The 72,089-nt window shown below is 35.4% G+C and overlaps 3 protein-coding genes across 4 annotated transcripts; 2 read left to right on the top strand and 1 right to left on the bottom strand.

The window, feature by feature from the left end:
* The first annotated feature begins 5,970 nt into the window (after nucleotides 1–5,970).
* Nucleotides 5,971–25,157, top strand: LOC129261697 (dual specificity mitogen-activated protein kinase kinase 1-like). The gene is made up of 5 exons (XM_054899744.2): nucleotides 5,971–6,651; nucleotides 8,767–9,001; nucleotides 10,588–10,734; nucleotides 19,768–19,851; nucleotides 20,416–25,157. The coding sequence occupies exons 1-5, from the start codon at nucleotides 6,518–6,520 to the stop codon at nucleotides 20,683–20,685; spliced, it is 870 nt and encodes a 289-aa protein (XP_054755719.2). The 5' UTR covers nucleotides 5,971–6,517; the 3' UTR covers nucleotides 20,686–25,157.
* Nucleotides 25,158–35,639: 10,482 nt separating this feature from the next.
* LOC129262320 (dual specificity mitogen-activated protein kinase kinase 1-like) lies at nucleotides 35,640–49,955 on the top strand. Its single transcript, XM_054900424.2, has 6 exons — nucleotides 35,640–35,760; nucleotides 36,704–36,881; nucleotides 41,393–41,466; nucleotides 42,254–42,315; nucleotides 45,534–45,579; nucleotides 47,588–49,955. Exons 1-6 carry the CDS (start codon nucleotides 35,722–35,724, stop codon nucleotides 47,708–47,710), a joined length of 522 nt encoding a protein of 173 aa, XP_054756399.1. The 5' UTR covers nucleotides 35,640–35,721; the 3' UTR covers nucleotides 47,711–49,955.
* Nucleotides 49,956–53,984: 4,029 nt separating this feature from the next.
* LOC129262321 (uncharacterized) lies at nucleotides 53,985–68,947 on the bottom strand. 2 transcript variants are annotated; one of them, XM_054900425.2, is made up of 14 exons: nucleotides 68,802–68,947; nucleotides 67,427–67,595; nucleotides 66,921–66,970; nucleotides 66,500–66,599; nucleotides 64,948–65,036; nucleotides 64,203–64,317; nucleotides 62,946–63,089; nucleotides 62,223–62,456; nucleotides 61,522–61,611; nucleotides 60,697–60,762; nucleotides 59,948–60,036; nucleotides 59,125–59,183; nucleotides 58,480–58,571; nucleotides 53,985–57,988 (listed from the first exon to the last, which is right to left on the bottom strand). In XM_054900425.2, exons 2-14 carry the CDS (start codon nucleotides 67,565–67,567, stop codon nucleotides 57,716–57,718), a joined length of 1,542 nt encoding a protein of 513 aa, XP_054756400.2. In that variant the 5' UTR covers nucleotides 67,568–67,595; nucleotides 68,802–68,947; the 3' UTR covers nucleotides 53,985–57,715. The 2 variants fall into 2 exon arrangements, with proteins under 2 accessions (XP_054756400.2, XP_063956022.1); XM_064099952.1 differs by lacking the exon at nucleotides 62,223–62,456 and having other exon boundaries at nucleotides 68,802–68,894.
* Nucleotides 68,948–72,089: the final 3,142 nt, after the last annotated feature.

Below are 72,089 nucleotides of genomic sequence, written 5' to 3'. Positions count from 1 at the left end.
AGTGATGGGAAGCTGAAAATATCAAGATTATTATACAGCAGCCTGTTATACAGATTGTAGTGCTTTCATTTTAAATGGATTCAATTTCCACAATTTAATGATTAAACAATTACTAGGCGACCGTATAAATTCTCATGTATAGAGTAATTTATATTTTTGATACCAAAATGTTTCGATCGTTATTTTCTACTTCTAGAAAAAAAGATAGGTCTAATGTTTGTATTACATTTGGCTATATCGGATCCAATGCAGGGCCGGGGTATATACGTGATTTTACAACAACCAAATAAGACGATAGAAATTATGTGTCACTTTTTTTTTTGGGGGGGGGGGAGGCGGAGTCTGCATTAGGAGCATGGGCGGAAATCCCAGGGGGGACAGGGGGGACGTGTCCCCCCTACTCAAAATAGTAGGGGGGACACAATATCAAATGTCCCCCCTACTATTTTTGGTCTTTTATGATGGTAAGAAATACATCATTCTAAATCGAAATAAAACATGTATTTTGGAACGAGATGACCTTACTTTGGCGATGATAACCTTTTTTTTTGCTCGTCAAATTTTCCCGCCCCTTCCCTTGTCCCCATAGGCGGATCCAGGGGGCCGAGGGGCCCGCCCCCCCCCCCCCCCCCCCCCCTTGGCGGAGCAAAAAAAGGGAAAGAAAGAAGGAAAAAGGAGGGAAAAGAGAGGAGAAAAAAGAAGAGAAGGACGACGAGTGCATAAAATAAGACGAGGGGAAGACTTGGAAAATAAAAAGAATCTTTCGTGCCACTATATAAAATTTTCGCTCACGCAAGTTCAATATGGAGTTCGAATATCAAGTTTGGAAGTCAATATACAAAACATATTTCACCTCGGAAATCGAACTTTCATTATTTTGTGTAACTTACAAATTGGTTTTTAAACAGTGCTCTGTAAAAATGTCAGTTTTATGGTCTGAATGTTAACATTTGCTGCTTGCGCTGCGCGCTCGCAAATTTTGATTTTTCAGGTACCTATTATTTTCGTGTATTCCATAAAGTTTCAAAATATCCCTTTTCAGGTCTGATTGTCAAGACGTATCAGCTAGCGCGCTGCACGCTCGCATTTTGATTGGCGAGTTATATAAATGTTTTAATATTGATTATACAACAAACTACTAAAAATCCCCTTTTCAAGACAGTTTATCAAAAAAATTTAGCTCGCGATTTGCGCTCGCATTAATGGTTAAAAATATATTAACTGATGCATCCTATTCATAATCACAAAAGTGAAATGTCCAGTTTTTATGCCATGATATCATCAGATATCGCGCCCTCATTAGGCATTAATAAATATGATATTAATCTAATAATTAAATTGTCCCTTTTGTTTCATCTCGCGCTTAGCAAGAGGAATAGGAAGATAGTCATCATTTTCATATGATGACATGTCGTGAGGATGTCCCGGTCCTATGTCAAAACTCAAAGTAATAATAATAATATCAGCTCTTTTCTAAGTGCGATCCATATCCACCTTGCAATTTTTCTACAAAGTGCTTGAAATATAAAGCTGAAATTAACTCTTTTTTCAGATCGGAATATCAAAGTTTCATGATTTTCAAGATGAAAGTTGTATTTAGAATGCCTAAATTCTAGGTCTAAATATGAAACACGCTCGCGCATGTTTATTCAGATACCCAACTTGTTCTCTAATTTAAATCATAATCCAACTATCACAATATCAAAATTTTTCTGCCCGCGCTTTATTAATGTAGGAAGACCCCATATTACTCATCCTTTTGATGATTTACAAAACATGAACAGATTGGCCCATTTTTAGGTCTAAATCTCGAATTTTTGTTCTGCTCGCGCTTCGCGCTCGCATCAATCGTTAAATTATATAGCTATCCTGTTCACGATTACAAAAACTGATTAAAATTTTCCATTCTTTCTTTAGAAAGTTCAAAATATTTCAGCTCGCGCTTCGCGCTCGCATTTTTTGATTGTTGAAATATGTAACGCCTTCATGGCTAAGTGCAAGCAGTCCTTAACAGGTACCTTTTCAACAGATACCAGTTCAAAACGTATATAAAAATTTTCTGCTCGCGCTTTGCGCTCACATTATTAATACTCCTTTTCAGGATTTACAAAACATGAATAGAGGGTCTCGTTTAGTAAATATTATAGGACTAAATCTCGAAATTTTTCGCTCGCGCTTCGCGCTCGCATTAATTGTTTACTCATATACCTATTATACCTATATCTGCTTGAGTTACCAAAAGTGTTTAGAATTTCCATTCTTTAGGTGAAAATGTCAAAAAAATTCATATATATTTGAGGAGTGTACATTATGTATTTCATCATGTTCATAGTATGACCTTCGCGCTCGCATTAATTGTTTACTCATATACCTATTATACCTATATCTTCTTGAGTTACAAAAAGTGTTTAGAATTTCCATTCTTTAGGTGAAAATGTCAAAAAAAATTCAGCTCGCGCTTCGCGCTCGCATTGTTTGATTGTTAAATGCTACTTTAACAGGTATATTTTCCATCAGTTCATTTCTGCTCGCGCTTTGCGTTCGTAGTAATTATTAAGTTGCACACACATCTTTTTCAGGATAACAAACATTGCCCAGAATCAGTTCAAATTTTAGGAAATAATACATAAAATTTCAAAAAAAAAATTGCTCGCGCTTCGCGCTCGCATCATATAAATAAGGATTCTGATATTATATATTAATTCATAAGAATAAAGCTAAGAAGTGTCTAATGAGGACTACCCCTTCAAAGAAACAAACAAAAATCATCTTCGAGCTGCCGATCGGGAAAAATATGGCTGAAACAAATTTTCGCCCCCCCCCCTATTGGCGAAGGCTGGATCCGCCCCTGTAATGTCCCCCCTACCTTTTGGGAGAGATTTCCGCCCCTGATTAGGAGAGAGGGCAGGGACAGGATCCAGCTTTCGCCAACTTGGAGGGAGGGGGGGGGGGGTGGAAATATATTTTCATCCGGCAGCTAAAAGCTAATTTTTGTAGTTTTTGTTTTTCGACGGGGTGGTCCTAATCGAGGTTTTAAGTATGTCTTTTTCTTTTATTTATCTTTACACTTTTATTCTTATAAACACAAAGAAGAATATCATAAGGCCGAAATGAATCATGCGAGTGCGAAACGCGAGCTTAATTTTGAACTAAATAAATAAGAACTGTTTGTAGTGACTCATAAAGAGGACTATCTCACCGCCCATTAAATAATGCTAGTGTGAGCTGATTTTTTTTCTTCAGATTCCGACCTGAAAACTGGACATTCTAGTAAGCAGATCTTCTTAAACCATAACCTTAAACTGATCGATACGAGCTTGCTCGAGCTGATATTTTTTTCTTAATATTCCATCCTGAAAAAGGGCATTCTGATGATATCTTAAAATCATGTTCAGGATAAGTATCTTATGAAACAATTGTGCTGATTTTAATTCTTTTTTTTTTTTAGATTTAGACCCCCCCCTCAAAAAAAAAAATACTGACATTCTAAGCACTTTCTGTTATCATGGATGATTGATGCAAAACTCTTGCTGATTTTTTAAAATTATTATTCCGCCCTGAAAAAAAATGGATAGTAAATAAGAACGAACGGGGATTCTATGCACTTATCATTTTGAAAAGGATGGGCATATTTTCCTGAATAGATATTGAGAGCGCGTAGCACGAGCTGCAAAAAATAGACATTTTAAACCACTTTTTGAATAAAAAGGAAGCTGTGTATCTCAATAAACAAATAATTAATGCGACCTCGCATCTCTCTTTTTATGTTATTGTTGCTGGCTCGCTTGTCAGCATTTTGAAAACTGGGATCATTTGGACAATGGCGTAATAACAAAAAAAATAAAAAATAGGATAACCTTTCGAAAAAGTTGCAAGCGAGCGAAGCAAACGTGCAAAATTTTGACATTTTTTTGAAAAGCTAACCTTTTATAGATTTTGACAATTTATAATAAATGATATAATCAAATCAAAGCTTTAACACATTAGAATTCTTTTAATTGTACAAACCTTTTTAGTTTATGATTTGAATTTCATTGATGAAAGATAAACTTTAGTGATTAGTCAACTATTTATTGCAGGGAACCCTTACCAACAAGCTTTGCTTTCCAGTGGGTTCCCTTTTTCATTTCTGTATACTATAGTGCAGTGGCGTAACTACGGGGGGGGGGGGCATGGGGGGCACGTGTCCCCCCCCCCCCCCATCGGCTAGCCAAAAAAAAAAACGGGGAAAAGAAAAAAAAAGAGGGAGAAAGGAAGAGAAACGTAGCGGGAAAAAAGATATTATTGTTCATTATAATTTTGATTATAATTATGTTATGTTATATTACATAAGAAACATTTTAATTTGCTCAGGGCTTATATCATTGTTCCCGGTGTTCGCATTGTCTGTTTAACTAGATATATATAATCCTGTTGTACTAAAACCTCCCGTTTTCAAGTCAATGTACACCAAATATATTTCCTCGCACTTCGAGTTATTATTGTTTCATGACTACTTAAAGTGATTGCCCCATTTTAAGGTCATAATATAAAACATTTCCTGTCCGTGATTAGATGATATGGTGAGATATGTATACTCTTAATGGATTCCTGAAACATAGTCCTTAAAATGTCCCTGTTTGGGGTCAATATATATGAAAATTTCAGCTCGCGCTTCGCGCTCGCATTGTTTTTTTAGCGAGACAGGTGCGTATCATGATTTAAAAAATTGCTTATAATGTCCCTTTTTAGGTCTGAATATAAAAAATTTCAGCGCTCGCATTATTTGATCAGTGTCATATCCATTTATAATGGCAGTGTCCTTGAATTGTCTCTATTAGGTCAGTATACGCTTAAGTGATTAAACATTTTTGCTGGTGCCCCCCCCCCCCCCATGCCGTGACCCACGGTATGCCACTGCTATAGTGTTTGCCTTACATTGTAACTTTTGTTGAATCTTGGAATGAAAAACAGTAAATGCAATCAACCAGTCAATCAATCAATCAATCAATCAATATTTCACTTTTAATTTCCCTCCCCCTTTTATTCAAAAGGGGGAATTTTCATTTCCTTTTTTTCTCACTCTTATTGGTGGAAATTTTGAGGGCCATGGCCCAACTTGGGGAACTTGCCATTGATATGGGAACAAATTTCAGAGGATGCACAAAGGTCGAAGCAAAATCTAATAGAGAGGCGTGTTATGAAGAACTCCATATCAGCAGGCGTAAGAATAGCAGGATGGAAAGGGCACCGGTGTCATTTTCCCCCCTCCATACGCGACTGAATAGATTAAACTAAAACTACTGGTTTAACAGATATGAAAATGTTACATCAAGCAGATCGAAACTAATGTTGAAAGACTGCCATGTAAGAGTGGGAAACAGTTTTAGTTGAAAGAGGAGGAGAGAAAAATGATGTTAAAAACGAAAAAAAATGTGAAAAAGTGAAGAAAGTATAGAACTAAACTGCATTTTTGTTCTTTATCAAAAATCACACACACACAAAAAGAAAAATGTCAAGAGTAAATTGGGAATTTTGAGCTTCAAAACAATTCGGACTTCACTTGAATTTTGACTTAGCCTTATTTTTTGACCGATCTTGAATGCAGTAGAACCCATTTTTTTTTCGGGGGGGGGGGCAGTCTTAGTTGCAAGAAGGGCAGAGAATTATAAACAAAAGTATGTAAAGTGAAACGCATCTAGAAATAGATCTCCCCCGAGATCTCCACTGCATAATTATATTTTGTTTAGGATTTGTTCGGCTACCCCCCCCCCCTTAAAGCAGAAAAGCAACATATTACAATAGGCCTATCAATTAATTTGTTATATATAAATATATTTTTCATTCTAAATGATTCTGACATTAGTTTGCCTTTATTGTCTCTAGAATGATTGATTGTGCAAGTATACCATGTAATATACAGTTAGCGCAGCACGTAATTGAACTGAGCATGCGCATTCGAATGCACTGAAGCATTATGGGATGAATTGGGAAAACTCGATAGGGACTTCCTGTGGATAAGTCCGTCCGATGCTCATCGGTATTTTCCCGTTGAAGTTTGTGTTATGCTGAGAGAGTCACTAGACAAGCCCATGTATCGGAGCGGAGATCACGATCGAAACCTGCCGTCCTGAACGGCCTAGAGAATCAGTTTGGGATACGTCGTCTCTGCTGTGTATTGTATGTGGAGTCGATTCGCGATCTATTGAGAGCACTGCCGAACTTGAACTCTTTTCGTGCAGCTCGCAGCCTTTAGGATTGGATGTTTGCGGCTGTCGCAAAAGAAACTCTTCCTTCGGCCTCGTTTCGCAAAAACAACATCTAAAGTTACAGAGAGCTTGATGCACATTTGGATAATTTCTCAAGTTAAAGACAAGGAAGGAGTATAACGTTAGAGAGGATTCGTTTCTGTCGAGTACCCATTCAGACAACAGTGCATTGCATTGCATTATTGGGGCATTGACACTTTCGACAGCCATAGACTGTCCTATCTTGTGCCCCTGTGTGGAAGCCGGAAGGCAAATAACAAACTGACAAAATGTCCAAGAATAAGATGCATGGGAAGAACAAAAATTTATTGAACTTGACAATAATGCCAGTACCAGCTGAATCAAATGGTGGTGCGGGCCAGAAACCACAGACACAATCTGCAACGTCTGCTGCAACAACAGAGTAAGAAAAAAATAGATATTTTCACCAAAAAAAAAAATATAGACCCTAGCCTAGGCTAGGCTATACACATGCCAACATGGATTTACATTAAAACATGTACATGGGCTGTGTTGTGAAGGTAGAATTGTGGTAATGATAACTTACACTGATACAAAAGGAAAACATGAAAGATTAAATGGTCAGACATAGACAGGAAGGGAAATTAAGGTGGAATTGTCGGATTATGATTTGCGTGCCTGCCGCTATTTGATTATCTTCTATGTAATTGTAAGACTAAGATTAGAAACAAGTTGGTCCATGGTGATGAAAAGATGGTGATTATTACTAGCAATATGCCTAACTTAATATAGATCAGGGTGTGAGAGTTCAGATTTTTATCTGATATCAGATTTTTGTTTTGATTTTCAGCTTAATTTCAGCTTATTTTTGGCCTTCCTCTGTACAAAAAGTATGGGAGCTCTTTCTATTTCAGACTTTTTCAACACTTCAGCTTTTTTCAGATCTTTTTATTTGTGACCACTCACACCCCTGATAGATATAATGATAGGCTTACATGTATAATCACTTTTAAATGTATAAATTGAAAATGACAATTCAATGATTTTATTAAAACTAGTCTAAATAGTATAGACTAGTGATGATGATAATGATAATATATGATAGTGATACTGATGATGGTAAGTCATAGTGATGATGATAGTGATGATGATAGTGATGATGGTGATAAATGATCATGATGGTGATGATAATGATGGTGGTGATGATGATGATTGTGATGATGATGAATTGATGATGGTTATGGTGATGGTGGTGGTGATGATGATGATGATAATGAAGATGATGAATTGATGGTGATGGTCTCCAATTGAACAATTTTGAGGAAGTTAATTGGCCTAGATCTCTAACTTGTAAAAAAAAATAACCTAAATTTTTAATCAGTGTGGATTTCCCCCTTTAAAAATTAAAATGCTTTCTTGAAGTTGAAAGCTGCCAAGATTTGACTTGAAGAAACAATTGTAACATTTTTTATTAAATATAAAAGGAGTAATTGTGCCTCATCTGGTGAAATTTTACTAATTGATTAATCAGGAAATAACTTGTTCATGTGGTTGTGATCAGGTGCTGTTTGCTCTGTTGGCAATCATGGTCCTTAGCTTGAGATCAGCTGAGAACAATTGTATCCTTCATTGTAACCTCGAGCAACTTTCTCACAGGAATTGATCAGTGATATTTATGATCAGGGGGTGTGTTCAGACAAACTGAGAAACATGAATCACATATAAAAACTAGGATGTCGGGTAGTATGTAGCAATTAAAAACTAGAAATCAATGATTCACCATTATTGCAGTTTGCACACTTTTCTCAGCTTTCTCACAAGAAATTATCAATGAAAGTTTTGGGGGTGTGTTTAGACAAAATATTAAGCATGAATCAGATATCAAAATAAGATTGCTGATTTGTACAATGTAACTCTAACTAAACAAGTAAAAAAATAAATAAATCAGTAATCACACCACCATTTACACTTTTCTCAAGTTCTCAACACTCTCACAAGAAATTATTATAGTGACAAGGGGTGTGTTCAGACAAAAAAAAACCCAATGATTAACCTCTGTTTCTTGACATGCAGTGCACATCATACTTCAGTTTTACCTAAGGAAGAAAAGGTTGACTTGGATTGTGAAACCATTAGCTTTCCACTATACATTTGAATAAACTAATGACTAGAAAATCTCTGCTGCATTCAGTCCAGTTTTAGGAATGTTGGTTTTGCAGAGTTACTTCACAAATTCCATCTTGTTTCATTTTTTAAGGAGACATCTTCAAAAATTGATTCTAATGATGGAAAATTGTTGTGTTTGAAATGCAAGAATGGCTGTATCATATGTAAGATGGCTTTCTTTATTATTTCAAAAGTGTGGTGAAAGAAACTCCTTGAAAGCAGGTATTCTTTAATTGAAATTGTTTTCTCAAAATAATGCAACCAACCATCTTTCTTCATAACTTGACATTGACAGATTTTTTGTATGATGTGTTTCTTTTTTCATTTTGGATCCTGTCCCTCCCTACCTCCTTCACCACCCCCCTGCTACGTCCCGCTTCATGTTGAACAGGAGAAACACCTCAGGAATCAAAGTTGATGCTCTGGCAAAGAAACTGAACAATCTTGATCTTAATGGACCCCAAAGGAAACGTCTTGAGGAATTCCTCACAAACAAGAAAAAGGTTATGGAAATAGGAGAATTAACCAACGACCAATTTGATGTGCTTAAGGAACTCGGAGCAGGAAATGGTGGTGTGGTGACAAAAGTGAAACATAAGGCTAGCAGTATGATAATGGCAAGAAAGGTGAGTCTAAATTATTAATGTCTATTGCTCAAATGAAACAATTTTTAGTAGAAGTGAGAAGCATTGAAGTAGTAGTAGTAGTTAGTATTTTAGTAGTAGTAGTAGTAGTAGTAGTAGTGGTGATGGTAGTAGTACTTACTAGTAATTCTATAAAAGATGTAGTAGTAGTAGTAGTACAGTAGTAGTATTAGTATTAGTAGTTAGTAGTAGTAGTAGTAGTAGTAGTAGTAGTATGCAGTAGTAGTAGTAGTTAGTAGTAGTAGTAATAATAGCAGTAGTAGTAGAAATAGTAGTAGTAGTAGTAGTAGTTGTAGTAGTAGTAGTAGTAGTAGTAGTAGTAGTTGATTTACAAGAAAATAATAATGGTACTAGAACTAGTAGAGATAGAAGAAACTTTATTATGGAAGAATATATCGTGATATAGGTCTAGAAATAGGACTAGAATATGAGAAGAAAAGTGGGAGAAGAAGAAGAAAAAAAGGAACAGTAGTAGTAATTTAGTGGTAGTAGTAGTAGTAGTAGTATTAGTAGTAGTAGTAGAAGTATGTAGTAGTACTTGTAGCAGTGGTAGTAGTAGTAGTGGTGGTAGTAGTAGTAGTGGTGGTGGTGTTGGTGGTGGTGGTGGTAGTAGTAGTAGTAGTAGTAGTAGTATGTAGTAGTAGTAGTGGTGGTGGTGGTAGTAGTAGTAGTAGTAGTATTATGTAGTAGTAGTAGTAGTAGTAGTAGTAGTAGTAGTAGTAGTAGTAGTACATGTAGAATGTAGTAGTAGTAGTAGTAGTAGTAGTAGTAGTAGTAGTAGTAGTAGTGGTAGTAGTGGTAGTAGTAGTGTTAGTAGTAGTGGTGGTAGTAGTAGTAGTAGTAGTAGTACTAGTAGTATTAGTAGTAGTAGTAGTTGTAGTAGTAGTAATTTCATGAAGGTCTCATACGTACATGGGGTCGGACATACATATAACTATACATATTTTATGGAATTGCCCAGTAGTAGTAGTAGTAGTAGTAGTAGTGGTGATGGTCGTAGTACTTAGTATTTGTAAGTAGTAGAAGTATTTGTAGTAGTATAGTTTAGTAGTAGTTGCACTTTGATCCGACACAGCAATTGGCAGTATATCGTAGTAGTCATAATAAATAACTTGACAATGGACATGTAGCGTCTCTGCTTTAAACCCTATAATATTAGCTTCATTTAATCCGAGCAATCCCAAGTCTATCCTTTCCATTGTATGGTATTCTAAAATTTTACTATCTGTTCATTTTGAAGAATGAAGAAATGGAATATAAATTTGTTAGTGATCTGAACTGCATGATGTACATGTACATGTAGGTATATTGTGTTGTTGTATCTTAAAGCTGAATAAAACAGGTTTACTGAAGAGCAGGGCTTTTATCTTTCTTCCACTTATAAAAATTTGAATAAATCCCCCCACCCAATCTTTTTTACCAGTTCATCGTTAAAATCATTGTTAAACATTGTGTTGTGTAAAATCCACACTGCCCACTAAACTTGAAATCAAGCCAGCACGTTTTCCACACACATTGTACTTTTCACTGTATACTAGAATTCACTTGTATTTTTTTATGATCCACAGCTCATTAAACTTGAAATCAAACCAGCAATTAGGAATCAGATCATCAGAGAACTTAAAGTGCTTCATGAGTGCAATTCACCATACATTGTGGGTTTCTTTGGAGCATATTACAGTGATGGAGAGATCTGTATCTGTATGGAAAACATGGTAAGAAAAGCTCATCTATAATATTCCTCATTTATATCAGGGTGTCTTCTTCAGACCTGCCAAGTATTACGTTCTTGCCTTAAAGGACAAGTCCACCCCAACAAAACTTTAAACTGTCATAACTTTCTTATTTTACATCCGATTTTGATGAAATTTTCAGCGTTTTGCTAGTTTTATTTTTCTCCATTTATTCAAATCAACATATTTCTATGGTGGACTTGACCTTTAAATATATTTTCTAGGATTCTCTAAAAAGAACAAATTCAAAATAATAAACAAATTGCATTTGATTGTAAAAAAAAATTTAATGTCTGTTTCATATAATTTATGCAAGTATTATCGATAAATGGATGAATGTAATTTCAGGTAACTAGATCAAGGTGAAAGGTCATCTGGTGTCAATATTTGATTAAAAAAATACAGTTACTGTATGGGTGTCACTGAATACAGTTTCTCATTCCCAGAGGTTGGAAGGTCCGCTTGATCAAAAACCTGGGTCAGCTCTATTTCTCTTATATCTTCAAAGTGAAATTGAGGTTGATATTCTACAGGTGGGCTTCAGTGTAAAAGTACCTTGCCAATATAAATCATAGATTAGTTTTTTTAATTCATGTGTATGCTTAAGTGATAGGTTTAAAAAAAAATTACAATTCCACTTCCCAGATATGTTAAATTTGCATGTGAGCTAGTGTGAGTTCACATCCCACTGCTGTCACCAATGAGATGATTTTGGTGCATCTCACACGTCTGTCAAATGTAAATAAGAGGGTGAAGGTTTGTATCACACTGTTGCCACCATATAAATGAGATGGTGTGTAGGGACAGTGATTTTCCGTTTCAAAAAATTGCCTTTTCCGTTTCAGAAAATCTCAAATTCCGTTTCAGCATGTCAGAAAACGGAAATTCCGTTTTCCCATAGACTTTGTACACACGGAAAAGTGACAATTCCGTTTACATATTGAATAGCAAAATCACATTGAATCGCACTGGTCAAAATTTGTATCTGCTACTGTACCAACAACACAATAGAATCCGTTCTAATCGGATCTATGCGGGTGCATAAAATATTTTTACAAACCCATTTAGCATGCATACATCCTCACCTTTCACATTATTAGCATTATTTCACGGTGAAATGATATTTCATCGATAATTTTGGGGTTTTTTGGACATCGTTATCATCAGTCAACGGCTTTTGCCAATCCGCCATCTTGGATTTTAAGACCATGATATCGTGCTGTTACATCTTCAAACGTAGAGGGCAGCAACACACGACCGTGTAGTTGAACGATATGTGTGCATGTGAAGCCCAACCACTGAACTAGAGATACGTATTTCTAGTTCAGTGAGCCCAACCCGGCCGGCCGCGCCGGTATACGGGACGGGTGCGGGGTACAATCGAGTGTGCTGATGTCGAGTGCAGTCACGATGTTTGAATTGTCATGATAGTAGCGAAGTGAGATCGTGTTTTATGGGGTTTTGTGGCCATTTAATATTCTCATTTTGTTGTGATTTTGGAGTAATTTCTGTTGCTATTCTGTGTATTTTGAGGGAAAATACGTTTTCCGTGATTTTCCGTTTGAAATGCCACTTTCCGTTTCAAAAGGCCCTTTCCGTGAATTCCGTCCGTTTTCCGCGATCGCGGAAAATCACTGTCCCTAGGTGTGTATTCATATCAATTCCACCACGTGGATGAGATGATGTCGGTTCAAATCGTACTGCTGCGACCACATGGCAGAGATGGTTTGAATTCCTGTCCCTCTGCTGCCACCACATGGATGTGATGGTGTAGATTCACATCCAAATGCTGCCACCACATGGATTTGATGGTGTACAACTGTACATATGGGTTCATATCCCACTGCTGCCTCCACATGGATGGGATGCTGTAGGTTTATATCCCACTGCTGCCTCCACATGGATGAGATGGTGTGGGTTTATATTCCACTGCTGCCACCACGGGGATGGGATGGTGTAGGTTCATGTCCCACTGCTGCCACCACATGGATGAGATGGTGTGGGTTCATATCCCACTGCTGCCACCACATGGATGGGATAATGTAGGTTCATATCCGACTGCTGCCACCACATGTATGTGATTGTGTGGGTTCATATCCAACTGCTGCCACGTGATTGTGTGGGTTCATATCCAACTGCTGCCACCACATGGATGGGATGGTGTGGGTTCATATCCAAATGCTGTCACCACATGGACGTGGTGTGGGTTCATATCCAACTGCTGTCATCACATGGATGGGATGGTGTAGGTTTATTTCCCACCCCTGCCACCACATGGATGAGATAGTGGGGTTCATATCCCACTGCTGCCACCACATGTATGTGATTGTGTAGGTTCATATCCCACTGCTGCCACCACATGGATGAGATGGTGTGGGTTCATATCCCACTGCTGCCACCACATGGATGAGATTGTGTAGGTTCATATCCCACTGCTGCCACCACATGGATGTGATTGTGTGGGTTCATATCCCACTGCTGCCACCACATGGATGTGATGGTGTAGATTCACATCCAAATGCTGCCACCACATGGATTTGATGGTGTACAACTGTACATATGGGTTCATATCCCACTGCTGCCTCCACATGGATGGGATGCTGTAGGTTTATATCCCACTGCTGCCTCCACATGGATGAGATGGTGTGGGTTTATATTCCACTGCTGCCACCACGGGGATGGGATGGTGTAGGTTCATGTCCCACTGCTGCCACCACATGGATGAGATGGTGTGGGTTCATATCCCACTGCTGCCACCACATGGATGGGATAATGTAGGTTCATATCCAACTGCTGCCACCACATGTATGTGATTGTGTGGGTTCATATCCAACTGCTGCCACGTGATTGTGTGGGTTCATATCCAACTGCTGCCACCACATGGATGGGATGGTGTGGGTTCATATCCAACTGCTGTCATCACATGGATGGGATGGTGTAGGTTTATTTCCCACCCCTGCCACCACATGGATGAGATGGTGGGGTTCATATCCCACTGCTGCCACCACATGTATGTGATTGTGTAGGTTCATATCCCACTGCTGCCACCACATGGATTAGATGGTGTGGGTTCATATCCCACTGCTGCCACCACATGGATGAGATTGTGTAGGTTCATATCCCACTGCTGCCACCACATGGATGGGATGGTGTAGATTCATATCCCACTGCTGCCACCACATGGATGAGATGGTGTGGGTTTATGTCCCGCTGCTGCCACCACATGGAAGTGGTGGTGTTGGTTCATATCCAACTGCTGCCACCACATGTATGTGATTGTGTGGGTTCATGTCCCACTGCTGCCACCACATGGATAGGATGGTGTGGGTTCATATCCAAGTGCTGTCACCACATGGACGTGGTGTGGGTTCATATCCAACTGCTGTCATCACACGGATGGGATGGTGTAGGTTTATTTCCCACCCCTGCCACCACATGGATGAGATGGTGGGGTTTATGTCCCGCTGCTGCCACCACATGGAAGTGGTGGTGTTGGTTCATATCCAACTGCTGCCACCACATGTATGTGATTGTGTGGGTTCATGTCCCACTGCTGCCACCACATGGATAGGATGGTGTGGGTTCATATCCAAGTGCTGTCACCACATGGACGTGTTGTGGGTTCATATCCAACTGCATTCATCACATGGATGGGATGGTGTAGGTTTATTTCCCACCCCTGCCACCACATGGATGAGATGGTGGGGTTCATATCCCATTGCTGCCACCACATGTATGTGATTGTGTAGGTTCATATCCCACTGCTGCCACCACATGGATGAGATGGTGTGGGTTCATATCCCACTGCTGCCACCACATGGATGAGATTGTGTAGGTTCATATCCCACTGCTGCCACCACATGGATTAGATGGTGGGGTTCATATCCCACTGCTCCCACCACATGTATGTGATGGTGTGGGTTCATATCCCACTGCTGCTAGTACATGGAAGAGACGGTGAGGTTCATATCCCACTGCTGCAACTACATGGATATTATGGTGGGGATTTATATCCCACTGCTGCCACCACATGGATTAGATGGTGTGGGTTCATCATAACGAACTGCTGCCACCATATGGATTGGATGGTGTGGGTTCATATCATACTGCTATGACTACATGGACAGGATTCATGTCCCATTCCTGCCATCACTTTAGGATGGTTGCTTCATATCCCACCCTTGCCATCACAGATGGGATCGTGTGGAGATTCAAATTGCATTGTTTTTTAGTTCATGTGTATTACCACTGAGAGATCACTTCCTTGTAGACATTGTATGGGGGGATTTCCTTAGGACTCCAGTTTTGTCAAATATGACAGTTGCATATGCAACTTTTCCTTAGGACTCCAGTTACTGTCATATTTGACAAAACTGGAGTCCTAAGGAAATCCCCCCATACAATGTCTGTATTTCTGTGTTTTTCTGATATCAGCCCAATATATTGGGCTGATATCAGAAATACACAGAAATACAATGGAAACCATATTACAGTTGATTCAATGTTAGATGACATTCAGAGATCATCTACATGTATCATGAATCTATCCTGCATGAAATGAAGGAATTTCAAATCAATAATCTCTATACTGTCATCTGCTCATTTGAGCTTTTACCACATTGTCTGCTTTAGGACAAGGCTGACCATTGGTCAACTCTATAGGGCCGTCTGCACCATCCCGAGTTTTCAAATTAGCGCGCTATTTCTGATCCGGCAAATTATCCCGATCTGAAAAATCTCGAGATAGTTGGCGGTGCAGACGCAATTATCGCGCTAGTTCGTAGGATTAATCTCGAGATTGCAATCCCAAGTCAACTCGGGTTTATTTGCAAAATAGCGCGCTATTTTACGAATTATCCCGCTAATTCGTCGGTGCAGACGCACTCGAGATTTGACTCGGGGTAATTTATTCATGACGTCAGTCGATAATGCAATTCGCGTTCCACTTCCGCCTTGGTCAAAACATAAACACGTGCGAAAGTCAACTTTACACATGCGAATAGCGTTCATAAGCAACGATGGTGTCCCACCAGTGAATGGATTTTGGGAGAGACCAGACCGAAGGGGGAGGCGCTCATCGACGATGGTCATATTCAATAACAACACTGACAGCAGTGTTGTCTTATTCCTTCGCAAAATGTGAGCAAATAGCATTTCTTTCCTCCTTCTCTCCCTCTCTCTCTCTCTCTCTGTCGTTGCCTCCTACTCCGCCATCATATTTAACGAAGAATACATCACTTCTTCACTCGCTGAGCTGAGAGGATTGTTGCATAACACCGGTTGAATTCGGCGAAAGTGCTAGTGAAAGGAGTACATTGCTTGCATATCGCGGGAAGTTATTCAAAAGCGCGGGCCGTTGAAACTCCAAGATCCGAAAGTGCGCATGCTCGTAATATCGGGCTTGTTGCCTCGCTCGAGCAGGAATCGCTCTTCTTGCGATGGTGCAGACGGGCTTTCTTGAATCTCGAGATTAATCGCGAAGTGGGCCGATCGGGCTAGAATCTCGAGATTGAGCAAACTCGGGATGGTGCAGCACCGCCTTATGTGATCTTGATAATACAATGGCCTGGTATTTTTCAAATATAGGTCACTCACAAGAAAGGCTGTGTGTAGTCTGCAGGCACAGACCTTGATTGAAACTTTGATCAACAAGTGAGTCTTTACACAAGAAAGTGAGTCTTCACACAAGACTAGCACATGTAAAACTTGCTGTTTCAATTGAGCGAGAGGGCATTCAGTACACAAGATATTGTAGGCTGTGTATTTAGACCACTTAACTCCAGTGAAGAGTTTGCACAGCGGACTATACGTTGTGTGTGTGAGTGTTCAACCGTCTTTCCATTGGCCTGTACACTGTAAACCAGTTCATGATACAAAGCATGTTTGCATTAGTTGACCTTGTACTTTAATTGGAACTGAGAAATTCATTTTTGAATGTACATGTACCTTGGGTTTTATTGCAATTTTACATGCAAACAAGTTTTATGATTATTTCTGTGGCTTCTTCACTGACCCTGTACCTTTCATTAATTCTTAATTTTGCCAATCAGCCCACCTAATTCATGAAGACATGCCTAGAACTGTTTCACCAGAATAATGCAAATCTTTAAAATTCAATAACTTCTTGTCTTCTTTATTGTTATCTGATTTTAATGAAATTTTCAGCATTTTGCTAGAGCTGTGAATTTTCTATTTAATTAGCGATAAATATCTTCAGCCCGGAGCATCCCTTTAAAATCAAGCTTCATCATGTTTTGCAGTTTTCAAATGACTTTATGTGTTTGTACACGTACATGTACAATGTCTACTAATTTGCATTTGATCTGAAGTGAGCTGATAAAAACCACTGTCAGAATCAGTGGATTGAGCCGGCAGATTATAATGGATTTTGTTGATGGAGGTTCACCATAAACATTTGACTACACTAAATATAGTGCAGCGGCTTGCTTCCTACTCTGACTGCCCTGTCATTCAGTGAAATGCCCTGGATTGCTACCCTGCTGAATCCCCAGGTCAGGATATATACATTGTACATGTAGTGGGATCGTAGTATACACAGGCAAATCATATTGGATACAGCATTGGGCCTACTAGTATATTTAACAGTACTCTGTTTACTTGTATGGAAGCCTAGGCCTACAGGTATTGTTCTACAGTGCGTGTTTTGATATGTAAAACAGTCGATCCAGGGATGTGCATTTATGAGCAAAATGCACATCAATCATTTTTTTTTGGACAATAATCAGTACTAGGGCTTGTAATTTCATGCATGAGCTCAATTAATATTGTTCAGTCTTTTCACTTTCGGTGCTAGTATTGCGTATTGTGTTAGTTTTTTATACTTGTACCATTCTGTGTGTCTACAGGCCTACATGTATATTGTATGACTTTTAATATTCTGAGGGTGAATACTAAAATACACATAAATGTACAGTATGATGCATCCATCCTTGGTGCCACTGGCAGATCCAGGGGGGAGGGGCAAAGCTGGCCCATGCCCCCTTTTTGAAAGTGATGAACTTTTTTTTTGCTTGTCAAATTTTTTCTCAGGGAAAATGTGCCCACCCCCTTTGGAAAATCCTGGATCCACCCCTGCTTTGTGCCATAATATGTGCATGCCTTAATTCCAACATTTCATGTCCTGGAAAATAGCGGATTAATGTGTCTATTATTAAAAATTCCATCTCCAATTCTCCCAAATTAATACAAAAATAGAGAATGGAAAGATAAAAGAGAGACATTCAAAGAGTGCAATGCCAGAGGCATGGGGGAGGTACAGATCTGATGTGTAAATTTTTATATTTTTGGAAGATGCCAACTTTTCAATAGGGTACATATCTACACATACGTATATTACTATATTTCAGCACATATTGGAATTCAAGATAATGCCAGTTGTAGCAATTTCAAAATTAGTTCATATGGAATCCAACAAAATGGCCACCCAAGTGAGCCAAAGGATATGGGATTCCAGCTAAATGTCAGGTCTCTTTCCAAACAATAATACACTGTCCCACATTTTCTTACCAATGTTGGGCTGTTGGCACTTAGGTGTGATTGTTTTTCTGTCCAGTTTTCGTGATTTCACAAATTTCTGTTTACCAGTATGTAACTCTAACTCTATCAGAACTAGATCTAGAAGAATATAATGACATCATGACAATTTACCTTGGTGTTACAGACTTTTTCATGAAATCATGATTTACTGCAGCTACATTCATTTATCTTTAAAGGTCAAGTCCACCTCAGAAAAAACTTTGATTTTAATCAATAGAGAAAATCAGACAAGGATATCAATTTGCTGCAAATTTCATCAAAATCGGATGTAAAATAAGAAAGTTATGACTTATTTTTCACAAATTAATTATATGCACAATTAAGTCACATGCAAATGAGAGAATCGATGATGTCCCTCACTCACTATTTCTTTTGTATTTTATTGTTTGAATTATACAATATTTCATATTTTAAAGATTTGACAATAAGGACCAACTAAATGAACCATTAGATATTTAACAATTGTAAATCCACATGCTCGGGGAGAAATAAAACTTTGTTTCACAGGACAATGATGAGAAAATTAGAATATTTCATATAATAAAATACAAAAGAAATAGTGAGTGAGTGATGTCATCAGTTCCCTCATTTGCATACCGACCAGGATGTGCATATAACTGTTTTGTAAAATTAAGGGAAACTTAAAAATGTCATAACTTTCTTATTCTACATCCGATTTTGATGAAATTTTCAGTGTTTTGCTTGTTGGATTTTTCTCTTTTTATCCAAGTCAACTTTTTGTTGGGGTGGACTTGTCCTTTAAATACAAAGTGCAAAACAAACCTCCAAAGGTGAATTTATAGAGGGAAGTCAAGGTCCTCACAGGAGCACTTCCCCTTCCACAGCTTTCTGACTTTTAATAGCAAAAAAAGAATGAACATCTTCACCCTGGGAGAGCTTTTCCCTGTTTAAAGAAATTGCGACAGGAAAGAAATAGAAAAAAGTATCCCCATTTGGGTCATGGCTGGTTGTACTTGTAGAAGGGTACTGAGGTAAAAAAAATCCCCCAAAACACACACAGTAGGAAATAGAAATTATTCATGAGGGGGCTGCAGAGATATCTGGTACAGTATTAGAGCATAAGAGATATCTTATGCGGCAAGACTACTAACGATGGGTGCTTTTCACAGGTCTATGCCCTCTCATCTTTCTACAGTCATCATTTTCTTTTAATACCGAATATCATTTAGTACTGATTTTTGGTATGAAAAATTGACATCGGTTACCGGATTTTCATTGATAACAAGAAGACAATGACTCAATAAGATGAGAGGTGAATGGTGGGTAGTAGTCCCGCCGCATCGGACTTAGTTCAGTATCATTTATGTTTTTATGATAAGCCTATAGCTGCAGCCTCCCCCTTGATTGTAGGCTAATTCTAGCTATGAAACATCACTGTGTGTTGCATATGTACACGTAGTTACATGTAGGTTTGATGTTTTATTATTTCTTTTACAGGATGGCGGCTCGTTAGATCAAGTTATGAAGTCAGCACCACATGGAAGAATACCAGAAAATATCCTTGGCAAGGTCACAGTTGCAGTAAGTTTTATATTCTATATCCCCGCTCAACTTTATTTCTGTTAATGTGATATGATATTCATGCGTTTTTTCCCTTTTAATTTGGTTCATTTATAAAGAGAAAACTTTCGTTTGCACTGCTTTGTGATATGAATCATATACCGGTATTAAACATTTTAAAAGAATTCGTTTTTCCAAAATTGAAATCATGCAATCCAGCTTTGAATCTGAGTCTATGTGGAACCAAAGGTTTACAAAGAATCCTAAAGAAGTACACAATTTTGATTGATAGGCTTAGGAACATCTCTGTTTATTCTTGGAGGTTTTGTCACCTCCTAAGGTGAAGCACAAAGTACCCCTGGCTTGAATATTTCTGGTCACACATAAGAAGGAGTCAATTGGCTGTTAATGCCTGCTGCCAACACTTGCCTCTGAAACTGCTATTGCCTGTGTACATTACACTTTTGATGTCTGTGAGTTTGTATGCATTGTTTAACAGCTGCATTCGTTTTAGGAAAGAAATTATATATATGTTTCAAGAAATTACAATGATAATGATAATTTTTTGTTTGTTTGTTTTTTCAGGTGTTAAAAGGGCTTAGTTATTTAAGAGATGTTCACGACATTATGCACAGAGGTAAGTTAATTATTATTTGTGGTGAAGTGAAAAAAGCCTCATTTGGACATGGTGTGGCAAAGAGGAAAATTTTTGCTTTTCACCTTTTGGATGGAACAGAACACCCTATCAGCAAATGCTGTTTTTTCGAAGGGGTCCATAAACTTTGCAACTCCGGTTTGGGAGTTGTGAGGTTGAAATTTGAATTCATGCCCAAAGTTGCCAAAATGCCATCCTAGGCCCCATGATAATAAAGCTTAGTAGTTGATTGTGGGGCTGGTTTCTTTAATTGATTGCATTGATTATTGTGTTTGATCAATTGTGAATATCAGCCCGGTGTGTTGGCTCAATTGGTAGAGCGTCCGTCTCACAATCTGGAGGTCGGGAGTTCAAACCCCGGCTGCGTCGGACCAAAAGACGTGAAAAGATGGGAGTTGCTACATCGATCAGGCTCTACACAGTGGCTGCCAGGCCAATGATTAATTGGGCAAAGAGAATTATCAGAGTATTTCTATTTCAAATTTCATTTTGAAAAATAAAACATGGATTTTCATTTTCTTGATCAATGGCTAAGCCTATGTTAAAGGCCCCTGAAGTTGGAAGATACTGATCAATATCGCTATAAATTGAAGTGTGAATCCTTCTCATCAAATTATCAATATTTGTGAGCTTTATGACCAACACTTGAGAGTGTGTGGTTCATATTACACTACATGTACTTCATATCCTGTATGATGATTGGTTCAACTCGGATCGTGTGACTATAAACAGATTCTAGCTCCGATGTGAATGATGACAAAAAACGCCCATGAAGAAAATTTGCTTTGCCAAGGTGTCAATTATTGGAAGGTGAAAAAAATAGTAATTGCCAGTCCAACCTCGGATAAATAATTCCCCACTATTCTTTCTCAAAGCCTGATACATTTGTATACTATAAGATTTTGAAATTACCCCAGTGATTTAAAAAATATATTTTTGTGTTGCCATGAGTCACTTACATTGCGCACACTATGCATGGGACTGTACACAAATATTTGGCCCAGACATTTGAGTTTTTGCTCATACTTCTTTAATATCTTTTGAGCAACCCAACAGTTATCTTGGCATAAAAATTATGGTTATTATTCCCCTGCTCCCCTAAAAAAAAAATCTTTTTTTTTGCGTTTTGGCTAGGATCATGACCAAAATAGATTTTCATGTAAATTATCAAAATATATTCACTAGCCCTGTCCTCTTTTTCTTCTACACCATCCTCCACATCATATTTTTTTAAATTTTGAGGGGATTAACTAAACTTTGAGAGACTTTAATCTACTTGATCCTGAAGTGAAAATGTATCAAATTATTCCTGTTCCATAAAATTATGTGAATTAAACAAATTATTTCTTCAAATACATGTATGCCAATCTCGTTTTTCAATTAGCATAATTTGCTTTAATGATTAGAACCACATAACGAGATGTATTTTGAAATGTTTTGCATCTCATTGTGATATTTCTTGAGTTGCTTTCACCTTCTTTGTTTGATGTGACTGATTTTAATGAAAGTGTTTCTGGCTTGGCCAGCATGATATTGCTCGTTTGTAAGTGATATCGTGGGAAGTTTTCTTTCTCATTGCCTGAAATTCTTGAATTTATATTTGGTCTGCTTTCACCTTGCCATCCCAGAGATTCCATGGATAAAATTGTAAAAATGAAATGGAAAGATACTGTGTAAGGTGATGGAATGAAAGCTGAATTAAATTGTGATGTTTTCTCAGTCTGTAGAACCAAAAAATAGTAAAATATTCATTTCTGTAGAGCTAAAATCTCTGGTTTTGCCTTCTCTCTACTATGTGTGGTGTTACAAGAAGTGTAGGCATAGAATATAACAATTTCACTATACATGGTTTTCATTTGTTACTATGGCGATCAGTACCTGTTGTATCAACAACTTATATTGCCCATTTTCTTTCCTCATCTGATGGATGGAAAATTTTACTATTTTGTAAGAATATATTTCAGAGTCATTGTTTTTTCTGCTCCCACATTACATTATGCACATGGGACTGATGTCATTGATTGATGCTATAGAAAGGGGGTGTATTGTTTTATTTATAAGAATGAAATCAGAAGCATGCAGGCTTGATTTCACACTTTAGGCATATTCAAGTTCAACAGTATTTGATGTTGTGATAATGGTACCGGTAGTAAAAATTACAATGACTGTCCTTCAGTATTCTGTACTTGTACAGTGTATTTCTCAGAGAATAATTTTCCTCATCCTTTGAACTACCACTTTGTTTTGAATTTGTCTTACAGCTAGAATTATTATTTTAGTTCTTTCTGGGGTTTGTTTTACTAGTGATTTTTTTTTTATTTGGTTTTACTAGTGATTTTTTTTTTATTTGGAGATAAAATATTAAACAATTTTCCTGATGAAATAACCCCTGTTAAGATATGGTGCCACAAGCAAAGTTCAAGAACTTTTATAAAGCATCTACAGAAATTTAGTCATGCTGACACAATAAAAATACAGGCTTGTCATCCCTCGCCCCTTTTCTCTCTCTTTCTTCCATTCTTTTTATCTATCTATCTTTCTTTCTGTCTGTTTTTTTAAATTTCAGTGTGTGCTGATATTTTGGACTTTACTGTCTCAAAGTTCTCGACCATTAATTCTAAATTGGCTTTGAAATGTTTTCTCAAACTCAAATAGAATTAGGATGATCCATGAGTCAAATAATTGCCTACATTATTATTTTATTTATATTATTTTTTTCAAACCAGAATATTGTTTTTTTCAAACCAGAATATGCTATAAACATTAACATTGCCCAAGAAAGATACATGGTGTACCGTGAAACCTACTACACTATTCTTCTTCGCCATGGAAACCTTCAGAAGTTAGAACATGGTGTAATTTACAAGAGGCAAATTTGTCAAAGTTCTGAGGTCCCAATAGATTTGACTTGGACAGATTAATATGTAAACCCCCAATCTATTTATAAAATGTTTGAAACCATGTTATAAATATGGAAGTGCTTTCATTTTCTTTACAAACTGAAGGGGCGTGTTCCAAATTTTCAAAGAATTTGTCACCGTCTTCAGTTAACAAGAATGGTATTTGTAGGTGTATTATATGATATCATTTATATCAATATCCAAACTCAGATACGTAATGCAGGTCATTAAAAATAAAAAATGGGAATCCGCCCCTACTTACTGTAACGGTAAACCTCTCAATTCTACTCATCCGCCCACGGACGATCTCCATCTTTATATCTCATACAGTACTGTACATCTAAAGGTCCACACAAATGGGAACATTCCATTGATTTTATTGAAATAGAGTTAGGATGATCCATTAGTCAAATTGCCTACATTTTATGTAAAATATAAGCATTTTTTTTTCAAACCAGAATATGCAAACATGATTAAACATGGTGTAATTTACAAGAGGCAAATTTGGTCAAAGTTCTGAGGTCCCAATAGATTTGACTCGGAGAGATTAATCTGCAAACCCCAATCTATTTATAAAATGTTTGAAATCATGTTATAAATATAATGGAAGTGCTTTCATTTTCTTTACAAACTGGAGGGGCGTGTTCCAAATTTTCAAAGAATTTGTCACCGTCTTCAGTTAACAAGAATGGTATTTGTAGGTGTATTATATGATATCATTTATATCAATATCCAAACTCAGATACGTAATGCAGGTCATTAAAAATAAAAAATGGGAATCCACCCATACTTAATGTAACGGTAAACCTCTCAATTCTACTCATCCGCCCACGGACGATCTCTATCTTTATATCTCATACTGTACATCTAAAGGTCCACACAAATGCTGGTACATCTAGATGCATGTGCTATCATGGTTCATTTTTACGTTTGCTTACAAAAGATCAGAACTAAATCTAAAAAAGAGATTCTGTTTTTATGAGTGGGAGTTTTCTGATAAAGGACAGCAAGGGAATGGGCTGGGGGATTTACTTTAATAGTAAGATCTTTGGTATGCATATTGCTTGTATCCACCCACATATATTTTCAAAGGCATTGATTAGAGTTGAAATGTTTGTAGTTTAAATTAATTGGGTCGAGGGATAATTTGTTTCTTCAGTTTGACATTTATTGATCTTACAGGGATACTTGCAAAGCAACTCTTTTTGACATGTGAAAAAATAAGATCCACTCCAAGAGTCCATGTATTAATAATAGTATAAGGATCATTTTCATCATCAGAAAATAGGGCAAGACCACTTTTCAAAGGGCACAACTTTATATTACAGCACAAACTGTAAAAGGGCTGAAAAATTACCCAAGGGTGGTGAAAGGGGCATTGAGGCCAAACATTAAAGGACAAGTCCACCCCAACAAAAAGTTGATTTGAGAATGAAAAGAGAAAAATCCAACAGGCATGACACTTAAAATGTCATCAACATTGGGTTGTAAAATAAGAAAGTTATGACATTCTAAAATTATGCTTAATTTCACAAAACAGTAAATACGCACATCCCGCTTGGTATGCAAGTGAGGGAACTGATGACATCACTAACTATTTCTTTGCATTTTAATTTGAAAAAAATGAAATATTCTAATTTTCTCCTCATTTCCCTGTGAAACAAAGTTTTATTTATCCCATAACTTGTGGAATTACCATTGTTTAACATTTTATGGTTCAGTTAAGTTGGCTCTTATTGTCAATCTGTAAAAATTGAAATATTGTAGAATTCAAACAATAAAAAAAAAAAAAAAAAAGAGTGAGTGAGTGAGGGACATCATCAGCTGTCTCATTTGCATGTCACCGAGTTGTGCATATCACTGTTTTGTGAAAAATAAGCAAAAATTTTAAATGTCATAACTGTCTTATTTTGCATATCAGATTTTGATGAAATTTTCAGTGTTATGCTAGTTTGATTTTTAAAATATACATTTTTTTCTGGGGTGGACTTGACCTTTGAAGCATCCAAGGTCATGGCTTTGGTGGCCTTGCGTTAATTCACACTCTTTCATTTGGGTAGGCTTACATTTATATATTACTATTTCTAAAGACCATTTTATATTCTATTTCTGTTTTACAGGTTGTTGTTATTGATTTTGAATTCAATTGTTGACAGTTTTCTGTCGAAATACATGTAGAAATCATATTAAAATTCAAATCCATATTTTTAGTCTATATAATAAAGTTTTTATAAATACGAAATATATACATATCCGAAGGTAGATGTAACATATAGTAATGTGCAAAAAATATAACATAAAGTGATGATGTACATGTATGTAGGTGTGAGGAAGTGTAGCAAATATCTTAAAGGGGTACTTTAGGCTGAAGTAAATATGATTTGAACAGATAAAGAAAAATCAGACAAAGCAAAACACTGAAAATTTGATCAAAATCAGACAAGGAATAACGAAGTCATGATATTTTTAAGTTTTGCATTTTCCGGTGAAATAGTTCCAGGCATGTCTTCATGAATATTCAATAAGCAAATTGATGATGTCATATCCCCACTTGCTCTTTTATATTTTATTATATGAAATTAAGTTTATTCAATGTTTTTCCTCCAAGAACTGAAAAAATTGGATTGACAACTGATTCAGTGCAATTATGTATTTATTGCTGCAACTTACTAGTATTTCATTATAAAGGGAGAAAAAGGAGACATTATTCACGCACATGTATGAAATATTGAAACAATTATGATTTTATGTAATAACATATTAAAGTAACGGCAAGGAAAAATTCCCCATAGACCATGTACTTTAATTATCAGGGATTGTGGATTTTCTCCTATATAAGTACATGTACCCATTCCCTGGGGCAGTAATCTAAATATAACCCAGATGGTATTTAAATTTGTTTTAAATGTCCCTATTAAAGAAAAATGTAAATTGAAGTCAAACTTTTGAAAAGAGAGACATTTTAGCCATTTTATTGGAGTACATTGAAGAGTAGATCTCGTACTTGCATCACTATGACACCACATACATGTACATGTATAGTGTGTTGTTGATCTTATTGTTTGTCCAATATTGTTCAAACTGTCACCTTTTAACTTGGCTGATAATTCTTTTTCCTCCCCTTTAATGTTTGAAAAAAATAATTGTCTTGAAGAAACTGTAAAAGGTAGACCCTTTTTTTATTCAAAGCAACATGATTCTTAGAAAAAACCTCAATTGACAGAGACCTAGTGTACCGTGTACATACGTACATGTACATGTAGGCATGTAGCACATGTGTACATCTAGCATTGTAGTAAGTCTATACTCGGAAGAAGTTTAAATGGAATCGCCTACGCACTATCAAATATTGCCTGACAAACATGAATTGGATAGTAATCTATATCTCACAACATACATTCCATGTGATTCACTTTATACTACTACCAGTACCTCCCCCATTCATTCATAATATTCATTTCCAAGGGCATGGCATATGTTCAGCAGTAATGCCAAGTCCCACCCACATGTCTCCTGTGTATTGATGTGGAATTCAGTATGAAAATGTCCTCAAAGTATTTACTTTCATTTTCCATACTTTTATAAAGGTCTATTTGCCTACATTGTAAACTATTTGAAGTGTCTTTATAGATTCTAGTTTGAAAGGATTTTGATACCATACTATACTAGCGATTTTAATTGATAAAGCTGGAGGGCAAGGTTAGGATATGATATTGGGAGAAGTAGGGTGAAGGTTTTTTTTTTAGATTAAAGAAAAAAGTATAAGCTCTAGGCAACTTAGCACCATTTACCCAATTTCCCTACTCTACAAATAGCAAATTTTCCCCAGTGTAATCAGGTATGTAGTAAGCGATATTGAATTACATAATTGCAGAGTATTTGGAAAATAATAGGCCTCTTATTTTCATGTTTTTATCAATTACAATTAAACAGCTACAGTTGCATTGGTATAGGAATTGATTTTCCCCTTTGGCATGGCCAAAATTATATGTCTAATATGATTTCAAACTTTCCATGCAGAAATTAATATTATAAATTCAAAGGATATGATTAGGGAGTGAAATCTAAATAAAAGAAAGTAGTGCACTAAAAATCTATAAAAGCATTGCAGCTTTGTCCACAGGCCTAAATGTTGGGCAGATACTGACCAATTGCCATAGGGGCGATGGGTGTTGGCCAACCGCCAATGCATATCAGAGGTCGGGGGGGGGGGGGGGGGGAAGGGGCACAAATACAAAACTAACACAAAAGGTGGTTTCAAACCGCCCCAATCATAAGAATCCCTGTTAAATCACAAGAACATTTTTAGGCTAAAAAATACCCATTAATTATTCCTGCATTCACACCGCCCCGAAACATACCCTGCGGGATAAGTTCCTGAAGTTACGAGCATGCGCAGTATGGTCTGATAAGCAGGCAAGGCGCGAGATTCAAAATCACTAGCTCAGCAGCCACCCACGGCGCCCGCGCCCAACTACACGCTGGGCTAAAAGTTCCCGTAAATGGCTTTCACATTGCCAAAATACCAGCGACCTTGGAAAAATCCCCGCGAAAGTTCTCGTAAATTTGACAAGTACGTACTATTTAGTGGGTATTTACTTTCAGTGAGATTACGCGTAATTTGCTTTCACATTGCCAATATTACCTGGTATTTTCTGATCGGGTAAATTTCCCGATCAGAAAATACCTGGAACTGACGAACTTCGAGGCGGTCTGAAACCACCTAAATAAAGAAGTTTCATCATTAATCAGGAGCAATGACTGCCAAAAGATGGAGTGGGTACATTTTCACCACTATCCTAGATGCTGTTGCACCTATATGTACATGTAGATGTACTTGTAGGCGTATATGTATACACTGATGCCAACATTGCATCACATTATAAATTCATGTGCAGAACGCAGAAGCCGAAGCAGTGACATTGTCTTGACTGAATCGATTGATGATGGAAATAGATATTGGTGAACTGTGACCTCAGTGATAAGCCAATTAGGACTTGGCTACCTGTTTATTGCATCAAAGTAATTTGATGCTTCACTTAACCCACAGCCTGATGAACGGAATGATTTCATTTCAGTCAGATTCCAGACTGCTCAGACGTAAATTATGTAAATATATATTTGTTGAGTGCTGTTTAAAGGGCAAGTCCACCCCAATATATAAAGCTAATTTTTGCACAAACAGTTATGTACATACTGGCTGCTGCTATTCAAATGAGGGAACTGATAACTTCACCCGCTTTAATAGGCCAACCATGATTTCTTTGGTATTTCATTCTAAGAAAAATGAAGTATTCTCTTCAAGATTATTTATCATATCAAGTGATTGTTTTACACTCTTACTTTCAAGGATTTACGTAAATCCAGATCAGCTGTGATTAGTGACCAGCCGAATATTAGATTTAGATTTAACCATGTGGATTTGAATACAGAGATTAAAAGAAAATTAATTAAAATCTTTGTGATGTGTAAAATCTATTACGTAAGATTAAAAACAATTCTTATATTCGGCAGGTCACTACTCAAATCCTTGACATTTTTATACTGTATAGTTTATCGTACAGCAATGCTGTTTTTGCCCTCTTTTCACTACCAATCCAATTTCTGACTGTCACCGCCAACCCATCTTTCTAATTCTGTTAGTGTCTGACATTATATCAGCAGTTTCTTGAATCAGAACAGGTGTGATACCATCTTCAGATTACATCTTTCTCTCAACTTGTTGGAGTCCCCATTCTCCTACAGTGACAGACACCGTTGTCACTACCTTCCTAAAACTAGTTAATACTGGAAACTAGTTTAGTGGAAACTAGTTTAGCGTGCAGTCAGAACGGTCAAAGCGATCTTGGAATTGATCTTCCAAACTGGTTCAGAAAACCACCTCGCGATGTAGTTTTCAAGATCGCTTTGCCTCGTTAAACTGGTTTCCGTTCTTTGGGAAGCGTTCTTTTCACATTTTGAGCGCGCTTCTCCACACGACAGGTGTAGAATGCCTACGCTGCGGTTTCGAATTTAGCATGAAACGTGTCACTCCACTGAGAGCGTTTCCATAGCAACAAGATCGCTTTACGTGAAGTGATTTTGAAAACCACTTTCGTGTGATCAAGTGGGAATGCTAGCAAAGCGATCTTCCAAACTGGTTTCCTGAATCGGTTTCCAGTAAACTAGTTTTAGAAAGCGTAATGAGAAAGGCCTAACAGTCATACTGGCAAAACCGACTCAAGACCGACAAAAGCTATGATGATTACCAGTTACATACCATCGGTCGGTTTGGAGTCTGGTTTCGTTGGTGTGAGTGTGACTGTAGTATAAGTATTTCATGCAGTGTCACCGTTCAAATGGAGAAACTGGTAAATTGAAAATTACAGTTTGGTGAACATTGTTCAGGAAGTTCAACATCTCAGCATAGTTTTAACAGAACAAAGGCTAGAGTGAGATACAGAACACAAGAATTAAAAACTAACATACAAAGTGACGCCAATAAAGAAATTTGTAAACTTTTAGGGTATCCCCAAGAGTAACAGTATGATAAATGTGTATTATTGCAGAAATAAATCAATTAATGAATAGATTTAAAAGCAATCTCTAGACTTAATGTATGAATCAAGGAATGAATTGAAAAATAATTGAATAAAAACAACTAAATACACATGAATTAAAAGTTTAAAAAACATAGATAAAAAAATGAATAAATGAGTGAGTGATTGAGTGAGTGAATGTATGAATGAATGAATTAGTAAATAGATGGATGAATGAAAAAATGAATGAATCTTGAATGAATTAATGAATGGATGAATTTGTAAATTAGTAGTAATATTGTGGAGCGTTGTAGCCCAGTGGATTAGTCTTCTTACTTTGAAACAGAGGGTCGTGGGTTCGAATCCCAGCCATGGCGTAATTTTCTTCAGCAAGAAATTCATCCACATTGTGCTGCACTCAACCCAGGTGAGGTGAATGGGTACCTGGCAGGAATTTATTCCTTGAAATGCGTGTGCGCTGTAATCTTAGTAATTACGGCTACCAAGCTACAGCTGGGGTAATAATATCCGAGTCCTTTGGAAGAGCATAGAGACATTATTCATAATGTGATATGCGCTATACAAGAACTGTATATTATTATTATAATTAGAATTAGAAAGAAGACAAAAATTAGATGGAGAAATAAAGAAAAAAAAATAGATAAATTTACAATAGGGAAATAAAAGCAAGAGAATAGCATAAAACCCAAAAGACTAGACTGATTTTTGAGAGGAATGGGACAAAATCACTTTCAAGTTTTTATTTTGATAAATTGTAATATTTAATACCAGCAGATTTAGAAATAGCATATCAGGAGTTGGCCCATGAACTTCTCAGTAGAGGCCACCAATTTATGACACCTCTCATTAACAGGATGATAGAAACCACTGTCGGCTACAAATTGCCCAAACCCTTCCTTTATCCTGATGGCATTTTGATTACAGAGAAATTTGACTGGATTGTGCTTCCTGAGTCAATATCAAGTTAATAAAAAATGTATTAACACTGCACATAGTATTAAAGGAGACATTGAAATACATTTTATGATCCTTTATTTTGAATCTTGTTGATGGTTGAAGCAACTCTGCAATTTACAAAAGTTTGGAGGCCGATGGATTGATTCTTTGTAAGAATTTGAATTTGAATATTTCCTTTTCCAATTTAGCTACCCCCTCTCTTAGCCTAAATCTAGGCGAAGGCTGCGGCTAGGCCTATATCTTTGCTGTTTATAACTAAAATGTAAGCGATTTGTCTGCTCCTCTGCAGCAAGACTACAGTGGGTGGGTGCATAGCAACCATCTACCCATGTGCCCCTCTCGTCTTAAGTCATTTTTTTTTATCGACCGGGATTCGGTGCAGATTTTTCGTATGAAACACTGCCACCTACCATTCATAGTTAACAAAATAATTACTTTTAAAAGTAAGATAGGATTGTAGAGGTGATGGTGATTTGCACTGTCTGTAGTCTCTCTGCATATCAGACACGTCTAATTATTTTATGTTTATAGTGTAACAGCAAAGATATAGTTGCTGCCTCCGCCTATATCATAGGCTACCAAATGCTCTTATATAAGAATGAGATTTTAGATTGCATTGTTCACACAATGTTTTATGATGCAATCGTTCATCTCGACTAAACAAAAATAGATACGCTTTTAGATTTTGCGGGAATGTAAATGAAGCTACAAGCTAGAAGTCTTCTTGTATTACAAAATGATATTTTTCTTATTATTAAACTTTATACATATGGAACTGATTCTACAAAAGAAATCTTAAGATTTGATCAGATCATATTACTGGAGATTACAGTTTTCCTGATCATTTTCTCAGAAAGTTACAACCCTACATGTACATTGGTGTATACATTTCATTTAAATACCAATTTATGATTTTGTATTACAATTTACATACATGTATTTCTTCCTGTTTATCTAATTATTGAATGACTGTGCTTATAGTTTTCTTATAGTGTGATAAGAATGCTATTTGAGGTTTGCTCAGTATTTCATACGAGGTGGGCTGAAACCGAGACTCTTTATATCTGCACAGATAATACAAAAAGTGCTTTTTCGTGGAAGTCTGATTTATAGGAGAAAAATGGGTTGAGAATGAAGTTTGAACTTTATTGCAGACACACAGGAGGATAGAGCTTTGTCCCAATAGTGTGGGCGTATTCTCTTGTCCTGTTTCTTGTTTCCTTCCTGTATGAGCTTGACATTTTTCTTCAAGAAATGGATAAAAGAATCAAGAAACGGTGAGGAGAAAGAGAGAGGGGAAAAGTAGAAAATGCTCTGAACTTTAGCTTGTTTCATCTTCATTTTCCTTGGAGTTAGTGTCTTAAAGGTAAATACCAGTTGTGGTAAATGATCTCAAGATGAGTTCGAATAGAATCCATTAAAATTTCCACCCAACTGTTTGCATCTATATGGAATATGTGCCAAATTGCTCTGAAAGAAAATGTGTAATTGCTGAGAAATTAGCAAAGAATTCCATAAAATGTTGGGTATTTTTCCAAGCAATATTAACACATTGTCCCACATATGCTTTTCTGTGTTAGTGTATAGTGATCGTCCGAATTATCGGTTTTGAGCTAAGATTTCGGGATTTCACAAAGATTACGTACTTTATAAGTAATACATTTATACCAGATCTAGATCTATGATAATAATTGTGAGAATTAACCTTGATTTTATAAAGACTTTCTCATGAAATAATTGTTTGCTGCAACTACTTTCTTTTACTTTTAACATTCACAGAAGAAATGTCAGTGTTCGCTGGTGTATACACTGCATGTACACTCCACACCAGTCATTTTACTGCGGTGTTAAATTTGGGTGTTAGTTTTGGGTGCTACTGTATCTTGTTGATATTCATTGTTACTATTGAAGTTCACATGCTCGCTCTTGTATTTTACATTTTAAATTTTTTACATTTCACTATTCTGCAGATGTGAATAATGCAATAGAATGGGCCTATCTAGGCCTACAGTACATGCCAATTAAAGTCCCATTCCCAATATTGAGATTGGTTCTCCTCTCTTTGTAAATCATCCATACCAATATTTTCACAGTTTCATGTCAGTGATTTCTGCACTTTCACTTCTTTTCTGAGGAATGCCTACCCACCCATACATGTAGTTTGTTGTGCAAATCCTTCACTCAAAGAAAGTGGTCTGAAGATATGCAGCCTAGAGTCTCTGGCATTGACTTATGTTCAGAATGTCCCTCTCATATTGAAGTTGAACGTGAAAAAAAAGTTGTATTTGTGATAGTCTCGTGTGAAAACCCACATGTTGATCAAAGTTTCAATCAGGGTCTGCACATGCTGACTAACTTATACCTTAATAATTGTACTTAATAAGATATTTGTTGTTCAAACTGTAAATTACAGGTTTACGCACTTTGAAAGCTTTGATAAGCGTAGAAAATTAGCCATTAGGGTGACAAAATTTGCCCTCATGGCAGCCCATATCACCCCTATAATTTGCGAAATGGAATGCCTTGTGGCGGCCATCTTTTCTTAAGTTGCCGCAGGATCTGCCACCAAAAAATATTCAAGAACATTTCATATAGAATTAGAAAGTCAATTTTCTGCTTTTACAGCAGTTGCTCATTGAGCAAAATAAGAAGCCCTTGAAATGATAGAAATCACCCAAACACAAAGTTCAGAAATTGTCTCAATGTGGCAAGAAATCAAAACTTATTTTCCACCCTGCCTTTGGTAAAACTGTGAAGGAGTTGATTTGTGTTAAAAGAGAATGTAAGTAAATGAGAATGGACGCTTTGCAACCAGTTGAATTGTATCATTTTGACGTCTGTGAGAAGCTGGCAAAAATTTGATCGTGATTTTCACAGGCAAAAGTTATTTTGGTGAACATGATGGGATGTTCAACTTCAAGTAGCATGGCTAGACGTCTTGTAGGAGATTTATTGTGAGGGAAGTAGGTTATCCACAATTGGCCTTTTGAGTGAATACCACCCAGTTTTTAGAAAAATAGTTCAAAAGCCGTATTGATCTGAAAAGTCTCAATATCTGAGCATTAGCCTCCTTCCAGCTGTAAAGATTATTTTTCAAATCATTAATGTTCAAGTTTTGTGATCAAGAGTTACGTTTTAATCATTTATTTGTTTTGTTATGGATATTCATAACATGTTGTCATTGATATAAAGAAATTTTCTTCATTGACACACTTGCTTTATAAAAAAATAGAGATTACATGTAATAAGCATATATACACAGCTGCTTCCACAGTTCCAGTCACTCTATTTTCTAATTTACAGTCAGAGCAATGGTTTCCAATGTACATGTAGGCAAGTTATAATTAAGCATCATGTGATACAATTACCTGCCAATATGCAAATAATTAGATTTACAGTCACATTCGTAGACACCCTGTGATATTTTACATTTGCCTCAATTGCCTGTACCATGAATTTGTTCAAGTTAAACACATATATAAAAAAATACTAGGGGCTAGTATATTGTCAATTACCGTGTGACAGATGCTTCCAACATTTTTGCACGTTCTTTTGAAATGTTAATTATGCTCACTGTAGGGTAATAAAGCCCAGCTGCCAAAACATTGGAGGGGGTGAATGTTGCAGTTTAGTTAAAAGGGAAGTTCACCATGAAGATAGATTGGTTTTAATAAAAGAAGAATAAAAAAAAGAAAACATTATTGGTAAAGGTTGGATGTTTGATGAAAATCTGGCGAAGAACAAGAAAGTTTGTTTTAAAGCTTTTAATTTGTGACATCATACAGTAGCCCTATATGGGAGCAGATCCCCTGTATCATGTAATTGAAATTCCATAAACTTTTTACTGGAAGTGGAACATCTTGAATAAGATTATTTTTCTTAATGAAGAGGGAATTGAATTATGTGTCGGATGATATATTCCTGTACATATACAATCAGTGTCAAATTTTAGAAAATTTAATTTTTCTGAATTTGTGTCAAGTGATCGCATCATTTATGGAGGAGCTGTGACATCACAAAATCAACATTTTAAAACTTAATGACTCTGATGTTCCTTGACAGATTTTTATCAAACCTTCATCAATATTTTTCAATTTTTTGTGGTTTTGTCAAAACAAATTTATTGTCATGGTGAACTTCCCCCTTTAAAAATTTCTTTGTATTAAAAGGCTTAGACAAAGATAGGCCTCACCTTTTTTTTTAGCCATAATTACCAAAGTTTTGTTACCAAATAAATATGGTACTTCATTGTTGCTAAGATGATTTTAATGAGAAAAGACACAGCTGATCGATGTTTATTAATGAAAAACTTGGTTGACTGGAAGCAAGGCTAAGGTAAACAGTAGTCTCATTCACAGGGGAAACTCAGACTTATGGAAACCATTACTGAAACATCTTGGCGAGCATTATGGCAGACACATATTTCCTTTCTTCTTCGTAATAGTTGGACCTTGCTTTTGAAATACATATCTAAAGACCTGTAGATTCTTGTGCCTTTATGGGGAAAAATCAATGCATTAAAATTTCCTGCAGTGTCCTTGTGGGTGACAAATTGAATACTATATTTGATGCTCTCTAGAACTTTGATTGAATTGATAACCGTTATTCAGGTCATGTGTGTACCGATTGAGAACTGTTGCAGTATAGTAAAATATTTGTATTTCCTGCTCTTTACTTTTTTATCAATTATACAAATACTGTAATAGATATAATTCTATGATTTGTCTATGATATGATTTCCTTCCTTTTGTCAGATGTGAAACCATCAAATATCCTGGTCAATTCACGGGGTGAGATCAAACTTTGTGATTTTGGCGTAAGCGGTCAGCTCATAGATTCAATGGCAAATTCATTTGTTGGAACGAGGTCATATATGTCGGTATGTATTTCATTTATTGATTTCTGTAACTTATAAACAAGTAAACAAAGAAAATGCAATATAAAACAGAGTATTCAATATAATATTTGACAAGCAAGACAATGAACAAAGTTGTATTTTCTATGACATATCAATTACACAGCTTGCAGGTGTTGTCAATATAAGCTTATTTGGACTGCATGACAACCTAAAAAGCAATTCAAAAGATAAATATCATATAAACTGTCTAGAATTGGTAGAAATATGTAATAATAATAAGCAATCAGATCAATTTAATTTGAATTTACATACTGGTAGTATTGCCTAGTGCAGCCCTGAATTGATCACTTCTTGCAGTCAATCCTAAAATTAAGAAATAAAATCAGTTCACAAGCTTTGATTGAATTCTAGGTTCCTTTTGATAAAGACATACATGTATAACTATGGTAACTTTGCTACTGTGGGAAACCTTGATTGTGATTGGCTTCTGAGCCCTGTTACCATCCTAGTTGCTGTTATGGCAAAGTTAATGAACCAGGCCCCTGGAAGTATCCAGTATCTCCCGGTATTTCCTGGCAAAATTACCAACCCTGCCATAAGGTTTTCTGTATTTCAGCTGTCACTGAGGGGACAAGATGGTCTGTTATTAGTGCTTGTGGAATCAACGATCCTGGTTTTGACTCCTCCCCCCTTGTAGATGACTGGAGCCTGTGTTAACATGCCCCTCCCCTCTTTTGTCCCTCAAGTGAATGTTAAATGTGGGCCCTGTGAAAATAACCACCTTTGCTTGATAAAACACTGCTATTTTTAAATGTAATGGTCCACCTGCACATTACTTGTATTCAGTTATGTAGGGGGGGAAAAGACCAACAGATCACGGCGATTCAGCTTGATTTTCGCCTCTCAAGTCACAGGTGACCTCAAATAATAACAACCAATGTCTTTTACCCATTATCCCATACAGCCTGAGAGACTACAAGGCACACATTACACGGTACAATCCGACATCTGGAGTCTGGGTCTATCGTTAGTCGAGATGGCCATTGGACGTTACCCCATCCCACCCCCCGACGAGTCGGCACTGGCCAACCTCTTTGGTTATGAACTGCAGGCGGGAGAGGCCAAGACTGTTCGGAAAACAAGTCAGTCGGGTTCCCGGGGTACTCCAAGACCGATCAGTGGTAACAATCGATGCTATCAGGCTATATTGGGCACAAAAAGACCCTTTTTAATCTTCATTGCACATATCATTCGATTTGGATTTTAATATAATTTACTTGTATATCAGTCATTTAATTCAACATAATGCCATTTTTACTTTATTCTCTAACATTATTAATATAGCATTTTTTATATACTACCAAAAATGATTTTACAAGATAAATGTAAGTAGAAAGTACAGCTTGTTTCAAAGACCAAAGAAAAACTACAGTTTGAGATTTAATGATTGACTAGAGTCATTAACAGATCATGTTGAAGTTTAGATCTCAAAACAGAAATGAAAACGGTATTAATGGTGCATAAAAACATGTCAATCAAAACAAAATATTGGATCAAAAGAAGTGGAAACCTATTGATTACCTATCTTAATATGCATAGCATACATTCACTTAATTTGTTTGAAGTGAATAGATGGATAGTAGTTAAAATAGAAAAAAAAACTTCCACGTCAAAGGAACTAAACTGACTAGCCTGATACGCTTGATGCATTTATTGTACCTGGGAGAAAGAGTGCATGTTCGTGTACCCCCCCCCAAAAAAAAAGTGTAATGACAGTTTTGTGCTGCAGTAAATGGATTGGCTTTCTAGTACAAAGTAGATGTACAGTGTATGTGCTGTAGTGTATCATGTGATATAGGCCTACTTGTGTAGATTTGACCGTTGTATTTTTATTTGGCTGTAAAAATAGGTAGGCCTACTGTTATGTGCGATTTATTTTGGCTAGAATCTGAACCCTTGCAAAAACTCTTGGAACCACAAAACATACATTCATTCCAAAATGTAAGGGCATGTTTGCTACTTTTTAAGATCAAACAATCATTCTAATTCGCTGGGTGATAATTGGGTGATAGTCGGACATTTCTTTATATTCATTCTGTTGCCATCTCTTTCACTTGTTTTGAAATCTTAGAGCTCTATTTAATACCTCTGCTTAGCAATAGAAAGTCTGAGAATCAAGTTCAACACATGTCATAACTAATTCAGATTCAGAAAATTATGATTTTGTCATTACATATCTGTCTTTAAAGTAGAATTTCAGAATTTAGGGATGAAGCGAATAATGTCAAGGTGCAAATAAAGGGCACCTTTTATAAGTCATACAAGTCCTTTTTGTGTCAAAATTATTTAAACTTTTAAAAAGAGGAGAGACCTGCTGGTCGTAGGGGTTAAGTTTGCTCTTGGCCTCCCAGGCGCAGAAAACGCCAAACAAATAATAATGAATACAGATTGACAAACGAATAATAATAATAAATAATAATAATAAAAATTATTGATGAAAATCTGCCTATTATCCAAGAGCTGTGTATCTTCATTCAGTGAGAGAAAGTGAGCACAACTAAACCTTGATTTGTCCTTAGAATTTAACACGTTGCCCATTCTGCATGGCCATTAAGCATGCCTTTTAGTAAATGTCTGGCCTTGTCTTGTTCTTCTGTTTGATACACTTCGATGGCAAGCATGCCAGTGTAAAATGACAAAATAATGAACCAGGATTCATTTTCCCAGATGTTATCTGACTGACGATGATATATTGGCAAATATTCTTGTCTTATTCTTGGAATCCTGTAGTTTTGTGTGAAACGTTTCTCAAATTAGGACTTGGTCCCTCTCTTAAAAAGATTTGTGATTGATGAAATCAGTCTTAACTCGGGGAAAGTCATTAATGTCATCATCATCCTGATATGCTCTAACTAAAACTCAAGGTTACTACATATATTACAAAATAACCAATCTAGCAATTATTTTCCCACGATGTCATTGTTTCAAAATAATTGATCATAATTACCTACTTGTATACTTGGAACCCCCTATAATTTTTATGTGAAACCTTTTTCAAATTGTTCAGAGTCTTTGCTCCTGTATGACAAAGTGTTGTTGATTAAATCAACATCAGTTTATTGAAAGTCATAAATGTCATGCTCTAACTAGCTTGTCATAATTCAGGTTACTACATGTACATGTATTACAAAATATCTAAACCAGAATTTATTTTACCAGATGTCATTGTTTTAAAATAACTGATAATATGACTGGTATTCTAGGAAACCCCCTAGTTTGACTTGAAACCTTTCTCAACTTAGGATATGACCCCTGTCTTATAAATATTTTTTAATTGATGCAATTTATTTATTATTTATTTTCCCTCTATTCTGAAGAAATCAATATCAGTTATTGAAAGTCATTAGTGTCATGCTCTAACTAGCTTGTCATAAGGTTACTACATGTATTACAAAATATCTAAACCAGCATTTATTTTTTTAAATAACTGTTAATATGACTGACTAGTATTCTAGGAAACCCCCTTAGTTTGATTTGAAACCAATACATGTAGCTTTATTAAAGGACATGTACACCCCCGACAAAAAGTTGATTTAAGTAAAAAGAGAAAAATCCAACAAGCATAACACTAAAAATTCATCAAAATTGGATGTTAGATAAGAAAATTATGCGTTTTTCAAGTTTCGCTTAATTTTACAAAACAGTTATGTGCAAATCCTGGTCGGTATGCAAATGAGGGAACTGATGACATCACTCACTATTTTATTATATGAAATATTCTAATTTTCTCCTCATTGTCCTGTGAAACAAAGTTTTATTCCTCACTGAACAGGTGGAATTAACAAACATTTTATGGTTCAGTAAAGTTGGTTCATATTGTCAAATCTGTAAAAATTGAAATATTGCATAATCAAAACAAAAAACAAAAGAAATAGTGAGTGAGGGACATCATCGATTCTCACTTTGCATGTGACTAAATAGTGCATATAACTATTTTGTGAAAAATAAGCGAAAACTTTAAAATGTCATAACTTTCTTATTTTACATCCAATTTTGATGAAATTTTCAGCATTATGCTTGTCTGATTTTTTTTTATTTATTCAAATCAAAATTTTTCTGAGGTGGACTTGACCTTTAAAAGACATGACCCTTGTCTTATGAATATTTGTGATTGATGCAATTTATTTATTATTTATTTATTTATTTATATATTCATTTATACATCTGTTATGGTATTCATTAATCTAATACTTATTTCATTCATTCATTTGTTCATTCGTTCGTTCTTTCATTTTTTCATTCGTCCATCCACTTATTTTTATTTTTGCTTGCACTTTTGATTCAATCATTTTTAATTTGAATCAATGTATTTTAAATTAGATTCCTGTGACTTGTCTTTGTAAAGAATCACCATTAGCAACTACAGGCATGATATTGCATGAAAAAAATATTTGGAAACAAATAAAGCATCCAATGTTCTTGCATGTCTTACATGTTCAATTTGCATGGCAATTTATTATGGACCCAATTGTAATATTTGTTTTGAACTTATTTATGTGTTTATTTATGTTAAGTCTTCAGAATAGCAATAATTTATTTATTTCTACCATCTTACCCTGTTTACATGTTAATACAAATTGCAAATATGGATATATATGTAACATAAGAAAAAAAAGATTGATTATTAAATTTGAATGGGAAATTCCCTCTGTGTTTATGAATAAACACATTATTACCATTGCATTACCATGTTTGATAGTAATGTTTAGTTAAAGGAAACTTTGATGTTGAATTCCTCCATTATATAAAAAGACTGTTTAACCCCCAGAAAGAATATAGGCATGGTTATCAGCAGTTATTTGGGGTTCTATAAGACTTTAAAACAGATAACCAAAAAGCTGTATAAAGCTCTATAAGACTTTAAAACAGATTACCAAAAAGCTTTTTCCTTTTTCCTTTTTAGCCTTTCCCCTCAGAAGCATGCTTATTTTTGTAAATTGATGGTTGGAAGGGTAAAAGGGGGGGGGGGATACATGTAGTTGCACATATGGGCTATTCCACGGTTACTCACGTTACATTTGGAGACACCTTGACTCATACTTGGAGCTGTAACTCCATTATTATTGATAGGAACTAAAAATCTCTTTATTACAACATAATACACAGTCTGACTATCCTTTGTATGAAAACAAAACTTGGGAAATTTCATTATGCTCCTGGCAAATCTTTGAAATGTGTCGGTTACTCATGTTACATGATTTGGACATGCATAAAATGAAAAGTGGACATAAGTGAAAAGTGTCCTCATGCAAGGCTTTTATGAAAGTTGATTACATCCATTTCAAAGAAGTATATTAGAGAGACAAATTTGTATATAATTAAAAAAATAAAGAACACATGGTGTTTACTAGGGGTGCAGATAAAGTGGTTACTCACGTTACAGTTCAGATGGGCTATATGTACAAAGACACATTGAGCTCATGTCCACCAACCTATGGAATTGCCCATATACTTTCAGCCAAGTGAAGAGAGTCAAGGGTTTATTTATTGTTACACATGTCTGTACACATACTTCTTTATTAATTTCTTCATACATGTAGATTGATCATAAAACCATACCTTATTCTTATTATTATTTTTTTTACTGTTTCAGGAGTTGGAGGTGTATTTTCAGATTCCCCGAGACCCATGGCTATCTTTGAATTACTCAATTATATCGTAGAGGAGGTAACTATCTTCTTGTTCTTCTTGTTCAGACCACACTCTGGTGTACAGTACTTTTGTACTATTGAGCTTGGCCAGGGACTGGTAGGTCGATCCATACATGTAGGTTGTGACTCTCCTATACATGGCTTCAACATGTACGTCCTTTTTGATGGGCGAAGTGTTATTTTTCAACTGCATTCACACCTGCACTGTATACAGCGCTGAGGCACGCTAACACGCAATAGCATCAGGTTTTTTTGTTAGACGCATTTTGGCTTGAGCAGTACTTAAACCCCTCAGTTAAGATCTACGATCTACGATCTTATCTGAGACAGGTGTATACGACTGAGCTATCCGCGGTTGAGCTCTGAAGCTCAACCACTCAAACGAATCAAATTATTTTACATAACTCTTTTACATACAATCTTTTACATATTGGACAACCCTGATACACATGTACATGTATGCGTGTTGGCTTATTGCTGCTCAAGATTACATCCTGCATAATAAAAAAATAATAAACTGTTCTTATTGTATGCAGCAAAAGAATGATAATTATACAAGCAGGCAATAACAACAAAATACTTAATTTTGATGATTAAAAAAAAACAATGAAAATAAAGGAAGAAAAATTATACAAAAGAGGCAACATTGCCATTGCAATGACATATAGAAACCTAAAAAATATATTTGAGTTTTATCTCCCACAATGAAACACTTATTATTAAGCAAGTGAGAACTTTGTGTTTGATATGTAATCAATATAAATTTACATTTATTGAAAACATTTCTATTTTGTCTTTTCTAGCATCCACCCAGGTTACCATCCAGGGCCTTCTCAGAAGAATTTGTAGAGTTTGTTGACGTATGGTAAGAAAAGCTCTCCACTCTTCAAAACCTGTACAAGAAAAAGAGACAGTTTTTGTCTTGCCTGCATACGAGCGAGACTATAGGCGCCACTTTTCCGACAGCACGGCAGTGGCGTCAATATTGAAATCTTAACCAAGGTTAAGTTTTTGAAATGTCATCGTAAGATAGGAAGTATATGGACTTGGGTCATGAAACTCGAAATTAAGGGTATTCAAGTATTACTGAACATTCTGCCTGGGTTTTGGTCACATGACCAAGGTCAAAGGTCATTTAAGGTCAATCAACTTAGACCATGTTGGGAAAATCAGCATCAAAATCTTAACAGAGGTTAAGTTATAAATGTCATAACTTTGAATGCCTATGGATATACACTGTAGTTATGAAACCTGGACATAAGTGCAATCAAGTGTCACTGAAGATTATGGCTGTTATCGATAACCTCTTTATCGCTAGACTTGTCGATCATCGTTTGTTTTTTGCCACTTATCGATATCGACAACTTTTCTCTCATTGTTGATAATACCCGCTACATGTATATTATGTAGGGACATGACAGTGATTTTCTGCGATTTCACGGAATTCACGGAAGTGGCCTTTTGAAAGTGGCTGTTCAAACGGAAAATCACAGAAAACATCTTTTTCATCAAAATGCACAGAACAGCAAAAGAAATTACTCCAAAATCTCAACAAAATACGAATATTTACTAGCCACAAAACACGATCTCACTTCGCTATAATCATGACAATCCAAACATTGTGACTGCACTCGACTCCATTTGATCGTATATAAAAAAAATTCACAAGCGCAAGCTCAATTTTAGCGAAGTACTAATGTAGAAGGCAGCACATGGCCGTGTGTTGCTGCCCTCTTTGTTCGAAGTTGTACAGCAAGATATCAAAATGGCAGATAGGCGAAAGACATTGACTGCTCAGAACAATGTCCAAACAGCCCCCAAATTATTGATAAATTTCATCCAACCCTAAAATAATGCTAGTAACGTGAAAGGTGGGGATGTATTTTTGCTAAATATGTTTTTTAAAAGAGTATGTAATAGTTTACATCCGATGAACGCGGATTTTAAAGCATTCTTGGTACAGTGGCAGATACAAATTTTGACCAACGCAAGTATTTTGTCATCCATAAAAAGTGTGCATCGATTATGTTCTATTGTCGATAGTTACCAATATCGGTAAAGATATTTTTAGCAATATATCGACAGAGAATTTTCTTAACGATAACAGCCATACTGAAGATCCTGTGTGAGTTTTAGGTCACATGACCAAGGTCAAAGGCCATTTAGGGTCAATGAACTGTGGCCATGTTGAGGGTTGAATTGCCATCATAAATTTGAAATTTTATGGATCTAGAAACTTTGATATAAGAGCAATTAAGTATCACCCAACATCCTGTGCAAGTTTCAGGTCACTTGACCAAGGTCAAAGGCCATTTAGGGTAAAAAAAAAACTTTGGCCATGTTGGAGGTATTTGCTGAATTGCCATCATAAATTTGAAAGTTTTTAGATCTGGGTAGCTAACATTTTCATCTGACAAGTTTTCAGATCAGACATCTTTCCCTGATTTTGATTGGCTAAAAGGCATTGTTCCTGTCGGATAAAATGGGACTTGTCGGATAAAATGTCCGACAAGTCCTTTCATGAAAGGCCCCCCTGGTTTATGAAACGTAGAAATAAGCTTAATCATTTATTGAACATCCTGCATGAGTTTCAGGTCACATGACAAAGTTCAAAGGTCATAGGGTCAGTAAACTAGTATTTTATTATCAAATGAATGGTGTTTTTTGTGAATAATTATTCAATAGTTGTTTTCAAAGTCAGCACTGCTGCTATTTTGAATCACGTAACGCAGGCGAGACTGCCAGAGGCGTTCCACTTGTTATCATATTGTGTGATAACTTTGATGCAGAAGAAGGAAAATCATGCAAACTAAATTAGAAGAAAGAAATTAAAACAAATATTTTCTGTGCCCATAATAATATTTTTCATTCAATGCCATAAAAAATGTTTAATGTGAAATGATCATTGAAGTTCTTAAATTGGCAGTGCCATGGAAATGTCAAAATCACTGATTTTCAGTTTGAGAGAAAGGATAATGTCTTATTTCCAAAGAAATCATTAATCATTTAATTTTCAGTTTTGGGGCAATGAACTTTAAGATGGAAAAAATGAGCAATATAAGAACAAAAAATCAGTGTTGCAAATTTGAGGAATGCAGTATTCTGGAAGTCTTTATTTATTTCAAGTGGTCACACCTGGCTCCAATAGAATTCATGCTCATGATGTCATATCATTGGACTCTCCCCCTTATAGGCTATAGGAATATGCATAAATGGAGTTGTCAGAGTTGTGCCAGATGCTGATTAACAATGAATGCAAGACAATTGGGCTTTTAATTGGCCTCTCAGATGTCGGCACGATGATGTCAATCCATAAAATCTATAAGAATTGTAAAAAATAATCAATTCAAGGCTTCAAATAGAAGTATGAAAGGAGCGTCCCTTCCCTGATTGATACAATGTCATGTACATGTATATGTTAACTGGGTTCCAAAAGAAACTTATCAAACTTCACAACTGCTCTACACCAATTCAACTCGCTCATAATGAACAAAATTTTGTTTTGACACAGGCTAGTTTCAATAATCTTTACTAAGCACATATTAATAATTTAGAGCATATGTTGATAACAAAGAGGCTGTAGCCCCTCAAATCAATTGGTTCCGGAAACCAAAGTCACAAAAGTCTTGTTTCAGTCTCAACCAAATGGTCGTTCTTTGTTTGACTGCGATTGACATGATTAAGTCTATTCATGCATTAAAAATGTTAATTCAATAACTTCCTGTAACTTCTTAGTTATTGAGGCAATCAATTAAATATGCCGATGGTCATACTGTGAGCTTTTATAAACTGGTAAGTTTGTTTAATCCTATATCACTTTCATTGGTCTTCCTTTCGCCATTTTGTGACTTTGGATTCCGGAACCGATTGATTTGATGGGCCTCTTTGTGATTGGACCAATCTCCTAATTATTGACATGTGCTAAGTAAAGATTATTGAAGCTAGACTGTGTCAAACTTTGGTTCATTTTGACTGTGTGGAATTTGTGTAGTGTAAAGTTTGATAAGTTTCTTTTGGAACCCAGTTTAGTTGGAATTTATTTTCATGTTCTTGATCTCTTTACTCACATTGCACTCTTTACAGTTTGATCAAGAATCCAAATGATAGAGCAGATCTCAAGAGACTTAGGGTAAGGATATATTCTAAATGTGTCAAATTTTGGAGGACATATAAGAATTATTCAGCATTCGGTTTTTAGTTGTTCACTACTGTATTTAAGCATACAGGAGTTATTTGTACACTGTACATTAAAAACACTATAAAATGAGCGGATGAAGTATGCTGGAAGTCAAAACCTCATCACTTGGCTCTCATATTATGATTCATAATTATTCATGTGTGACTGATAACAATTTGCAACTAGGTGCAAAACAAAGACTGTACTTCCCTCTTTCATATGATATACATATATAATTCATTTTATTTCATGATGGCCATCAAGTAAGGAATTTGGGGATTCCAACATAGTTCATAATCTCATTTGCGTCGTTGTGTGTAGTGTACATATAGTACTTGTAGAAACTGTACATATTCAATTTGAATTTTTATATTTGTTTTCAGTTAGAAAAAAAATAGATGTACAGTATATCATTTGAAGGCCTATATTCAAGGACTTAAACTGAACATGGTAATTGAATGCAGTCATAGATGAGTACAGAATAATTTATTCAATTTACAATACAATTATTTTCTACAGCTAGTTTGTAAGTCATTTACCCCTGGATACTTCTGTGCATGTGATTTTATGGGAGGGATGGCATTAAACTATTTCTATATTGGTAAGATTGATGATACATGTAATATGCTAGAAAAAGAGAATGTGAGAAAAATTACTTTGCACCAACTGGGAATTTTGGTGGAGTTGATAAAGGAATGGTCATGCAAGTGAGGGTTCAGAGTTTAAATCACAATTGTGATTGTGTAATTTTCTCACATTTGTTTTCTACATGTATCATCACTTCCACAGTGTTTGTTCGCATTTTATGCTTGCATATACAAGTATATTTCATTAATATTGTTGTTAACCTTTAAAAAGTCTCTTTTTTTTGCTTGACTACGAGGTCAACCACAAAGGTCTACTTATCTAGGGAACTTTGTGACATTTTTTTTCCAATATGAAGAAGCAAGTACATGTATGTACCTGTAGAAAAAAAACACATACACTTGGGATCAATGATTTTTGTCTTAAAAACTGGTATTTGGCCAAACTACAAGAAATGAACATTGACCACAATTTTAATTACTCTGATCATGATCTAAAAATGTGAGAGATGCAGATATCGTTTGCATTCATCCGAACCACGATATCAGTATGTTTTGGTCAAAATATAGATTTCAAGATTTTTGCAGAAAATAAATGTATATACAAGTCCTACTCTATATAGAGTTCCATTTCTAGAGTTCCATTATCATAGTTTTGGAGGTATGTGGGGATTTTCAAGGTGGTGCAGTACATATTTGTGATAAAATGTTCTTTAGCAAAGCAAAAAACAGTGCACGCACTGATATACGCAGTCAGCAAACCATCATACATGTATCTGCAATATTGGGAGAGCAATACGTTTTTTTATTGTGCATACTGAAACTGCAGTCAGTTCTTTTGTATTCCCTATGTTGATTTTGCACAGGGAAAAACTAAACCGCTCAAACTAAAATTGCAAGCATGCAGAGATATAATAGTTAGGCCAATATTGCACGAATCTCAGATGAGTACACTCTCATACTACACAGAAAAACAAAAATACGATACGCATTTTCGATGCATGGTTAAAAACACCCTATACAGAATAATAGTACAAGATATTTTGTGTTTGTTGTTTTGATGACAAATATACATTTAAACCCATCATGGTTCCTCGGCATGTGGCAATTTTATTTCATGCAGTGGATCTGTGTGTGAAGTGCCATGCTGTGGGTGGTCAAGCATGCAAACGGTATATCTGAATCTTACATATATATATATATTATTTTCTGTTTCTGATGTACTTATTCATCTGTGATTGTGATGATATACTTTTCCCATGTAATTTTTCAGCTACTGTATCAAGAGTCTGATGACAACTTTTGTGTTTTACATGACAATAAATAAATTGAAATCATTTTTCATTTTTTTTTCACTATATACATTCTCCTTTCAGAATCACTTGTTTGCAGCACAATCAGAGGAAGCAAGAGTGGACTTTGCAGGTTGGATCTGCGCCACTATGGGTCTCAGCCCTCCCCCTAACGACACAGCCACGCCCCTACAGACAGCCGTTTAGAGAAAAACCACCCCCTCATCGTTGCACGTCTAAAATGAATAAGAAATGAAACTGCACTCCCATTTTGTATGTCAATGTTCCAAAGAAACGTTATATACTGTGCTCCTATGCTTTTGTGGAGAGAAAAGAAAAGCTGCTTGTCTGAGGTTTTGAAAGTGTGATTGTTGCGAGGAAAAAGAAGATGGCATGTAAAGGACTAGATTAGAGATTATATTTTTTCTTTATTTGTACAGGTACATGTACATTTCGTCTGTTGCCATGTCCAGTTTTCCCCAAGAATTGATACACCGAAACGTACAAGAGTAGAAGAGCAGTTCATTATCACTCACAGATTAAACCCATTCCAACTCATTATTAATGAGTTCGGTCCTAGTATGATGTCTATCATGCATTTATAGGGCTCCTAATAGAAAGTGGAGTTTGGGGCCATCTCATAAAGCCGTTTTTAAGTTTCACTTGACAGTTGTCCCTTGTTTATGCTTTAGTGTAATGCATCGATCGATGCCAAACGGTTTAGGTCAAACCAGAGTTCAGAATAGAGGACTATATGTGTACTAATTACATTGAATCATTAAAGTTACCTGCATTGCCTATACACACATGACAGAGATAAGACTTTGTGGGACTGTGAGCACACTCAGTCAATGGATCATGTACTGGAGGGCGGCGGAGTAATTTTCATCAAAGACTTCACCCTTGACAATTGAGAGCAATGAATGATAATTTCTTATCATTTCTTTTGATCACCTGACAGTTGATATTAAAGTTCTTATGGAGGATACATTTGATTGGAATCAGGATGGTTTGATGGATTTCTGGAAGGTTTGAAGTGTTAAGACCATGGGAACATCAGATTGACAAGTTCTCGGGCCTGTCTTACAAAGACTTGCGTTTGATCCGATCAGTCGTAAACTATGGCCAAAAGCCAGCAAAGTCAACATATAAAATGCATGTTTGCTCAAAAATTTTTCTAGATATGAATGTATATCCATAAATTCATTGATTTCTTGACAATTTGGTGTGTTCTTCTTTGTTAACAAAGGACATTTTGCAAATTTCCTAAGAAAAAAAAAATTATGACACTGATGGATTTCCATAGAATTACGATTTATTGGCCCCCAGTCCCCTCCTCCTCACCCCTGTATGATCTACCAAGAAAATGTAGTTGGGGTTAAAACCAGTGGCAAACCCCCTTCTACTGGAGGGGTCCAAATGTTCCCATATTTTTAAATGAAATTGGTCCATTTCTTTTTTAAAAAGTCCAAACAAAATGGCTGGAGTGTATTTTACACGTCATATAAAAATTGAGAGATGAAAATGAACTTGTCTGTTTGTCTTTGTACCCTTAAAATCAATTAATATTTTTCTTCTGATGTTTCATCTGTTTCTTCACCATCCTTGTGAATCTTTTGTTTAACTAGGATAATGAGCCCATGGGCTGTGTAGATCTGCAAAACTGACAATCAGCATGAAGATTTCATCAAATCGAAATCAAAAGCAGACACAATTTTTGTTGTTTCATCGTTGTATTAGAAATCCATTTTTAATTTTTGAGTTAAGTGGATTTGGCTCCTGATATTTTCATTGTATGTCAAATGAAAAGTTTTTCATCACCTGACACTTCTCTTACAGTTTCTTGTGAGCTGACATTATCTCAGAACTGTCTTTAGCTCGTATATGAGTAACCCATTTTTTGTATTTTATCACTTCTGAAGAAAAAAGAAAATCACACGATTGTAATCCTTCCTTCAAATATTTAATTCTACTTTTAGCTTTATACATGTGCAATCATGTTTTGGGGTGTCAGACTCATCCTTTTATTAATTCAAATTGTATAATTCTATTCTTCTAAAGATTTAAATACCAATGATCATGATAAGAGATTGTAGAGTTTTGCTAGGCAAGCGCAGTAAGGATGTAATTAGGAGTTTTGATAAAAACGCTGGTCATCAAAAGCATCAGGTTGATAGTTCATTTATAAATATGTATTGTTCAAGTGATAGCAAATCATTTTAAACACGACCTTTACAATTTTTGGTAGTGCCAACTTCATTTGAAGTTCATGCAGACTAATTGTCACCGATTTCACAAAGTGTCCCAACAGCCCTAGATATTGAATGAATATTTTTATGTCATGGGGTGTTGTGGCACAGTAAACTAGTCTATGGACTTTGAAACAAAGGGTCGTGGGTTTGAATCACAACCATGGCGTAAATTTCTCTGGCAAGAAATTGATTCATATTGTGCTGCACTCAATCCTGGGGGGTGTTTCACAAAGATTTAGGTATGACTTAGAGTCGCACTTAAATGCCTAGTTGCATGTGTTATAAAAGGCATAATCGCATCGGTCAGATCATGCAAGGAGGAAGCACATACTGGGTATTGATCAGTTAGATTGCACGTTGTATTTCAGACATGCGTTGGCATTTAAGCGCGATTTAAGTCATACTTGTATCTTTGTGAAACACCCTCCAGGTGAGGTAAATGGGAACCTGACAGGGATTTATTCCTTACATGCCTGTGTGGGCTGTAAAATGCTTTGCTGGGCTTAAGCCAGAGTTTAAAAAAAAACAAAGTCCCTTTGAAAGAGTATAGAGACGTTAAATGGTACATGTTACATGCTATTCAAGAACTGAATATCATTATTATTATTATATGAACTACAGTAGGCTGCCTTATGAAATCATATTGCATGCTTTTGGCCACCTTATTAGCTACAGTACAATAGCTAAAATTCAAAAGCATTTATTCAAAAATTTGTTTCTTTGTTTTCTTGGACGATGCAAAAACAGTGACTGACAACAAAATGATTGGCCGAGAAAATGGGTTTTGCTTTACTGTTAGCAAGCACATTTTAACACTTCATGTTACACATAAATCCCATAGATTCTGTATCTCTGTTTTATTGAGTAATCAAAAGTAAAATCTCAGCTTGTGAGGACATGAATCTGATGAATATCATTCTACAAAAACCATTGCTTATTTGCATTAATTTTTACCGATGACTTTGAAAGTAAAAAGTGTAATGCAAGACTTTGTGTAATATTTGATACTTGTAATGCAAGTGTATTTATTTTTACATATTTCTTGCCCATAACCATAGTAATTACATATGATAAATCATTAGTATCCAGCCAAAATCGAACTGGCACAAACTAAGCTGCAGTATTTATAGGCACTGCCAAAAACAAAAGTATAACCTGAAGGAAATAAAGTTTGTCTTTTAAGAAACCCCATATTGTATATACATGATAAGAATGACTACGTGTAGGTTTCTACATGTATGTCATATATATATAAAAAATCAGACTTGAATTTTTTGTTTGTATTACTATAATTTTGTTAGAGCTCATTTTAAAGTGGCAGTTATACTGTAAGAAACCTGAATAAGATGTATATAATTTTGTTCCATTTATTTACATGTTGCTATATTTATTTTTATTTTCATTTTTGTATTCCCCTGTAAATTTTGGCCCATACAGTGTACCTAATAAATATACATGTATATCCCTGTAATATGTTCAACAATCTACAGATAGATGAGAATGTTGAATTCAGGAGGAATTTTTAATTTGCTTGATGGTCACACCGCAGCTAATTTTCCGATTTCATTTGATGATCAGTGCCCATGTAAGTTGGACCATGGACCATGTCAATGGTTAGACACTCAATACTATGGCTGTACACACTCGTGACCACATGTTTTAAAAGACATTTTCTTCATTGTTCAACGTAATATCTATTCACTCAATTCCATGTGTTTCTTGTGTATATTTTTCTCCCCAAACAACTGTAACATAAGACCTATAAAATAGTCCCCTAATTAGGGAATTTAGATCACACAAAAATCCAGACCAGTTTTGGAGAAATGATATTCAATTATAGAAGAATCATCTCCAGAAACACTCCTTTTTGCTATTTTCATGTGAAAACACTCATTTGGGTCATTATATTTGATGACACAAAGTACAATTACTGCCCATTTATGTATGCAAAACAGATTTGATACGAAAGATGTTAAAATTAAAAGCAATTCTTGATACCATCATACTATTTCAAGATTTACAAGCATTTTCATGAGTTATAATAAAGTTTTCCTCCATTAATTTAAGAAAGGTGGCATTGTACATTACATAAATTATTGATGTGTTTCGTTTTTTTTTTAATCAATATATTTTCAATTGGTACCTCATTGTTGGCAATGATATTAACAATATATGATTGGAAGTTCTTAAGCTACTTGCCCTTTGAATAAGTCTGATATTGGAATTTTTGTTCATAATGTATTTTTTTTCCTTCGCGTGTTGCGATTCTGTGTTTTGTTGATGTTTTTGCTGTTGTGTTGTGTTGATTTGACCAAACCCTTAATTTAAAATGTTGACCTATGTTTTGAAAAACACAATAGTGTCGCTGACTAATTGTAGGTATACAGAAAACTGTATACAGAAAACTTTTTAGTTTTTTTTTTAGGTAATTCCATGGAATTTGCTAATTAATTCTTGACCTCTGAAAGATATCCTTAATCTTCTTTAGGCTCTGTACAGGAACCACCTTGTTCCAGTAAGCAGTGGGTTAAAGCCAAGTACATGTAGTTATAGCCTACAGTGATTTCATGAGAAAATTTGTCATGATATCATAATGGCTCTTTATTTTCTTCATTTATGCATATAACCTAAAGTCCCTGTCACTGCCTTCCGTGCAAGCCTTGCGGTTGAGTTGCTGGCAATCACCTTCAATTCACCTGCAACAAAGTTTTGAGCATGTTAAACACTTTTCTGCATGCAAATCAGACATTCGTGTGCTCCTGTGGGCAACTTCGTGTGAGATACGTGCGAGATACTGTCAATGCCTGCGGATAGCAAAAATACTTACCCGCAAGTCACACGAAAAGCTTGCATGGAACAAATGTGACAGGGCCTTAACTCTGCTGTACGTATATGTTGAAATTTAAGCTGACAATGATCACAATGAAGATAAGCACATGTGGGACGTTTTATATCTATGTATTGCTTGGAAGGATTTGATATTTAGCTGGAATGCAAGAATAATTTTGTCTGCAATTACACATTTTCTACCAGAACTATGAAAAAGAAAATATTGGATTCTGTTCGAAATCATTTTGAGATTTTTACCACAACTGGCATTTATCTTTAATTAATATAATATTCTTCAACCAGGAAACTACTTTTGAAATTATTGTAGTCATCAAATGTAAGATGAGATTCCTTGAAATATTTCCTCATTGAACTTGATACATGTACATGTACTTGACTTCACAGCAATTTGAAATATTCCTCTATAAATGATGTAGAGGTTACTGGGCCTCATGCTAGCCATTTTCTGGCATTTTTCCTGTTAGACATATGCTACATTCAAACCAGCGAAACCGACCCCTTTCAGGACTCTGTGATGCTATGCTGTGTGTTAAATTTTAGAGTGTAGGGCTGGTAACACAAAGCTTGGGGATCGATCATACAATTGATTTGTATGCTTGATTGCACATAGGGATCAATGTTATCAATCGCCATTATTAGCCCTATGATCAATTACTAAGCTTTGTGAAATGCTGCCCAGGTTGTGCAACATTTGGATTGCTGTTTTGCAGTGTGGGGATGACCTGGCTTGGAAAAAAATACAATGCACACAAGATAGAAATATTTGTACATGTATAGTTCAATATCTAGAGCAATTATCACGCCGAGGTAGAAGGCGTGTGAGCTGGTATCGGTAAAATGTCTTCCGCACAGCCTATTAAAAGTAAGCTTGGGAATCAATGTCTGGAGTCGCGTTTTAAATGTTTAAAATAAAAGCAAGAAGCAATAATTTGGATGGTAAAAACCCATTGTTTTGTTTGTTCAAGTCATGTAGACACTGTAAGGCACATAATTTCCAATTTAGAATGGTTGTTTTGATTTTATTGTTCAATATCCTTTGCTTTCCTACCATATAAAGTGAAAATTGTGACAAAATGTTAATGTATTATTTGGGTGATTTGATGAGACCAGTGTGAATCCAAACTTATTAACTACAACCGAACCTTTGATGTGCATGTTACCAATTTCCCAGTAAAAGAATCCTATATATTCAACTCTGATCTTCGATGGATTGTTAAGATACTAATCAGTGTTCTTGCCTCATACCATGCGGGTAGTTCAGTAGTAACTTACATAGGCTTTTAAGAGTATCATAATTTCTAGACCATTTGAGGTGAAGTTTAGCTTGTTTGTGAGGTTGATTTAGAGGAAAATTTTTATCCGTTTCTATTTTTGAAAAGTAAGTTAGTAAATCTGTAGAAGAAAACTGACTCAGTTTGGCCAACAATCACGTAAGCTGGACATGGGAATGCATGTATGGAACGACATTCCTTTGCCTGAGCACTTCAGCTGTTTTTCTCATAAATGATAGGGCATTTGAAGGGTAATCCATCGTAGTTGACAGATTGTGCCCACATCTATTCCTCTCTTTTATTAGAATCAGAGAGAGATATATAGATCTTATTTGATGATGGCAGGGTGTGGAAAAAGTAGAGCATAATAAAAGCAAGGCATGGCAATACAGGTGGGACAGGCAGGGGGGTCTTGCTTGCCATTGGTCTCCTAGACATTTGTTTTAACCATGTGTAAAAGGCCCTGTCACATTGTTCCATGCAAGCCTTGTGGGTGAATAAGACCATTGTTACATCTGGTTTTCATTTGATATCAAAATTTTGCGTTACAGGGATCTGGGTCCGGTTTCACAAAGACCTGCTATCGTAGCAAAACTATCACCCAGTTCAAGGATTTCAGAAGCTTTCAACTAATTGCAAATAATAATTAGTCATAACAGGTTTTATGAAACGGGGGCCCTGGAACATACATGTATAGCCCCAAAGCTGCTATTTTAAAGTATATTTTATACCCATCAAACTCGCTTGTCTATATCTATATTCCTAACTGGCTTGATATATTTCTCATGGAGAATTTGAAGCTATTTCTCTTACTTTAAACAATGCTCTACACTATTAATCTGGTGACACAGTTCTGTAAGTGTTGGTGAGAATGTGAAAGAATTAAAAAGGATCATGTGGAGTTAATATCTTTTGCATATGCATAAATGGTAAATGGGGCATTTTTTTGCCTCTTTGAATATTGTAAAGTATATACATGTATAGACAAAGCATTGAAAATGTACAGATATTTTATGTTGACGAGATAAAGACCATGTATGAACATGTAGATACCAATGTTTTGGGGTATACTATATGCTGTACCCATATATGGTTTTTTAGTTTGGTTTTAAGAAAAGAAACCTAATATATACATGTATATCATATCAATGATTAAAATTGTTATAGCAATGTGTCTTTGAGTGTATAATTATTTGTTTGACAGTATGAATAAAGGAAAAAAAAAATAATCCCTTCAAACAACAAAAAAGTTCCAATGTGATTATTGGTGTACTTCAAGGCTTTCTAAATTCAGAATGATTTGAGTTATTGTTTTAATGAAATAAGTTCAGGCATTAAGGGGTACTCTAGGCTGAAAAAATATCTAGATGAATAAATGAGCAAAATGCTGAAAATCCCATCAAAGTCTCTAAAACATCAATTTACATTTCTTTAATTTGGAAATTTATCAATATATTGTGAAAACAGTTATGTAATACTTCAGACATCTGTGATTAAACTGTATTACAGAAATAATGAAAAAAAAAATTAAAACATATTCCTAAGCAAAATTTAAAGATTACATGCAACTCTGCCTCCAAGACAAATCTTTTGGGATCACATTGGAAGTCAAAGACTCAATTGTATTCGTAACTGCACCCAAACAAAACAAGACAAAATAAAAGTTTTTTTCCAAACATTCATATATCTGAATTTTACACACTTTCTTTCTTTATTCAAGTATTCAAGAATATAATTCTATACAATAATAATTTCAATCAGTATCAATAACTCAAGTTACTCAACTGCATATAAAATCAAGGCTTAAATCTGCATGTCAGTTTGCAGAGAAACAATTTTATTCAAAGATTTTTAAGTACTAGATATTTCAAAAGTTAGATGATTCGTAGAATAATAAAGAGAATCAATTTTACATAATTAGAATGAATAAATTGCTGAGAGAGTAATTTTATCAAGACTTTGATCAAATGTGAAAAAAGTTCCTAAATTGTGTTCATGCTATTATTGCTGCAACGACTGGATTGTACATACCCCCAACTATACATTTTTGGTTATATTGTAGAATCGATCATTAAAAAAAAATCCAACAGAAACCAACAAAACAGCAATTAATTTTTTTGAAAGAATAGTATTAAATAATATACTGATTTTGTATAGTGCAGAAACTATGTGCATACATTCTTCTCCACTGTAATTAAGAGCTGAAATGCTTTAAAAACAAATCTATGAAAGGGAAATAAAAAAGAATGTATGGAAATTCCGGTAGGAAGTAATTCCTTAAAAAGCTGTGTGCACTATGAACGCCTAGCTTAGCCGGGTAATATAGGAGCGCCTTGAGCACCTAACAAGGTGGATATGTGCGCAATATAAATACCCTATATTATTATTATTAAAAGATAGGTTTTTAGTCTACGTTTGAACGTTTCTATTGATGGAGAAGATCTAATTACATATGGCAAGCCATTCCATAATTTTGGGGCTGCGCAGACGAAAGCACGAAAGTTATCTTTGGGAGATTGTGAAAGAAAATATATGCCAAATAAGTCTGGTTGAAAATGGGTAATCAGCAAATGACCAGCAATAAATAAGCAAGGTAATTTGAAATTTGTCATCTTACATATCAGAATCTTTCCCAAAGACTTGTGGCAGAAAAGAGTTACAACCTATCGGAGTTAATATGAAAATCAATTACAACTTGATTTTAAACATATCAGAAGTCCATATTGATCTACTATTTGATTCTTCAAGTTGCATTTTAAATGTATGTTTTTGTGCAACTGGCTGTAGATCCTTCACTTCAGTTGATATATGAAGGAAGGCAATCTGCATTCTAACCAAAGCATCTTCAATATAAAAATGAACGACTCTCCGCTTCAGTATAAAAGGAATTGTTTTTCAGGCAAAATTCATATCACACACTTTACTGGTTTTGTAATTTCTACTTGTATAGAAAAAGAAATACAAATATATCTTTGTGACTCATTTTTGACGAGTATCTACATCACACGTTCAAAGCCAAGAATGCAATAAATTCTGTGTAAAATTATACTGATTATTGCTCTTGTCACTCTGAAAAAGATATCATTACTATTCAAACTTGACTGTATATGCCATATATTTTGCATCCTGATACATGTATTTCCCTGATTGTGTGGGGTTAGATTTTTAATTTTCCCATTTCTGTTGTATTTTGTATCAAAGATGGTAATGCAACATTTGCCACTGCTAATTTCTCTTAAGTTATAGGGTTAGGGTTCTTGATGATTGGTTCAAAATTATGCAAAGATTACAATTAGGTTAGGTTTGAGAGTAGGATTTATGTTTGGTTTAATGAGTGATTCGGTTGGTACTATTGTCACAGGAGCAATATCATGAAATCATCAGAGACACTGTATGGCAGTGAAGAGAAGGGCAGGCCACAACACCTAGTTGTAATGAAAGCTTTCATTATTTTCAAGGCACAACAAAACATATAATTACATTTATATAGCACTTAATACATTGTGTTTCTAAGCGCTTTACATTGTAATTATTATTACCCCAGTCATCGGATCTTTGCATAGCTGCACAACATATATGCACTTGTGCTTCCTAGGGAGCATTCCAACAAGAGTTCCAAGACTCACTTGCTAGGCATATTGCATAGGCTTTTGCATCCTACCAGGTGCCCATTTAACACCTAGGTGGAGAGTGCCAAAGAGTGGATTGACGCCATGCCAAAGGACATTAGGCTGGAGTGAGATTCGAACACACGACCCTCTAATAATAAGGCGAGAGTCTGAACTGCTACACAACGACACTTCCGTATATTGCACAAATAATATTCAAGTGGTCCTCTGTCAACTCTTCTTCTCTCTGTCATCCATAGCTTCGGATCCATTCCCAGCTGGTTCATCTTCGGGTTTAGCGACCCTCAAAACCTCCATTCCTTCCGTGAGGTGCTGATCTCTCATTCTCTTGACTTCCTCCAGCTCTTCAGCCAGCCGGTCCCTCTCCTTGGCCGTCTTCTCGGCTACTACTTTTACAGCATACAGGAACTGGTCTCCGTGCTCGGATATGGCTTCCGCTCCCTGCCCGCGAGTCTGTGTCAGACCTTCAACGGCCGTTTCCAACTGATAACACAAAATAGAATGTGGATCATTTAGAAAATAGTTCTCACCCTCTTACCGTGAACCAAAACACAATATATATAATTTGCAAAAAAAAAATATATTAAGATGATGTTTATGATGATTAAAGCATATTACATGGTAACATGCATGTATATCTGATTAAAAACATTCAAAGGTAGAAGAAAGTAATAATTTTCCAACTTCATCATAATTCCTAATTGACAAAACAAATCGCAATTCAAGTAATCTTGGAAAATTAGCCAAAGCCTAAATATGGCGAATGAAATATTCATACAAAAATCTTATACATGTACCACATATGAAGGAGACTGAGACAATTATTCATCTACAAATGACTATCCAGAAACTATTCAAAATATTCAAATGCAAATCTGATATGAACCTCCAGGAAATCTGTTACACGATTAGAATAATGACACCCACAATTCCATGTACCAACTTTAAGATTACACGTACAACAGAATACTCACTTGTGACTTGTGGAGCTTGAAAGCTGTCAAAAACTCTCTCAAGGCCTCCTCTGATGCGGTCTGCTTTAACTTCTCAAACGATGACATAACATCTGAAAATATGAAAAGTACGAAAGTGGTATGAACTTCGATTAGAAAGACATTTCCACTCCGTGATTTGACTGACAATTTTAACATCAAGGAAGTCTCACAAAATATTGTTTTAAACTGAGCTAATTAGTCATTGTGGTTCAGATCTAAGAAACTGAAAATAATATGAGCCTGGAAGGTTTCTGACAATTTGAACAAAGATATATCACTGACTTTTACATTAAATAAGGCAAATAATTATGAAAACAAATTTAAAATCCAAGATACTTTGATATTAAACTGATTATATTACAGGGGCCCAGCATTATGCAAGTACTTGCTAGGTTTTCAAAGTATATCTATGAGGCGTATGGCATTAAAAAAATTTCAAGATCATTTGAAGTCAGACCGAGTGGATGATCATTGTCAGGACTTTACCGAGGCAAATAACGTTGCACTATGAATACGACTGCATAACAGTAGGAATTTTAAATAAATAGCATATTCCCGGCCACTCATAGAGTCACACAAGATATTTTACAAAATGCTTTATGACAAACCCTTGAATGGACTCACCTTTCATTGGGTCACACAATGTCTTCTGAATACTGTCTTCAAACATCATGTATGCTTCTCTGAAAAAGAATAGAAAAGGGAAATTAGTCAGAATTTAATTTTTCATTTTGACAAAGTGTAAAGTAATAAGTAGACATAGTTGAAATAGACCATCTGAACATTTGACCATGTGACAATAAAATTAAGTGGGCAATAACAACTACACAAATTGATTATAGACCAAATGGGTTTAGCCCATGTGGTCTTAGACTATCTGAAGTGGGTATTAGACCAATGGAAGTGTAAACCAAAGGGCAATCAGACTAAATTGATGGACCAAACAACAATTACATTGCAGACCAAATTGGTTTGCCCATGTGGTATTAGACCATCTGTAGTGTAAACCAAACAGGAATTAGACCAAATGGATAGAAAACCATACGGTAATTAGACCAAATTGAGATTAGACCAAACAGCTATTACACTGATGGCTTTGCCAATGTGGTACAGTATAAGACTATCTGAGGTGGGTATTCAATGAAGTGTAGAGTAGACCAAATTTTCTTTTTCATTTTACTTTATTGTTTCCGCAACTTTTCAAATACAAAACAACAAAGAAAATACATAGTACATAACAAAACATTTAAGAATAAAAAATATGAACAAAGTTGCATTTTCTATAACAATTTCAAGAAGGCTGTAGGGGTTGCCACTTTAAGCTTAGCTTGACAGTAGACCAAAGGATTATTAGACACAATTGATGGTAGACCAAAGGAGTTTAGCCCATATGATATTAGACTATCTAAGAAGTGGGCCAACTGGGTGTAGACCAAGTGAAACTCACCTTACAGCAGCATAGAGTGAATCCATGTATTTAAACTGAACATCATAGAGGGCTTGGTGGAATCTCAACTCTTCTACGCAAGCCTTCGCCTACGAGAATAAAAGTCATTGAAGGTCAAGTCCACCCCAACAAAAATTTCATTTGAATATTAAAAGGGGTAAAAAATAATTAAACAAGCGTATTACACTAACAAATTCATCAAAATCAGATGTAAGAAGAGAAAGTTATGAAATTTCAAAATCTTGTTAACTTTCACAAAACAGTTATACTAAAAACAAAGATATTCAAATGAGAAAGTAGTTGATTTTCATCACTCACTAGTTTTTTTTTTTATATGAAATAAACTATTATTTCAATATTTGCAGCAGAAAATACCCTTTTATTGGGGTGGGCATCATTCCAACAAGAATTTCATGGAGCATAGAGTCAGTTATTTTCATTGATAAATATAATATAATCATAAGCCATTGCTTAAATAGCATGCACGTATGTGATTCAAATATTATTATGAACCATCAAATAGAAAAGAAAAGCATGATTCTGACCATAGGTCCCTTTTTTGTAATGATGGTTCACTAATCTGATCCCCCTTTCTTACATGAATAGTACACAAGGCTCTTAATGCAAAGATGGTAATTAATATCTATGACAGAACACCTGAAAGATCATTACATTTCAGTAAATACTCTTTTTTAAACTCTGTTTACCTGTAAAGTAAATACAAAATGAGAAGCTTTCACACTTCATACCTCCATTTTGGAGACTCTTCTCGAGTAGTTGCTTGCCTTGATCACTGCATCAATCACAGACTTCACCTGAATATAAAAAATATATATGTGCCATTATTTACGACTAATAAAACATACATTACATTGCATGTTTTCCACTATGACAAGAATGTAACAAAATAAAAACAAAAAATAATTTTTAAAAACCCATACCAATCAAAAGGGATAACCCATGGCTATATTAATATGTAAATGTAGCAAACAATTATTTCTACAATGACAACATTCAAAATTTCAATTGACCAGTAGTCTCATAGTCTCAAAGATTATTCCTTCTAATAGTTATACGTGTACCTAATTTGGAACTTCACAGATTAATAAAAAAGGAAAACGATTTAATATAAAACACAACAAACCTAACTTGTTTGAATAAAAGTACATGAATTGTATAAATGGAAAAGCTGAAGGATTCTCTTTAAAAGACGTGTGAGCATCATAACCGAAATCTTTCATTGTCATTTTACACTAAATATGACAATAAATCAGTCTACTACAGGACAGGTGAACAATACACTCCCAGGCAATGCCACATAACAGGATGGAATTGACAAGTACCCTAGGTCTTTTATGTATTGCAGATTACAGTAAACAGCTTTCCTTCACAGCAGATTACATATGAAGTATACTACAGATAATATAACCAGGGGCCCGTAACAGAAAGCTTAGCGACCATCCTAGAACAATTTTCTATGATTGATTCCATTTTCGTGAAAATCTAGCGTACGATTAATCGCTAACCTTTGTGTCACGGGACCCAGGACCAGATACATGTATAAATGCTCTTACCTGCTGTTGTTTATTTCTTGGGAAAGTTGGAAGTACCGTCATGACATCATCAATCTTGATTTCAGGTATAATAGATTTACTTAGTAAAGGCTAGAAATAGAAAATGATTTAAAATGATGATAATTGAACATCTAGAAGTATAAAACAAGCTGGGATTATGGTTCACCATGTGTATTATGAAGAAGGGAAGAAAATACAGGCAGAAAGATTGAAATGGAAAGACGAGATATGATGAAAAGAGAAAATTAGAAGTATTCTTTTCTTGAAAGTGAGTGAAGTCCTGAAAAGGACTGTAAACCAGATGAGATGAGCTGAATATGGCTTGAGTAGCGATGGTTTGAGTAGCAATGGTTTGAGTAGTAGCAGGTTGAAGTTAGAATACTTCTAATTTTCTCTTTTCATCCTATCTCGTCTTTCCATTTCAATCTTTCTGCCTGTATTTCCTTCCCTTCTTCATATTACACATGGTGAACCGTAAACCTTCTCCACTTTATAAACTCCACCATGCAAACCTACAAAGATAAGCTGGGATTGTTTCACAATGATTCCACTCTAACACAGACCTATCACTCACCCCATGAAAGTCCCTATGTCCATTCCAACGTCTCCTTTAAAAACCCATCCATCCATCCATCCATCCACCCACCCACCCACCCACCCATCCCTCCATCCATCCATTCCTTCCTACCACTGATTCTTACCCATGGAGCAGCTGGAACCAGAATGGACAGAGATACTAAATCCTGACAGCATTCAACCAGCTGTCTCTCAGCGTTGTTAAGAAGGCTGGACAATCTCTGATTGACAGCCGATGGAAGATGCTGATGGGTCAACTGCTGTAGGGCGTGGCAGTCAGGTGACCAGCTGGTGTTCAGTGATTGGTGGAGTGTCTTGAGTTGTTGGTTCAAGGTGAAGAGTTTGGATTCTAATTTAGCCTGCAGAAAAAAATATATATATCAGTGACAAGATATTACGTTCACTTCTACATCATTACATTATATTTGCGCTTTGTAATTTGGAGTAACAGAGCAAATATTTTTGAGGTGCTAATACAATTTGTGTGTGAGGATGTATATTCTATTAAGGCTAGTGAATCTTGTTTTCATCCAAACTTCCCTCAAATGTCAACATGATCCAATATGATTCAACACTTTTTAAAGCATGAATTTTCATACTGCACACATTTTTTTTTTCATAATGGTTTTTATATGCAAATAATATCCTTGGCTAATTTAATATTGGTATAAGTAATAGGTATATCTCAAAATATATATTCCAAGACTAGCTATTTATAACTCACAGCAAATTCAAGACCAAACACAGGGGTTGGCCACTTTGCTCCCCCTTAACATTCCACGGTAGTTATATTTGTTATCAAAAGTTTTGTGAAAGAACATAGAACATCAAATTAAATCCAAACTCACTATGTGTTTTAGGTTGAGATGTTCTATCTTTCCACTGCATACATCCATGATATTAACAGGCTTGTTGTCATAGCGATGAGGTTTAGTTTTCGAGTAGAGGCCTGTGAAGATGAGAGGTTGTTCCAACTTCTCTTGGTTGTTGATCTGATAGTTCAAGCAAACAGAAAAGAATCATGGCTTCTGATTGTTGCCATAAATGCAGTTCTATCATTTGTGACTTTTTTTAAATTCTGCCTCTTGGCATAAGAACTACAGGTGATTCCAGGATTTTCCAAAGGGGGGGGGGGGGCACATTTTCCAGATAAAAGACTTGACAGGCCCCCCCCCCCCAAAAAAAAAAAAGGAAAAAAAGTTTTTCAACCAAAAACTATGGACATTTCGTCCATAAAAAATGTGACAAACTTTAAGGGGGGGGGGGGCACACTTGTTTTTTAATGGCCAGTGGGTGATTCTGTTTATAGAGCCGTAACTCTTAAGATCAAAGAAATCTGTTTGACTTAATTCAATTAACATGTTTTGAATATTCTGGTCTGAACTAATGCTTTGAGTTAGGCGATTATTCCACGTATTGAAGATTGGCTTATGCAGAGACTACTGCAAAAGCAATAGGGCAATTCCAAAATGAACATGTCTGAACATCCAATCCCGTGTGTGTGTGTGTTTAATTGAGTTTTTAAAGACGTGTATTAATCAGATATGATTATTTACATATGGGAACGACCTTTAACGTCACCATCCCAAAGACAAGACTATGGATGGAACCTTTAACCTCTGCATCAATTCTTACCTTGCCCCATGTAGCCTACATGGATATTACAGGTGCATGCAACACCCTGTAAGTCCTTAGGTTATGTGGGATCTTCCTGACATTATTTGTTTCTGTTATAATAGTTCATATGACAGATAATTCTCTCAAAAGATCATGGCTTGGACAATTTATGAAGTGAAGTGACAATGGAGAAAAACATGGGTCAGATATAAAAAATGGCTGAAAAAAAATCATTCAGGTTTCCAATGCCATGAGGGAGCACATCAAATCATATAAAGAGAATACAGATATTGTCTCCGGAGGAAGGATATACAATATGGATGATATGCTGATTTTACTGGCCCTGTCTGGTCATTGATGGCTAAATGTGACCTAAGTAATCAAAGTGGTTTCTTTCAATCTCCAATAATCAATAAATCTTCACCACCATACACAATACTGCTTGCAAAACCTAGATGACCCTTCACTATTAAACTATCTGAATTTACCTCTAGATTTTTGTACAGTCTCAGACGTGCTGACTCTGCAGTTTCTATCATGGTCGTGATCTGTGACCTTTGAACCTGGACACATGGGCCTTTAGTTTCATTGGACAGCAGCTCCCTGGCAAATAAACATGATGATTTGCTTCAAATTTGAATTTTGATAACACCTATATCAACATCAAGTCATCAACATTAACACTGACATTGAAACCAACACAATACAAACACCAACATAAACAAAAACACCAATGCCATCAAAGCTGACATCAACACCAACACTAATATCAACACTGGAACCAAGTCCAATATCAATATTGATAACAACAACACCAACACCAAATATCAAAATCAACACCACCAACAAAAAACAATAAATCAACATCAACACTAAAACCAACATCAAGCCCAACAACACTGACATATACAGCAACACCAACAGCAGTGCTGATAAAAAAAATCCACATCAAAATCAGTAATGTGTGTTAAATCCTTTAGAAGAATACTGGATGATATATAAATTTGGACTAGAACTGTATGATGGTTTAAAGAGTGCCATGTTTCATGTTTGCTACAAGATATTGATCTTTAATTGTTTTGACAAACTTGATAAAATATTCAGAAATACAATTTGATAACAAATACTGGCATTCAAATCATTAAGTTCTGAGGGTAATATAAATTCATGAATATTCATGAATAAAAAAATATATCTTACAAGAAACGGAAACATATTTTTTCGATCCAGTACCTGAAATTATCAGCAATCGTTTGAAGATTATTCTCCACTTCAAAAAGAACGCCAGATCTAGAACTGAGAGCCTCAGCTTGCATTAGCACCTTGGGTAGAAAATCATACAGCACAAATACAATAACAAGTGGAATGCCTCTGGCGGTCTCACCTGCATCACGCGATTCAATATAGCAGCAGTGCTGACTTTGAAAACTACTATCAAATAATTATTCACAAAAAACACCATTCATATAATGATACAATACTACGTTCATTGACATTTGACCTTGATCATGTGACCTAAAACTTGTCAGTGAAACTTGATTACCCCTATATCCACATTTTATACACTATATCTATAAACTTTGAAAGTTATGACAGCAATCTAATAATTACCTCTAAAATAGCCAAAGTTCAATGACCTTAAATGACCTTTGACTTTGGTCATGTGACCTGAAACTCAGACGAAATGTTCAAAGATACTTTATTAATATTATGTCCAAGTTCCATGAATCAGATCCATAAACTTTCAAAGTTATGATGGTAATTCAACAGATACCCCCACATGGCCAAAGTTCATTGACATTTGACCTTGGTCATGTGACCTGAAATTTGAACAGGATGTTCAGTGATACTTGATTACTCTTATGTCCACGTTTTATGAACTAGACCAATAAACTTTCAAAGTTATGATGGTAATTCAACAAATACCCCCAACTTGGCCAAAGTTCATTGACCTTACATGACCTTTGACCTTGGTCATGTGACTCAAAACTCAAGCAGGATGTTCAGTAAAACTTGATTCACCTTACAGTATGTCCAAGTTTCATGAACTAGGTCCATATATTTTCTAAGTTATGATGACATTTCAAAAACTTAACCTAAGGTTAAGATTTTGATGTTGATTCCCCCAACATGGTCTAAGTTCATTGACCCTAAATGACCTTTGACCTTAGTCATGTGTCCTGAAACTCAGGCAGGATGTTCTGTAATACTTGATCAACCTTATGGCCAAGTTTCATGAACTAGGTCCATATACTTTCTAAGTTATGCTGTCATTTCAAACTTAACCTTAGGTTAAGATTTGGTGTTGACGCCGCCGCCGTCGGAAAAACGGCGCCTATAGAATCTCACTCTGCTATGCAGGTGAGACAAAAATTCAACATTTCAGAATACAAGACTTTGTTTCTCCAAGTACTTTTAGATATATCAAGTAATAAAGTAAAATATCTATTTTCATTACAAAATTTGTCTTTAAATGGTAGCATGATTCCTTTTTTTCATATTTTTTTAAAACAAAAGGTCAGTGATTTGATCCTGTCAAGCTAAAAATTTTCTTATACCAGTACTTGTTTTCCAATTAAAATCTGCATAATTTCATTATATTCCCCCTCTCAGTAGTTGCCTCAGTATGACCATATCATTGTTAGGAAATTTGATACCTGGGGAGTGGGGTGTAACATAAGGGATAGCACAGTACAAAACTTTCTTCTTTTTTGGTGAAATTTACTGTAAGTCTTATATAACAGCCAAAAAGCCTATTTAAGTTAAATTATACACATGTACGTACCTGTCTCTCGAGTTGTATAACTTGTGACTTGAGTAGATTAACTCTTCTCTCGCCATATTGCTCTACAGGACCTTCTGAAACAAGCTGATCATAGATGGACCTTGTAAAAAAATCAAATTAATATGTATTGATGATGATGATGATACTACTACTACTACTAATAATAATATCTGGAATTACACATAGCACAACTATTATCACTCTAGCTTTAGCCTTAGCTGCTGCTTCCAGTACTCATTGTTTTGTTTTGAAGGAGTTTATAATTTCACCAGATAGCTTTTAATAGCTATCAATCTGTAATAAGAGAGTATACAAAAATAATTAAAATTTCATTTAATTCTTTATTTAATGAGCTTAAGAGAATTAAAAAAAAAAAGTTGTAGGAAAATTGAACATTCTGTAAACAAGTTTAGGCACTTACTTGACATTATCAAAGTCCTTCTGCAATTTAGCATTCTCTTCTTTCAAAGCCTGTAGTAATATCAGAGACGGATGATGGTGAGCAATATCAAACCTCATTCATGATCAAAATAAATTTGATTCTAGAAAGTAGAAGTTCAAAAATTTTCAATTCAATTTGAAGAAATGGAGAAAAGCAGAACAGCATCCAGTGCCATATAAATACCATCAAAATTGGATTCAAAATAAGAAAGTGAGGCCATTTTTAAAGTTTCCTTATGTTGAATTCTCACAAAATACTTGCACAACATGGTCACTTTTCATGCAAATGAGGGTATTTGTCACACACTATTCCTTTGATACATAAAAAACATAAATTCTTATAGATTAGAGGATCTTCATACAATCATCACAAATTATGATAAAGAATTTGCATCATAATAAAATAAATATCAAATTTTTTTTAGCACTGGTTACACTTTTATAAAGTTATCCATTGCAATTAGACTCTAGGCCTAATTATTTTACCTTGATTTCACGTTGTAGCTGCATCACACTAGCCTTTTCATCATCACGATTAATGCCAGGATGTTCTCTGGTGAAATTCTCTTCATTTTTCATCCTTCCAGTAATCACATTCCTCCCTCTCTTTCGAGGTTCTCCGGCCATTGTTCCATACTACTCCTCAACCCTCAGGCTGTGGTGAAATTATAAGAACATGTTCATCTCTTTTAAAGAGTAGGCCTACTCTGGACTTGAAATTATTATATCCAAATACATGTCTAAAAGTCACTAAAATGCTGAAAATTTTCAACCTACATGTAATCTGCATGATAACAAATAACAAAGTATGGTAGGGATCTATAGTAAATTTTAACAGCCTTATCGTGAAATTAGTCACCTCTCTTCTCGTGTGTGTGCACTCGTTGTGTTCAAAGTCAATGGGAGAGAAAGAAGTCACCAGCACCGACGAAATAAACGGCAGTGAACAGACTGGTGACTTAAACCAGGATAATGCCAATTTTAACATTTTGTGAAAACAGTTGCCGTCATATACATGTAGGTGGGCTGACGATATAGAATTTCATGTCCCCTCTTTACTTTTCCTTATTTACATGAAATCATCACACAAGTGTCTCTCATGAAAAAATAGGTCGTTGCAATTTTGCCAATGTTAGAATTTTTCTAGATCTAGGAGACTAGGATATCTTATAATATAAATGTGATTTCATTTAATATTTATAATAAAATACAATGAAAAAAAAAGGGAATGTCACATCATCATCTTGCTCATTGCATTTTCATGAAAACATGCATTCATATATTATAGAACTGTTTCAACGAAAAAATGCAAAACTCTAAGTCTAAGTCTGACTCTAACTAAGTAAAGTAACACAACTAAAACTTCAAATTAAATTGCCGGCACTCATTCAATGAACAAGGTTATGATATAACCACTTATTCAATGAACAAGGTTATGATATATGATTGCCGGTAGCCTAATTTAATTTTATTCTTTGAGACTCTTTCTTGGCTCTTGCAATTTTGCATGCCATTGCCATTGACCAGTTGACATTGTCTGATTTTTATTGAAATAAAAATATGCTCAAATAAAGTCAAAATTTGTTTTAAAAAAATTAATAAAAAAGAAGATCCCTGAATTCATAATGAAGACAAATATATAGATTCCCTAAACCTATACATGAATTGAACTAGACCTATGTTAATGTATTTTTCGTTACCAAAGTCAAAGACAAAGTGAAAGAAAGTTTCGAACGAGTCCAGGCTTTACTAACGAAAAAATCAATACATGGGACAACGTGACAATAAAGGTCATAAGTTTCAATCAAAATTTTCAAGATGCTGTGAGAAAATAGAAAATTATTTTGGCCAAGATAATTACCTAAGTTTAAAATTCCGAATAAATGACAGGATTTTCCAACTTAGAGACTAAAAACGAATTATTTTATCACGGATCAAAAGCAGAAAGAACCAGCCGCTAACTCAACTAAATCTATCGACCAAATTTAAATACCATATACGGTGTGCGGTATACCCGGTACTGCAGATGACAAACAAGAAAAAAATAATTTCATTAGACATTAAAGGGAAATGAAACCTTTGGAACAAGTTGGCTTGTGTCGAAACAAAAAAAAATCAAAGAATAAGAACAAAGAAAGTTTGAGAAAAATCGGACAAATAATGAGAAAGTTATAAGCATTTGAATGTTGCAGTCACTAATGCTATAGAGATCCTCTTATTGGCAATGCGACAAGGATGTGTGATGCACTCGTAGCTAGAGAATCATAGAGATGTAGTATATATCTCTATGTAGAGAATACATCTCTATGGATGCACTATGGTGTGATGTCACCACGGAAATAAAAGGATGTGAACAACTTTCCCTTTGATCGACTATAAAATGGGTATAAATACCCCCAAAATGTATCTTTTCGCTCTTTCTTATGGTGATACAAACTCTTCATCCATGATGTATTCTTTAAAAATATGTAGGCCTCTTGTATGCTCTCCTATAGAAAGAACACATGATCTACTGATAGATGTGATAAAAGAGGCAGTTTAAGTGAAATATATACTAAAGTAATGGGGAGAGTTGCTCACAAGCATAGAGATATAGTAATATACATGTATCTCTATGTTCACAAGTGACATCACACATCTTTGTCGCATTGCCAACTGGAGGATCTCCATAGGATTAGTGATCGCAATATTCAAATGCTCATAACTTTCTAATTATTTGTCTGATTTATCTCAAACTTTCGTTGATCTGTTTCTTTGATTTTTCTGTTTTCACACAAGCTATCTTGTTCCAAAGGTTTCATTCTCCTTTAATTAAAAAATTAATTTCAAATTTTCACTTAAAAAATAAAATTTATAAATACACTTTAAACTTTAACAATGAATACATAAATGGATGTCAAACTAAAGGTATGGCAATCGGTCCACTTCTACATTGGATTTATTTTGTCAAATCGTAGGCCTATTTATTATACTCATCCAATTTAGGCGAGCAAGCTGAATGAACGATCTAAAATTCGTCGATTCAATTCAATTCAATTCAATTTCGATTTGTACATATAATTTTCGTTTCATATTTTCTTATTTTATTTTGACATTTGTTTCACGTACAAAAAAATAAAAGAATAAAATATATGATTGCAGACAAATGCAGTACGTGGCGGAAAATGACAGTTTTAGTAAAAAAAGGTTTACATTGTGATTGATATTCACATACATGTAGTAGCCTAGCTAATATTTAGAAAATTGCATCATGTTTCAAGCTTTTCTTTTCTACACTTTTCTTGGTCGTGCAACTTTTTTGTAGGGGGTGTATGCAAGTGGACAAATGAAATGTATTCAAGTAACATAATTATACTTCCTCAAGTAACATTATTATACTTCCAAAAGCTATAGGCTTGACTTGAGGCAGTGAGATAAGAGTCAATGACAAGCATTCTGGTAAGCCCAGGGACACTATCGGTTCTAGGGGGGGGGGGGGGAGCACAGCCGGCCCGTACCACCTCCCCCCCCCCCCTTTTGAGAAGCAAAATTAAAAGTTGTAATGAATGCCATTAAAACAGAAGTGTGCCCCACCCCCTTTGAAATTAAATACCTTTTTTTTTGCTTGCCGAATTTTTTCTGGGACGAAATATCATTAATTTTTGGTTGAAACCTTTTTTTTTGTGTGCCTCGATAAACTTAAGTAATGAATGATTTTGTGACCTTGATATCCAAGTTTGATTTTCATATGAATTTGAACTTTGAATTTATTGATTTATTTCATTTATATATCCCTTTTCAATAATACAAATGAGAAAACATGAATACACAAAAAGAGCAGTAATGAGCAAAATAATTTGAATTTATTGATTTATTTCATTTCTATTTCCATTTTTTGAGAAAACATAACTAGATACACGAAGGAGACCTTGTTATATACGTTGTTCCCCTGCTGTTATTATGTAAAAGGAAAATATTTCTATCATCATTGGTTTACATGCGCATTTCTACATTATACCAATGCGAATGAGATTATTCAGCTGTTACATTTCAAAAGCGACTTGCCCTTTTCAGAGTCAAAATTCCTCATTTGGTACAGGGTCCATTTCTATTTGCCCTATTTTAACATAAATTCCTGCATGACAGGGATCTCATATAATTGCGTCTCCGAAACGTTTCCTCACCTCTGCTTGCTATGCATTTTTCTCTTTATTTCTTCCCATTTGAAATCAAACCATTTTGGCATTGTTTATTGTCAGATGTATTGCAAAAAAATCTTAATTGCACTCAGATGACATTATCATAGGTCCTGTTTTTTATGAATAGGTTACAATTTACAGCACGTGAATATGTCGAATTCCTATGCAAATGAGGATCTTTAATGCTCGTACCTATACACTACTATGCTTAATAGAAACCTTGTTTTACCGTTCATTCGCCCCTACTTTTTGTACATCAATGTTAACTTATATTGCTCTTGACATTCTCTACCATCTATTGCTTTACATTCCAACCACATTCATTTGTCAATGACATCTTTTTCTTCTTTTTTTTCTAAGAGGGCAGGATTTTTTTTTTCCATTCCAAAATGCTGTTTGACGCCAGTTTACGAATGCACAGGATTATTATATTCCCTTATTCGTCAGCATGAATCTGATTACATCATGTGCATCTATTGTATGGGTTTTTTTATGTACTAGTATTAGTTCCATCAGCGTCTATAAATTTCTTCCACATAATTCCTTATATATCTATTTTGCCTCCCAAAATGTTCTTCCGAGGCTCCAGTAAGCTGTAATACGCATATAAATATATGTGTGTATATTTTGCTTTAACACTACCTTTTCTCCATGATATATCTTCTGTTATTCAAGGTATAATGATGTCATGAAACGATAGAAAAGTATATTTCTAATCTAATTACTGTTTTCTATCAATTCAAAGATATTTTTAGTTATCTTGTCAACCTCATAGTTTTACACGAAAATTAGGAAATTAAAACTATATCAATAGATTCATAGACTTTTAAAACCTTTTTTTATGACAATGATTAATTTATGCACCGGCCCCGAGTCTATGGCGCGCCATCTGTTTCATAAAGGCGATAAACTCAGTTTATCGCCGAAAAACCTAGTTTATCAATCGAAAAACCTAGTTTTTCAATTGAAAA

Source organism: Lytechinus pictus, chromosome 5 (genome assembly GCF_037042905.1).
Source record: "Lytechinus pictus isolate F3 Inbred chromosome 5, Lp3.0, whole genome shotgun sequence".
NCBI classification, from domain to species: domain Eukaryota; kingdom Metazoa; phylum Echinodermata; class Echinoidea; order Temnopleuroida; family Toxopneustidae; genus Lytechinus; species Lytechinus pictus.
Note: the sequence above shows the minus strand (reverse complement) of the source record. Positions and strands in the feature narration are given on the sequence as shown.

Coding starts and splice junctions, on each gene's coding strand:
- LOC129261697 (XM_054899744.2), top strand. CDS start 6,518: ATGTCCAAGAATAAGATGCATGGGAAGAACAAAAATTTATTGAACTTG. Junction 6,652..8,766: donor ACGTCTGCTGCAACAACAGA/GTAAGAAAAAAA, acceptor CATGTTGAACAG/GAGAAACACCTCAGGAATCA. Junction 10,735..19,767: donor GTATCTGTATGGAAAACATG/GTAAGAAAAGCT, acceptor TTTCTTTTACAG/GATGGCGGCTCGTTAGATCA.
- LOC129262320 (XM_054900424.2), top strand. CDS start 35,722: ATGGCAAATTCATTTGTTGGAACGAGGTCATATATGTCG. Junction 35,761..36,703: donor GAACGAGGTCATATATGTCG/GTATGTATTTCA, acceptor TATCCCATACAG/CCTGAGAGACTACAAGGCAC. Junction 42,316..45,533: donor GTAGAGTTTGTTGACGTATG/GTAAGAAAAGCT, acceptor CACTCTTTACAG/TTTGATCAAGAATCCAAATG.
- LOC129262321 (XM_054900425.2), bottom strand. CDS start 67,567: ATGGCCGGAGAACCTCGAAAGAGAGGGAGGAATGTGATTACTGGAAGG. Junction 65,037..66,499: donor TTATACAACTCGAGAGACAG/GTACGTACATGT, acceptor TTTCTACCCAAG/GTGCTAATGCAAGCTGAGGC. Junction 58,572..59,124: donor ATTGTGTGACCCAATGAAAG/GTGAGTCCATTC, acceptor TCATATTTTCAG/ATGTTATGTCATCGTTTGAG.